The 72,089-nt window shown below is 41.5% G+C and overlaps 4 protein-coding genes across 4 annotated transcripts; all 4 read left to right on the top strand.

Moving 5' to 3' along the window:
* The first annotated feature begins 19,399 nt into the window (after nt 1-19,399).
* Nucleotides 19,400-25,279, top strand: cyp7a1 (cytochrome P450, family 7, subfamily A, polypeptide 1). The gene is made up of 8 exons (XM_020630301.3): nt 19,400-19,654; nt 20,630-20,870; nt 20,980-21,189; nt 21,363-21,557; nt 21,680-21,879; nt 23,552-23,682; nt 23,808-23,986; nt 24,323-25,279. Exons 1-8 carry the CDS (start codon nt 19,572-19,574, stop codon nt 24,623-24,625), a joined length of 1,542 nt encoding a protein of 513 aa, XP_020485957.1. The 5' UTR covers nt 19,400-19,571; the 3' UTR covers nt 24,626-25,279.
* Nucleotides 25,280-39,837: 14,558 nt separating this feature from the next.
* Nucleotides 39,838-42,469, top strand: tmem70 (transmembrane protein 70). Its single transcript, XM_020628910.3, has 3 exons — nt 39,838-40,083; nt 40,763-40,862; nt 41,153-42,469. Exons 1-3 carry the CDS (start codon nt 39,910-39,912, stop codon nt 41,584-41,586), a joined length of 708 nt encoding a protein of 235 aa, XP_020484566.2. The 5' UTR covers nt 39,838-39,909; the 3' UTR covers nt 41,587-42,469.
* An 878-nt stretch (nt 42,470-43,347) lies between these two features.
* Nucleotides 43,348-58,296, top strand: exoc3 (exocyst complex component 3). The gene is made up of 16 exons (XM_020628899.3): nt 43,348-43,507; nt 44,850-45,062; nt 46,308-46,527; nt 46,748-46,920; nt 47,207-47,419; nt 48,721-48,899; nt 49,031-49,147; nt 49,917-50,034; nt 51,243-51,368; nt 52,123-52,223; nt 53,103-53,213; nt 53,814-53,949; nt 54,680-54,802; nt 55,790-55,951; nt 57,485-57,606; nt 57,901-58,296. Exons 2-16 carry the CDS (start codon nt 44,919-44,921, stop codon nt 58,094-58,096), a joined length of 2,241 nt encoding a protein of 746 aa, XP_020484555.1. The 5' UTR covers nt 43,348-43,507; nt 44,850-44,918; the 3' UTR covers nt 58,097-58,296.
* Nucleotides 58,297-59,262: 966 nt separating this feature from the next.
* dnajb6a (DnaJ heat shock protein family (Hsp40) member B6a) lies at nt 59,263-69,858 on the top strand. The gene is made up of 8 exons (XM_020659302.3): nt 59,263-59,437; nt 62,331-62,433; nt 64,025-64,134; nt 64,895-64,960; nt 66,171-66,281; nt 66,404-66,550; nt 67,744-67,960; nt 68,962-69,858. The coding sequence occupies exons 2-8, from the start codon at nt 62,369-62,371 to the stop codon at nt 69,065-69,067; spliced, it is 822 nt and encodes a 273-aa protein (XP_020514958.1). The 5' UTR covers nt 59,263-59,437; nt 62,331-62,368; the 3' UTR covers nt 69,068-69,858.
* The last annotated feature ends 2,231 nt before the right edge of the window (nt 69,859-72,089 follow it).

The following is a 72,089-nucleotide window of genomic DNA, read 5'->3' as shown; positions in this document are numbered from 1 at the left end:
ACGCACACACACACACACACACACACACGCACACACACGCACGCACACACACGCACGCACGCACGCACACGCACACACACACACGCACACACACACACACACACACACACACACACACACACGCACACACACACTTCATCCTGTAGTCTGCAGTGTGTGTCTGCAGTGAGTGTGTGTATGTGCTGTCAGCAGGGGAAGCTGTACCATAGCTGAGCAGCCCAACATCTTCATTCACTGCCTGTCTGACTGATCCGACACACCACTTCATCTCCACACCGGAACCTTCCACTGAGACTGTGTGTGTGTGTGTGTGTGTGTGTGTGTGTGTGTGTGTGTGTGTGTGTGTGTGTGTATGGCCTTAGGACAGTATCCTGTCACGCTCATCAGTTTGCTTTCAGACCTGCAGGTGTTCAACGCTGCTGCTAATCCTCCCATGATAAATGGTCTAACCATACTGTACAACTGTATGTGTGTGTGTGTGTGTGTGTGTGTGTGTGTGTGTGTGTGTGTGTATGTAAAGAAGAGACAGATAAATAAAGAATGATAACTAGGGATGTAAAAATGGATGATTTATATCGATGAGACAAAAAATACATCTTACTAGTTTTCTTAAACCAGTAGAGGGCACTATCTGCGTACAAGTGTAGACATGATGTGATCAGTCACAATAAAAACAGTGTGAAAATGTTGACAGCCTGATGAATGACACAAATAACAGCATGATGCAAAATGTAAAATGGCACCACGTGGCTGGAGTTGGTGGTAACTGTGGCAAAGTATTTATGAGAGATGTCACATGCAAACTTTCCAGTGATCAGGAAAACAGTTCTGCCTCCTAATGACTTTAAAATAAATTATAATAAATCAGTCCGGGACTGTCAGCGGCTCCTCATTTCATCCAAACCTCTCCACACATGAGTGTGGAGAGGTTTGGAACTGTTACGCTCGAGGATGCTTTTTTTTTTTTTTTTTTTTGCGTTTCCCTTGCTTGCTCTATTCAGAGAGGGAACTTTATTCTAAACAGTGAAATTCAGTTCACATTATTCAAGTCTGGCAATCAAAACAAACTCTGAAACAGTTTCTCTTGGTAGTGCATCTCTATGCAGAGTGAAGTTGTAGATGTCTTCAGTACACATTCAGATGCCCAACTTTCTGTTTGTGTTTGAATATCATTAGAGCTACATACTTTGTGTATAAGCTGCAAAAAATGTCTAATTGTTGGAGCTATTAGTGGCCTGAAGCCATTCTTGAAACAGCCCCTATATGATTCCCAGTGCCATAATGTAAAACAAAATAATCAGAACTAATTCTAGCACTTTTGACCGACAGCTGCAGGTAAAATGTCCGTGTACAACATCATCATCATCATCATCATCATCATGACACAAACGTCCAAAAACAAAACGCTCTGTTTGAAATAAAACTGTTTAATTAAATCCTGAGGCTCATATCACACAGAACCATGTGTGTAAGTGTTTGCACATGGTTCAGTGTGTGTGTGTGTGTGTGTGTGTGTGTGTGTGTGTGTGTGTGTGTGTGTGTGTGTGTGTGTGTGTGTGTGAGAGTGTGTTTGTGGACAGCAGCTGCTCCTCTCTGGGTGTCTCTGAGGACCACAGCAGGTCTCTGATTGTGTGTGTGTGTTTGTGTGTGTGTATCGTAGAGTGTTTGTTGTGAATGTCCATGTGTGTTTGCTTAGAGAGGCGAGATGTGAAGGACACTTCTATGAGACTGCCAACCAGCAGACAAAGACACACACACACAGACACACACACACAGACACACACAGACAGACACACACACACAGACACACACAGACAGACACACACACACACACACACACACACACACACACAAAATTTCCCCAACCAGCTCTGTCTAGGACTGTTTAACTATATGAATCAGTACAGTGTATGAATTAAACAGAGTCAGGTGTTCATTATGTCCCAGTGATCACATCATACATTCTCGTGCTCCTCACTGAAGAGGCTCTGTTGACAGAGATATGATGCTCTGCGGGGGGGGGGGGGGGATTTTATGCCTCCTGGCTAACAGCTATGACACGCCCACCTGTCAGTAAAACCAGCCTGCCCCTAATTATGTAAATCATCCCCAGTACAGTTTTAACTGAGAAAAAATGTAGCCATATAGATGAAAAACACTGTTTTGAATCAGGCTGTGAACATGTCAAAATGAGACATTTTAATATGAGATATAATGGGGATTCCTTTGCCTCAAGTCAATACTGGAGGAGCTGCAGTTTTCTGTTTTGGCTTCATTTTTCATCATTAGATGTTTATGTTAAGTCCTCCAATCTGATTTAATATGTGTGTTTGCATGTTTATCACAATGTTAAGTAAAACTCTGACATGTTGAACTTCTATGACAGGTTATTAAGACAATAATGCCATTAAATGTTGATGTTTTCAAACCACTAAATTCCTGAAAGATATCTCACAGTTTGTACAGATGACAGATACAGAAGTGATTGTGCTGACTCGAACAGTTTGACTTTAAATAAGACAGTCAGTGTGTCAGAGCAGTGCTGCCCTCTAGTGTTGAACATTTGTCAACACTTGGATCGGACATTTAGCGTCCCATTTGTTGTTCACAGATTTGCACTGAATGTCAAAAAAGCTCCTCTGTTCACAGACTGATCATTTTTATCAGATCGAGAGAGGAGGAAAGGAGAGGAGAGGAGAGCAAAGCAGAGAAGAGGAGAGGAGAGGAGACCAGAGGAGAGGAGAGGAGAGGAGAGCAGAGAAGAGGAGAGGAGAGGAGAGGAGAGCAGAGCAGAGCAGAGCAGAGGAGAGGAGAGGAGAGGAGAGGAGAGGAGGAGAGGAGACCAGAGGAGAGGAGAGGAGAGCAGAGCAGAGCAGAGCAGAGCAGAGCAGAGGAGAGGAGAGGAGAGGAGAGGAGAGGAGAGGAGAGGAGAGGAGAAGGAGAGGAGAGGAGAGGAGAGGAGAGGAGAGGAGAGGAGAGGAGACGAGACGAGAGGAGAGGAGAGGAGACGTCAGTTGAAGGTCTTCCTCCATCAGCTGCGTACCTCCCATGGAGACAAACCTGCTGATGGAGGATGATCTGTCAGCAGGCCAGGATGTCCTCCTTGTCCATCCTCCTTGGACTCCTCAGAGAGACAGACTGAGATGATCAAAGAGTTGGATTCAAGGTTTCAAGGAGGCTTTGTTGTCACTCAAGAACATGTTAAAATCAGGTACTCAGGTCCCTGTTAGTAAGGACAGATGTCAAATAAAAATACAACAATTACAAAAAAAAATGTAGACCCTGAATAACAGAAAAAGGATAAGCTGTGGAAAAAACAGGACAATAAATAACAAAGAATAGATTACATATTCCCCTTTTTATTAACAGCCAATTTATCCTGAAGCCAGGCCTGTCTTGAATACAAATACACTTCAGTTGGTGCGTCTGCGAACACAACATCCGTTTAACATCAGTGGTTTTGATGAGTTAAGAGTCAGTCACCGATTGATGTTGCTGGGTGCAGAGTCCAGGATTGTTTTTTAGTTCCAGTCGGTCCCTGCATGTTAGTTTGAATGACAGGTTGTAAGTGGTGTGACAGATCTCACACACACAGTGCCTCCGCTGGGTAAGATGCAGTATAATCTCCAGTGTGTGCAGTCTCTGCAGACAGGGGGCGCTGCAACACACAACAAAAATTCCTTCAAAGACGACTGACCTTAAAAAAAAACTAAACATCAGCTCATCAGAAGCGCCTTCAGTGATGAAGCTAACAATTTTAAATTCAAGGATTAAATTCAAACATCCTAGCTCTGCAGAACTCTCTCTATACTGATCCTATGTGTTTTTACTTCACAGATAGTTCAGCCTGTCTTTTAGTGAATTTAAACAAGCTCAATGAAATGTTTAAAATGAGTGACGAAGAAAACTAATACTGAATCCTGAAAACACTTTGCTTACAATGAATATGAACACACACGTTAACTGATGCTTGAAACTGTCAGAAAAGCAAGAAGAGTATATTTATGAATGAAAGCTATCTCACACACACAAACATAGACATACAAACATGCACATGAAAACACACAAAGATGAAAAAACCCACGCAAACACATGAACACACACACAGCAGTGAAGATAAGGCCAATAATTGTAAGTCAAACACTTTTAATGTTCAAGGTCAATGGAGAAACTGATAACCTGCACAAACACACACACACACACACACACACACACACACACACACACACACACACACACACACACACACACACACACACACACACACACACACACAGGAATACAGTGAATTTATTAATTTGAGGGTTAAATATTTGAGCGTAACCTCACCAAAAACAAACATAAAAAAAGAAAAATCAACATCTTTATTCAGTTTTTGTTAACCATAAGAACATTTTTTTAAACATTTTATTTAACCTTAGTTTAAAGGGGACATATTATGAAAAATCCACTTTGACAGTCTTTTTGAACATATATTTGGGTAACCTGAGTGTCTACCGACCCACAAAATGTGAAATAAACCCATCCACCCATGGACTCCAATCCCAGCCTAGAACAAAACAGAGGAATAATATCTACCAGGAAAACTCAGGGGGGCTCATTGCATTTAAAGAGACACACACACCAAAACGGAGCGTCCTGAGAGAGCTGGTTTATACAGGGTCACAAACCTCCTCTGGTGCTTGATTCATGTTATATTTTGACCAAAGCACAGCACAGATGTTTCATTTAGACCACAGGGGGATTAGGAGATATCGGGGAATAGGAAATCCTCGCTGAAATATTATTATTTGAGACTCTTCTGACAAAGTGAGGTGGTAGACAAATGTGTTTTTCTGACATATCCGCCCCCAGCACCGAGGGGCCACACATTTAACAAAAGTTTCACAGAGTATTCACAATTGGAAATGTGTTTATATGTATTTCAATCTGTGAATATGCCTTACAATAGTTAAATGATCCCTCTAAATGTGAAGCTAAAGTCTTCAGTTCAACTATTCTGTGATGTAACACAGCACAGTATTAATACTCCTGTGATATTTGTTCACTATCTGACTTGGATAAAGTCCAGTATTAAGAGATATCAAATTTTTGTGATGAATGCCAAAATGATGAGTTATCATGTTTTCTGCAGCCTGCGCTCTGATCCTCTGCAGAGTCACTTTAGTTTATCAGCAGTTTCAAGGCCGAGCGAGTTGATTACAGACAAATGTTTGTATGGTTTAGCTTAGTGATTATCATTCAGTCTGACCTTGTTATCTCCTCCTTCTGTCTCTGTGTGCCCACCTTCATCCACACCTCTATATGCTGAAAAGCAGGTTACATGCCCACACAGCGCCAACTGTCTCACCTGTAATCAGGCTAGACTTCATATCAGCTTTTATAACCGGGGTTAAATAAAGTGTAATTGTAGATCAGTATGATAAAGGAGGTCTGAGTATTGTTGGGATCCGTCTGTCAGAAACCGTGACTGACTCCAGAAACGCTCCAACACTGAAGTCCTGACTGAAAGAGTTCAAACTTATAGATGTGTTTCTGGTGCGCTGCTTCTGTTTTAATGTATCCAAACAAGCTTTTATGTGGTCATTCAGGGAAAACTAGCCCCTTCCTTGCAAATCAGACCCATTTAAAAAATGTCTTTTGTGCACTGGTGGCACAGTGGCCAGTGAGCCTGAAAGTTAGGTGGCAATTGCATTTCCAATATGGAGACCCCCATCATTTAGCTTCAAACCTCACCTCTTTAGAAACCAATGGATGATATCAGTGAGACTATGTCCATGTTTTATTCAGTCTATGGTTTGAACCTTACCAACCAATCAGAATGTTTGACATTATCCATGTGTCGGATAAGAAGGAAACACATCAGACCCAAATTTCGGTGTCCATGCGAGAAGCACATCTGTTTTTTTCGAAGTGTTAGTATTTAGCAATCCGGAAAATAAAACATGTTTGAATTTTGGTTAGAACATGCTAGTTTCTTATGGGCGGAGCAACAGGTTCCTGACATCAGCAGGTAATTTTACAGATGAACTGAAAGATATTGAGAAGAGAATTAAACAGCAGATAAAAACACTGGGTTAAGGAGTGATGATTTATGCCCTCAGTGTGAAGTTAAGTTCATTTCATCGTATTCTGAAGAAAACGTGTCAAATTGCACGCAGCTATTTCATCACAGAAAAACTTGTTTCGACAGAGTGTGTGAGTGAATGTGTGTGTGTGTGAGTCATAGATTTCATTTAGCCAGTAGTAACCTGAGGCATTTCAGCAGCTGCAGGTTACTGTAGTATGAACTGATATAAAGTGGACTGAGGTCACTCGGGAGGACTGTAATTGTGATGAACATTTTTGAACTCCAGAGACCTCAAAAGAGAAACATGTTAAGGTAAAAGCGGAGCAGCTTGCAGTAGTCTACATTTATTGAGTACTGCAGGACCTGTTTAATGATTTTAATAAACCAATTAAAACATTTTTCTAAATGGTCATAATTGATAGCTGGCTTCATGAGGTCAGCCTTTTATCTAAGCGAAGGATTAAAAAGTCAAATGTACTCTGGCCTAAAGAGTTATTTTATTTTTTAAATGTGGTATTATTATTGTTTCTTGGGATAAATTATCTAAATCTTCAACAAATTAAAATAACCCACAAAGCACCAGTAACAGAATTAAACAGAAACTTAAAGAAGCACTGATTACACTCACTCTTATTTGAAAACAGATCTCACTGTACGCTGATGACACTGCGATACATTTACTAGAATCTGTACTAAAACAATCGCTGATTGCAGAAGTGATACATAGGTATTTTTACATTGTATTTATTAGGATCAGTGTCTGTAACAACACCACAGGTAACTGAACCCAAAAGCACGACTCACAACGCAGTCTTTGGTTGGGGGAGGAAATAAACAAACAGTCTTTACTCTTTAAGCAGACAGAATCCAAAAAAAGTGATCAAAGAGGAAACAAAAGGCTTGAACACTTCTCACAGGGGTCAAAGACGATCTGGCACAGAAGTAAGGGACGCTACAGACCAAATTCTAGGGTGAGAGGGAGGACAACGAGATGCAGCTGGGAACAATCAGGGCGGGGCAGACAATCACACAGGTGGGAAACACATGAGGGCAGGAAGTGAAGGATCTGAAACGAGAGGAGAAGTTAGTGACCCAAAACAGGAAATAATACAAGATAGAAATAACAACAACCCAAGACACTGAGCTGGACATGACAGTACCCCCCCCCCCCCCCCCCCACGGTCGTGGAAGTCCCAAATGAGACTAGGGTCCAATATGTTCCTTGACGGCACCCAAGATCTCTCTTCTGGACCAGACCCTTTCCAGTCAACCAGGTATTGAGGACCTTGACCCCGACGTCGAACAGCCATGAGGCGCTTAACGGAGTAAGCCGGTCCGCCAACAATAATCCGGGTGGGTGGAGGGGGTCTGGAGGCGGGAACGAGTGTGCTCTCTTGAACTGGTTTGATGCGTGACACATGAAATGTAGGATGAATCCTCCAGGGTTCAACAGGATTGACCACTTTTGACACTGGGAATGGGCCAATTTACGAGATTCCACTCGCAGAGGGAGATCCTTGGTGGACAACCAGACTCTCTGCCCCGGCTGGTACGAGGGAGCTGGAACTCAACGACAATCTGCTCCCCTCTTATACCTTGCAGATGTCCTGAGGAGCACCAGCCCGGCCTGTCTCCATATCCGCCGACAATGTCGAATGAGGGCCTGAGCTGATGGGACACCGACTTCCGACTCTAGCTCAGGGAACAGAGGTGGCTGATAGCCATAGGCACACTGAAAAGGGCTAAAACCAGTAGAAGAGCATGGTAAGGTATTATGCGCATACTCAGCCCAAATCAGGTGTTTGCTCCAGGAAGATGGGTTATGGGAGACCAGGCAGCGAAGGCAGGTCTCCAACTCCTGATTCATCCGTTCGGTTTGACCATTCGACTTAGGGTGATAACCAGAAGAGAGGCTGACAGTGGCACCCAGCAGGGAGCAGAAAGCTTTCCAAAACTTCGAGATGAACTGGGGACCTCGGTCTGAAACAACATCTTTAGGGAAACCATGGAGACTGAGCACTCAGGCAACACAGTTGACGCCAGAACCGAAGGTCCTTGCATGCTATCGGAGGGGAAACAGGTTACTTTGCATTTCTCCCCCCACCCTTTAACTTCTCCTGTAGACCAGTCCATGTGCGGATTATGTTTGATCAGCCAAGGAAGTCCTAGTATGAGGTGGTGCATTGGGGACTCTAGGAGATTGAAGGAAATGTTCTCAGAATGATTATGTGCCATGATCAGCTTAATGTGTGGGGTCTCATGCGTAACTCTACACAACAAGCGGCCATCCAGAGCATTAGCAATCAGAACTTTAAAGGGGAGTAGGAATTAAACCCAGTCTCTTAGCCAAATTAAAGTCCATGAAATTCCCATCAGCCCCAGAGTCCACTAATAAATCATGAGGGAGGGAGAGACAGGAGGAGATGAGTTCGGACTTAGTTAAGGGTCGAGAAGGAATAGAAGAAAAAGTTGTTCGGCTCACCAGTACCCTTCTCTCTACGGATGAGCTTTGTCTTTACTGGGCAGGAGGAGATGAAATGCCCCAGTTGGGAGCAGTAGATACACCTCCCCTCCTGAAGACGGCGCTGTCGCTCCTCAGGGGTCAGTCTGGCCCTTCCGAGCTGCATAGGTTCTGCCGAGGTTGTCGAAGGCGCCGGTGGGCGGGACCCCTGGAGGTGATGTGGTGGAGACCTGCGAGGAACAGGACGATTGGAGAATGACTGCCCCTTCAGGAACGATGGAGCTGACACATACTTGGACCTCTCCTTTTCTCTCTCTCTGAGACGATTGTCGATCTTGATGGAAAGTGAAATGAAGGAGTCCATGTCTGCTGGACGCTCGAAGAGAACGAGCTGGTCTTTAATTCCGTCAGAAAGTCCATTGTAAAAGGCATCCAGCAGCGAGGGAGTATTCCAACCACTGTCTGCAGCTAGGGTGCGTAATTCGATTGCATAATCTGAAACCCGACGTCTACCTTGACGAAGGCTGAGGAGGGACCTGGAAGCCTCCAGACCAGGAGTGGAACGGTCAAAAATCTTTCTGAGAGTGCTGGTGAAGAGGTCCACAGAAAAACAAACAGCAGAATCTCTAGCCCACTCAGCAGTGGCCCAAGCCTCTGCACGGCCAGAGAGGTGAGTTATTATATAGGCCACTTTTGCCCGCTCTGAGGGGAAGGAGGCAGCTTGCAGTTCAACGTGTAGCCCACACTGAACCAGGAACGAGCGACAGTTGTCTGAGTCCTCAGAAAATCTTTCTGGTTTAGAAAAGGTGCAGTGTGGGAGCTACCAGTGCCTGAGGTGAGGAGGCAGGGACCGAAGCAGGTTGTGTCTCCGGAGATGGAACAAAGCTTTCAACAGGTGAAGCAACTCCAAGTGTGTCCAAACGAGCCATAATCTGTTGTAGGTGGTCATTCAAAAGACACACTTGATTACTAATGGAAGACTGGAAGCTTACTTGGCGTTCATTGATGTCTCTCACTCCAATGCAGACTGAGTTAAGTTGCTCCTCATGTTGCACCAGTTGCCGGCCTTGAGCTCGAAGGGCTGCTTGCAGGGTCTCTAAGTCGGCTGAGTCCATTTCAGTGGCCAGTTTGTGATGTAACAACACCACAGGTAACTGAACCCAAAAGCACGACTCACAACACAGTCTTTGGTTGGGGGAAAAAAACAGTCTTTACTCTTTAAGCAGACAGAATCCAAAAAAGTGATCAAAGAGGAAACAAAAGGCTTGAACACTTCTCACAGGGGTCAAAGACAAACTGGCACAGAAGGAAGGGAAGCTACAGACTAAATACTAGGGTGAGGGGGAAGACAACGAGATGCAGCTGGGAACAATCAGGGCGGGGCAGACAATCACACAGGTGGGAATCACATGAGGGCAGGAAGTGAAGGATCTGAAACAAGAGGAGAAGTTAGTGACCCAAAACAGGAAATAATACAAGATAGAAATAACAACAACCTGAGACACTGAGCTGGACATGACAGTGTCTTGAGATGTACCATCTCATTTTCAAGGCAGTCCCAACAGAAGACAATTCACAACATGAGCAACCCACTAAGATAAAACAAATTGTACCTAAATTACTGACGCTGCTATCTGTAGTGATGTTACTGCCCAACACAATACTGTAAGGGATACCCGTGCCTTGTGCTTTATTGCACCGCAACACCAACTCGGATGTTAGCTTTTGAACTGAGAGCTGATAACAATCTGGATGGTCATTCTCTTGGCTCAGACAACATGGTGTACATAACTACCAAAACAGATGTTCTTCTGTGTGGGTACTCCAGCTTACTCCCACAGTCCAAAGAGATGCTTGTGAGGTGAATTGATGACTCTAAATTGTGTATTGTCTAAAAGTGCACGATGTGAGTGTGACTGTTTGACTTTCTATACTGTGACTGACTGCTGATTAGTCCAAGGTGTACCCCAGCCCTCGTCCGAAGACAGCTGGGATCGGCTCTAGCCCCCCACCCCGCCCCTCCGCAACCCTAAATGGGTTAACCCTTAAGCTAATGTATACTTGGTTTTCTAATTTTTTCCAGTCTTGTGTTGCCACTTCTTGACTTTATGCTATTTTCAATTAAAGATGGGGTTTCATTGTTCTGCCAATCATAAAATTCTGTTCATATTTACATTTTACACAGCGTCCAGGCTTTGTAGGAAAGGGGGTTGTAAAAACAGAAGACATGATGATGAAGACATCATCAACATTGAATGACGCTGGCATGTTTCAAGGTTGTTGAGTGACACGGGTTCAAAGGTGGACTCCTGTATGACTATCAGATAAGAAAGTGAAAAATTAAGTCACAGCTTACCTTGACCTTGACTCGTTCACATAGCTGCATTTATCCCTGATAATAATCATTATCATCACCCTCTATCAGCTTTTATAACACAGCAGCTCAGTTTCTCATTGATAATCTGCAGTAATGAGGAGTTCATAAATCCACTGCTGACTTAAAGTGATGTGACATTGATTAATCTGCACATTTGTTCCGACAGTTTACTGAACATAAACCTGATTAAAGTGAGGCAGCTGACAATACATTCAACCTGTGTAATTTACAGTTTGTAGCTGCAACGGAAATAAATACTAACAAAATAAACTTCTGGCATTGGAGTGAAGATTAATGCCAAAGAATTGGCACATACAGCCATCAGCAGTGAGTTATTGTTAATACTCTATTTTTACATGTTCTGTCTGTTTTTTGGTCTAACATAGGAACATACTAAATCCAACATTCATAAGTCAAAAATGACAAAGCTCAGACCTAAAGAACAAAATAAATGAATTCACCACATGGGTGCGGCAGTAGCTCAGTCTGTAGGGACTTGGGTTGGGAACCTGAGGGTCACCGGTTCAAGTTGAGGGACCAAATCTGGAAGTTGGTCTGGTAGCTGGAGAGGTGCCAGATTGCTTCCTGAGCACTGTCGAGGTGCCCTTGAGCAAAGCACCAAACACCCTCCCCACCACCAGCTCAGGAGCGCCCACCGGGGGCGGCCCCATCACTCTGACATCTCTCCATTAGTAACATAGGGTCCTGTTTGTGCATGTGTGTATATTTCAGCCTATGTGTGTCTTGCATGACTTACAAAGTGTAAAAACAGAATTTCCCCTTGCGGGATCAATAAAGTAAAATCTTAATCTTAATCTACATGTGAGGATTAAAATGTAACTAAGGAATATTGGATTTAATAGAACCAGATTGGACATTCTACAGTTCCCGCTTTGGGCTTTGAAAACCATAAAGGTGGTAGATGTTGCGATGTTGTCTGTCGCCACGTATCACCATAACCTAGAGGAATAGTGTGCATTGTATTTTTATCATAAGTAAAGCTAGAGTACATAGGAAAGGTACAGAGCTCCATCTGGAAAAAAGCCATGAGGAAGTGAATTTGGCCCATGGTTCCACTCTCATGATGATCAACATTTCAAACATGCAAGTAAAGCATCCGACGTGTCTAGAGCAGGTGATCTGGCCATGATCTGGCAGATGGATCCTGATGGAGCTCAAATTTGGCCCTACTTCAGAATCAGTCATGCGACTCAAAAATAAGGTAAAACTGTCCACATTGCAAGTAAACAATTCAACAACTTAACATTTGAAAGGCGTGTTACCCTAACCAGCTGCATCCATCCTCTTTTTTTTCATCATCCTCGTTTGTTTTGATTTGGAGGCGCACCTGAAGTGATGTTTTGCATTTAATTTCGCACAGCATTGTGGGTGTTAAAATACAACTCACTTACTGAAATGATGCATCCAAACCTTATTGCACAAAACCCGGGTGTTAGCATCCATGTTGAAATATTCACTCTACTGAGGTGACCCAAAAATGCCCACTGAATGACCACGAGGGTTCTGTCTATTGAATCCCCCAAAAGTCAGCATTCCATTCTGAACTGTGGCTTTTCGGAAAGGGCCTCAGTATTCCCGGCTTTACCTAGCTAGATTTCGGCGGCTTGCAGAGCTCGAGGTAACAAAATAAGTTATGTCAAACATAACGTAGAAAGCAACTCCTGGAGACACCCTTAGACAGCCTTATGGCGTGAATGACTAACCAGGATACACAAAGACCTAAATCATTAAACAAAGATCAACTAAGGTCTAAAACAACACAATACAACAACACAAAATCCCCAAAGATTACCTCTTCCTCCTGATGTAAGTGTTGGGGATTTTGAGCATTGTTTTTACCAACACGTGTTCCTTATTGTCAATCAGTGGATTCACCTTCAGGACTCAAAGGCAACAGGAGGGGGGAAGGGACAAACAGTACAGGGAACAACATAGATCTGTATCAAAGAGTTACCTGTTTTGTAGCTGTAGTATCACATATCAGACCTCTGTCATACATGAAATTAATATTTTGTGATGATTATTTTTATTTTGCTCCTCAACACGTGACTCAATTTACCTGGATTATAGAGGAGTAACTTTTTACTTGTATACCTTACGTTTACAGTCTTTATCTGGCCAAATACGAACAGAGAAGATCAACATGTTCCTAGTTTATTATGTGAAGGAATTTATACAAGAAAACAAGCTACCTTTAATAGTCAAAAATACAATATTGTTCTCTGTCCACAGAGCATGCAAGCATGACATTTGAAGACCAGTGCAGATTTTTTTATAAAATTTTAGCTTTTCCCTTTTCTCCAGCTTAATCCTGCTACTGTTTCATTCTGGTAGTGTTCACAGTGGAGGGAGATGCAGCATTACTGAGAAGCAGAAATACCCATAATAACCCTAACCCTCCCAACAAAAGAAAAACTGTGCGGGAAATCACACTAGACACTAACTAAGACTGTGTCCAAAGCCTGCTAACTGTTCATACTGCTAATATATTCATACTAAATATGACCTCACATTGAGCATGTAGTACTTTCCGAAATCATTGTATGCAATCATGAGAGAAATCTCCGCATTTAAACTGCATTGGCCATCATTTTTAAGTTTGATATTGGAGTCATATACTAAATCCGCCACACATTGCATTGCTACCCTCAGGTATCTAATGGTGGCGCTCACCAGCCATCCAACTAGCAGTGTACAAATGAAGGTCATCGTGCTGTAATATGGTTTATAAATCAACAAATAATATTAATATAGATGCATGTAGGATGTACTGTATGTATGTTGTTGTTTTATTCTAGCTTGGACCTGGCTTATTCATACTTCGGACAGGAAATGTGTTATTGATGATGTCACGGGACCCATAAATGAGTATGCTGCTATAGTGCTAGCTTCAGAGTTGCGACAGTTCTTCCTGAAATCTAGTATCGATTTCTTGGTTTTCATGACATTACAGTAAGCTAGGGGCGCTAGGAGAGAATAGTAACAATAGTAGGAGTAGGATCATCAGATTAAAGAATTTGCATGATTTGTGCTGTTTTCCAATTAGAGGGAAAGATAGAAAGCCTGACACAGAGATTGATTAAATGCTGAAAAAAGGGGTACCAGGCTAACAGCATGAGTCTTTAAAAAGAAGGTGTTTAGACCATAAATATCATGGGTATGAGAGTTTTTAGTTTTTTATGAGTGCAGTATTTCTGTCACCTCATTCTGAAAGATCTCAGAGAGTGTGAACTGATCAGGTGTTAAAGAAAGAACAGGTGATGGGGGGGAGGACAGGAGTTCTTTGACAGATGAAAGAAAGTATAGTCATTGAAAGCACTTGCAATCTTTTCTGAGCCTGAGATAAGAGAACCCTGTAGGGAAATCTACAAGTTGAGATAATTTTTCATCACTGATGACCTTAAGAGTCAGTCATAATGCCTTTTGGTTGGTAGCAGATTGGGTAATTTGCTGTTGAAAAATAGAATGCCTTTCACAGTTCAGTAGTACATTTATTTTTTATTTGTATGACATAATTTTTGCTCTCAGGTGTTCGACTTAACCTGTACAGTAGCCTTCTGTTTTAGGAGTTGAAATAATTAAGAATTTATCCATGGTAATTTACTCTGCCTAGGTCAAACCTTGCTGGCAGTGGTATATTTATTCTGTATTGTCTGAATTTTAGTGTGGAATTGTGTTAGAATTTGTTCTGGATTTAGACGGCACTAAAGTCAGCATTGAACAGAGGTGGTTTTGAAATTGGTATTTTTGATACAGAGTGGGGGGGATGGGTTTTTGTAGATTTTAGGGTTTTCCTAATTGCGTAGATATGCAAATGATCTGAAATACCTGCATATATTACACCATACATTGCGTATTTTGAGGGTTGATTTGTTAGGATAAGATCCAGAAGTGAGCTGCGTGTTTTGCCAATTCTTGTTGGAGCTTTGATTAATTGATAAAGTCCAAGTTTCATTGCAGTGTCTTTCAACAATTTTGATGAGCCATCATTCCAGTCAATGTTGATATCACCCAAAATGACAAGCTCCTTTGATGTAACAGATTTAATTATGTCAGAAAGCTGAGATAGATAGGCACTTTCACTGGCTTGTAGGTGACAATAATGGTGATTGGGGTGTGAAATGAATTACCAGCTGTAATGTTTCAGTTTCAATTTTAGATATTGAGTGCGCATATTTCTGATTTACATAGATGGCCACTTCGCCGCCGGTCCTATCAGTGCGGTCTTTACGATATAGTTGATAATTTTCGATGGAGAGAAATGAATCAGGAATAGTGGGAGTTAACCATGATTCTGAGATTGCCATTACATGTGTTTTCGACTGCGCAAGCAGAATTTTAAATTTGTCTAGTTTTGGGACAAGGCTTCAGGTGTTTAAGTGGCAGATTTGAAAACCTCTGATGTCACCAAGTTGACATAAATTAGTTAGGCTTTTTCTTGGGTGAAATGTTTTTCTGTGTGCTTTAGTAGTTTTAACTTTGGGGTCGGGAAAATATATTACAGGGGGTAATGTCGGGAGAGAGGAGGGAGTGATAGTCGGAGATGGATTTCTGGAGTGGGGGAGACAGACGTGAGTTGTGGGCAAAAACATGAGCTGTAGTTGCGGTACAGCAGTAAAAAGTCTGTTGCAATTTGCCTGTGCGTTTAGTCCCCATAAATGCAGTAGAATTAACAAAAAAAATAATTTCATTATGGAAGGGGGTCAGTAGAGGACAGCAAGCTCCACCGGGGTCCAGGTTACAAGGATGGTGCCGTCATCAGGGGAGCCCGTGTTGAACTTGGGTGCCATTACCACTACAAACAGATGTAGAGATAATAAACAGGAATAAAAATGGACAATCGCACTGATTTCTTAATTCTACTCTCTCCCTACCTTTTATTTTTTTATAATTAATGTAAAAAGGAAACAATTTCCAACAACTTGTTGGAAGGAAACAGCAATTTCCTTGACAACCCAGTTCTCAAGGTTTAGCTTTTCATATTTAGAGAATGGGACAGTGCAGAGACATGAATACTGTTTCCAACCACCTGTGATGGCTGCAAAGAGTAGAGACTGAGTGACAAGTCTAGACAAGTAAAAGTAAAAGTTACAATTTCCGATTCCTACATTCATTTTGTTAATACAAATTAGCCTTTATGATGATAAACTGAAATGTGTTCAAAAACTACAATTTCATTCTGTAATCCAATTTCAAACAGTCAAGCCACACTGTGAAATGTATTTGAGTTTCTAATGTAAGACTTTTTTCCACACCTGTCCCAGCTTGGATGGGGTAAGACGGCTGGCTCCGCCCCCCAGAGTTGACGGACATGACACTCAACTTGTATTCTGTGAAGGGCTGCAGCTCCATCACAGTGCCCGGTGAGCTGCTCACCACAGTCTCGGAGAAGAAATCACCAATAACTGACTCTGCCCTCAGGATGTAGCTGGTTGCCCCGGAAACCTGTGTGAACTCCACAGTGATGCTGTCGCTGTGTTTGGAGTAGGCCTGATCGATGCTGGGGACTTCAGGGGCTGGAGAACAAATCATAGAAATTAATCAAATAACAATCTATGAATCTTTTAATCTGTTGTTTTAGGATTCCAACACTTCAGTCAGTTTCTCCATTTTTTTCTTGGATAATATTCTAAATTGTAATTATATTGTCAATGCATTTAAAAAAAAAAAAAACTTTCTTTGACAAGTATTGAAAGCATGTAGTTACTAGTTTCAATCAGAGAATACATTTTATATTATCAAATAAAAAAAAACGTATAAATTACAGCAGGCGCTTATTCAGTTTTCCTTCTCCGTTCATTTTTGTGTGAAAGCAAACAGCAAAAATAAAGAAAACTGACTTTAATAAGCTCCCAAACCAAAGTATTCTTCAAATGTCTTACTTTTCTGTACAGCTGTCCAAAACTAAATATATTAAAGTCAAAAGAATATAGATAAAATCTTATTAGCTTTAAGGAAAAGTCACTTGTATTTTTAATACAATAAGCTAATTTAACCAACTATAAGGTGTTTATATTTGAGGAACAATGAGAATGCAGATTTGCCTGCTTTAAATAAGTTAAGAGTCTGAGGAGAACGCTATAGAAATTTAAGTTTAGTGTGGTCAGGAGCAGCCACATTTCATTCTTTATTCAAAGGAAAGTATCTGAATCTGAGCTTATCACCAGTGGTCTCTGCACTGCTGAGCACGTTGAATGTGTGATCCAGCTGCATGATGTACACTGTGTTTGGGGACAGGGACTTGAGCTATGTTCCCACAGCCCTATTTAACCACATTTCTAAGATTTTTCTCAAAATTAGGCCCTATGTTCCCACATTTCTAGGACATTTTCAAAATTAAGTATTGTGTTCTTACATTTCCCTTCAATTTAAGCCCTATCCTCCCACAGACAGCCTGAGGTTGGTGATGAAATAACTCAGTGCAGAGTCAGGTTTGTGCGTGTGTGTGTCTGTGTGTGAGACCATTTGTTGGAAAGTTATACAGGCTCTTGGACTGCTTGTATCTTATTTTTGGGGCTAGATTCTTCGAATGTCTACGAGGGCCTTCCATGTGGTTGCTAGATTTTTAACAGGTCCATGGTGTGCACCTCACGTGTGTGGGACACTCATTCAATTATTTTACATCACAACTCAGCAACAACTTTTTCCCCTGTGGTTAATAATAAACCTGTTACATAAACTTGCCTGAAACCACTGTCAATATTTAATGTGGTACATTTGAAAAAAATTAGCATTAAACATTTACCGATTTAATTTGCCCCAAGATTGAACTTGTTGTGTGTCATCACCCTGCACTTATTTACAGTGAATGGTCCTGAATATTTCCTGCTGCGTTCACGCATGAGTTCAGCCCAACTTCTTGTAAAGTACTTAGGTCCCTAGCAGGAAAAATTATAAGTAAAGTTGAAGTGAATAGGTCTGCATCTTGAAGCTCAAACTGAAAATGTTGGGAAATTTGTGTGAAAGAGGCTATTGATATCTACATGCTTATATGTTATGCTAGGATTATGAAATACCTATCTGAAGGTGTGTGCAGGTATGTTACAGGACTGTTTTTTTTTTCTGCAGACAGTTATGCGATGATTTATTTCCCCTCGAGTTACTTCATGTCAGCTCATTTTTTCCTTATGTTGACTGTCTCGATCAACAAGATTCTTATCTCCACTGACACACGTCTCAACAGGTTACACAAATTGTAAAACAAGAATCAATCCTGCACTAACCTGCACACACTCACACACACACACACACACACACACACACACACACACACACACACACACACACACACACACACACACACACACACACACACACACACAAAAGACAAGAGTACCTGCTTTTTGTGTCTTGAGGTAACACTTGTTATGAGTTGACCCTATACAAATAAAAAATGATTGATTGACACACACACACACACACACACACACACACACACACACACACACACACACACACACACACACACACAACACACACTAAACAGGAGCCCAGCAGTGGCCTTGAGTATATTTACCATCCTGGATGCACTATCACAGGTAACATTGTCCATGGACTCCAGTCAAGGCCATCACATACACACACACACACACACCTGACAAGCACACAAGTACACGCATGCACATATAATTCACGCATAGCACACATGGATTCCTGTCCTAGACGATCCCACAGAGATAATGTTGGAGTTTGAAAACTTAACAGAATCACACAGTTTAGTCTGACCCTAAGATTCGGCCATGTCCCAAGTCCCTGTGATATTCTCTCACACACACGCACGCACACACACACACACACACACACACACACACACACACACACACACTCACACACAAACACATATAGATCTTAATATGGAATCCTCCGCCTGTTCAGATCATGTCATTGCTTTGTGGTTTGATTTCCCTAAAAAGGATGAATCTCTCCCCTCGCTGGGGCAGGGAAGGGAGGAGGGGGACACTGTGTGATACTAATTGGAAATACTCAAATTATAACGCGCTACATATACATTTAGTCCATTTCTGCTGAAATTCAGTGAACTGATTGTGATCTGGGAGAAAGATTCTATCTTTTTTCACTCCTATTTAAAAAGTATTTAAGAATATCATGTGACTATGTTGATGTGGGATAATCAGAGTTATTCCACTGAGATACATTTTAATAATATTATATACTATATAAACGGATTCATATATTACAATAGTATTGATATGCAGGACCTGTTGAGATGGGTTTTTTTTAAAAGACCCTTGAGTAAAGTGAACTTCAGCTCCTAAGATCCTGAAACACATGATGATTGATCACAGATTAGATCTTCATGCTCAGTTATACAACAGATGGAGAAAAAAACTGAGTTTTTGCTGTTCGAGTCCAGTGATGACATCACACCTGTTCTGTAAATCCATCCTCCAGCCCTGCCTACAGTTCAAAACAGGTATAAAAGCCCTGCCACACACTGCTGCGTTGTTCATACACACACACACACACACACACACACACACACACACACACACACTGGTTACACACACAATCTACAGCCTATTTACACACACTGTTCTCTGCAGGATTTAGTCCTTGTCTGAGTGTGTTTGGTCAGTGTGGCGCTTTCCCCTTGGTTGGATCTTCCTCTCATCATCGTCAGCATGATTATCAGCATCGCTTTGATCTGGGCCGTCCTGGTGGGCTTCTGCTGCCTGCTGTGGCTTGCTGTGGGAACACGCCGCAGGTAAGACCTCACCTGTACGATGCAAAGTTTAACATGGTGTGGAGAGTGCATGAACAGAAATCTCCTCATGAAGACCTTCAGTTGGTTGCACACAGTTTTACACCCGTCCCTGTGTTTTTCCGGGCGAGCCTCAATAGTGATCCATGAGGCCCCTGATGTAACAATCGCTGTGAGTGACAGACGTAAGTGAGCGGTGTGTGCTTGTCAAACAAAGGCCTTTGTAAAGATGATGGAACTAGTTGGGTATGTTGTTGAGTCACATCACTGTGCTGACATGTGTGAAGCTGCTGTTTACTTTACTCGTGTTCAGAATTATACAGTTAAGGAGCGTATTTAAAAAAGAAAAGAAAAATGTATAATACTTCATCAGCTTTAGATTCTTGGACAAATTTTGGATGTAAAACATACATCTTTTAAAAGAGGATTCTCATGTTTAAAAGAGCCTCGTGATGACATTCAGGCCGGTATGTACAAACAACAACAATAACATTGGAAACTGGTTTGTGATGTTCTTACACTTGACGTTGTTGGTCGTTGGGAGAGACGAAGAACAACTTTAAAACTGTGACACTCAAAGAGGAGCTCTGAATGAGTTTGAATGAATCATCCAAGAAAAGAGGTGCAGCAGGCTGAACATCTTATTTATCTCTTAAATGTTTTGGAGGTATATACCAAGACCATGAACTTTGTTGTCCCTGTTTTTTAGGTCATCCCCCATTTTTCTCTTCTCTTCCCTTATCTCTCTGATTGTCACTTCAAAATAATACATAATTGTTCAGGTAAAACATCATTAACAACATTATTGAACATCATTTAGTGAAGTTAGGTAGCCATAGTTGAACTGTAAGACCTCTTCGAAAACCAATGGGTGATTTTATACTGAGAATATGTCAATATTTTTTTTTTAATTGCCCCATTCTGACATCCAGCAGTGAGTTTCAACATGTCCTTTCCCTCCATTGTTCACACCCTCAGGCAACCAGGTGAGCCTGCCGTGGAGAACGGTTTCATCCCGTACCTGGGGTGTGCTTTGCAGTTCGGGGCCAACCCTCTCCAGTTCCTCCGCAGCCGCCAGAACAAATACGGACACATCTTTACCTGCAAGATCGCCGGCCAGTACATCCACTTCCTGTGTGACCCATTTTCCTACCACTCGGTCATCAGACAGGGCAGACACCTTGACTGGAGGAAGTTCCACTTCGCCACCTCTGTCAAGGTCTGTTTTTAATTCATCTTTTATTTTTTGGACTAGGATGTTTGCCCACATTTCATTCTGCATGTGAGTCCTGTGATGGTCCTAAACCTGCTCTTTCTCCTCTCTGCAGGCATTCGGCCATGACAGCTTCGACCCTCGACACGGTCACACCACGGAGAACCTCCACCAGACTTTCCTGAAGACCCTGCAGGGGGAGGCTCTGCCCTCCCTCATAGAGTCCATGATGGGCCACTTGCAGGACGTCATGCTGAAGTCAGACACACTCAGTCCCAGCAAGGACACCTGGGAGGTGGACGGCATCTTTGCCTTCTGCTACAAGGTCAGTAAACAACTTTAGACCAGTAATATACAAGAGACAAAGGAGTCAGGAAGAGGCATGACACACAGAAACAAAGAGGAACTATAGCTCTGACATCTTGCACTGATTCTGCAGATTCTCCACCTTTTGAACCATGTTTCAACAGTCCTGATAGGTGTCCTTGTGTCATGCAGGTGATGTTTGAGTCTGGATATCTTACCCTGTTCGGTAAAGAGTTTGGTGATGATAAGTGTCAGGCTCGGCAGGAGGCTCAGAAAGCTCTGGTTCTGAATGCTTCAGAGAACTTCAAAGAGTTTGATAAGATCTTCCCAGCGTTAGTGGCCGGTCTGCCCATCCACGTCTTCAAGAGCGCCTACAGCGCCAGAGAGGTCAGTAAGGGTTCAATGCACATGTTACAGACAAAAAGAGAGAATCTGAGAACACAGTGCCTCGCTGTGAGATTTATATGATGAAATCAACTAAACTGAATGTCCTCTTTTCAAATCTAAAGAACCTGGCAAAGACCATGCATGCTGAAAACCTGTCAAAGAGAGAGAACATGTCTGACCTGATCTCTATGAGGATGCTTCTCAACGATTCTTTATCCACCTTTAATGATATAAGCAAAGCCAGGACACACGTAGCTCTGCTGTGGGCTTCACAGGCCAACACCTTGCCCGCCACCTTCTGGAGCCTCTTCTACATGATCAGGTGAGTCCTCTTTCTAAACACTGTACAGACTCAGAAGACTGACACAACAATTCAACCCAGCAGGCGGCAGAGAGTTCTGGTCTGTCTGACACAGAGATTTGTGTCATCTGCATAACACATTAAAGCTCAAGGCGATATAAGTGGTCACCAAGTACTGAGGGGCACTGGCACCAGCGTCATGTTTGAATGTAGCCACAAATAGTGAACCTACGGCCAGATTTACAACTTCCAAAGTACCATCTCCCTCTACTCAGTATATTTCACTCTCCCACTCATCCAACCACTCACTTACTCACTAGTCACAAATGGAATAGAGGAGTGATTACACAGCATTTAGGTGCATGTTGAAAAAAAAAACAACTTTGTGATCGTTCCGGAAAAAAAGACAGGGTAAAATAGTCTCTCACGTAATTCCTTTATTACTTGGGGCGGCAGTGGCTCAGTTGGTAGAGTCAGTAGTGTCTTCACCAGATCGGGAGATCGATCCCCAGCTCCTGCAGCCACACGTCCGATGTATCCTTGGAGAAGACACTTAACCTTGAGTTGCTCCTGTTTTCCGCACTCAGCATCCTAAGCAAAAAAACACCCTCGGTGTCAGCTTTGTTTAATTGCTGCACTCACAGCACTCTCAGTTTAAATAGTTAAACTTTTTGAACTCCTCAGTTTTCATCAACAGCACATCTATCTCACCGACATATCAGACAGAAGAAAGACAGGCCCAGATGGTTACTTTGAGCTTTATTTACAATATATTGTAGAGTTAATTTAAGAAGAACAGAAAATGGTTTTCAGAATAGCCTTATAGTTCTGAACCATCCAATCTCAAACTCAGCCCTCTCACTCTGTGTAAACAATTATTAGAGATGATAGCTCTTTGTCTACAGATCACCTGGAGCCTGGGTGGCAAAAGTAATAGTGGCAAAAATAAATCTATATTTATCGACATGATATGTTCCACGCACATGTGACCAGTCTAACTGGCTGGTGTAGCTTGGTAATACGTAATAAGTGTGACATACAGTTTGTTTGTGGACTTATGGCAAATGTTGCTTGCTAAGAAATAAGCTATCACACCTGTCAGACTACTACATTAGAGCGAATCCACTGAATTATACAGGACACTTTGTGGAGTCTGTTAATGTGTCGTCTGATCTCATATCACCCTCTGTACTGTGGAGCTGGAGGTATTACATCATATTACTGCACATTTATCAGCGTCAAAAAGCTGATTGTAGCACACAGACCCATAAAGTTCAGATCAATGAGATAATTCACATGGATAGTGTTGTTGGGTTCAAGGAGCCGCCTCACAGTGATTTAACAAGTCTGACATAAAGACATATCAGGTGGAGATTTATGATAGAGATTCAGAAAAAACTCAGGCCAATTCATAAAAGTCTCTCAGCGTTAAGAATCTCCTGACTTCCTGACCTGACATTCAAAATAGTCATCCCAAAGTCCATGACAAAAGAAATATTTTGAAGGTGATTTGCTTCTGTTCTTGAAAACTGTCCTGATACATCTGAGAGAATCTGTTCATGTTGGGTTCATAGCACTGTAAGACATATTTCAGCTGACTTAATGTGTGACTTGTTTGAGACACCTCTTTAGTAACCAATGGGTGATGTCACTGCTACAGTAATACTAACTAGTCTCTCGTTTGTGTGCTCAGGAGTCCAGATGCTATGAAAGCAGCTCGTGAGGAAGTGCAGAAAGTTCTGGAGGTTTCCGGTCAGAAGGTCAACCCCAGTAACCCTACACTGAACCTGAGCAGAGAGCAGCTGGACAACTTGCCTGTTCTGGGTAAGATCTCCACCAGTCACTAGAAAATAACCAGGACCTGTACACAGACCGATGATAGTACAGAGTAAAGATTAAAAGTTGAGACTGTGAACTGTGATTTATTTTGTATTTCTTCATGTCCACAGACAGCATCATTAAAGAAGCCATGCGGCTCTCAAGCGCCTCCATGAACGTACGCATTGCCAAGGAGGACTTCCTGCTTCACCTTGACAACCAGGAAGCTTACCGTATAAGGAAAGATGATGTGATAGCCCTGTATCCTCCCATGCTGCACTTTGACCCGGAGATCTACGAGGATCCATATGTAAGAGCCTTAAATACATCATGAATTAAAATCCTCTATAGTAGGGCTGGCATGGTACCAAAAGTTGAAACGTTGATAATACAAATTATAACCATACCTGATCCAATACCAGGGAAATGTTTGCCTCTGATGTAGATGCATTATTCTTCGCCTATGCACCTGTCTTATAAAACAGATGTAGATTTTTTTTTTTAAAGCTTTGGCACTTTTAGATCGTATTGATCCATTTAAACAACACAGATTTATGAACATGTGGAATCCAAAAGTATCGAATCTTTGGACAGTCTGTCTTTAAAAAATGAGCTGAAAATCACCTCCCTCCTCCTCTTCCTGCAGGAGTACAAGTTTGACCGTTTCCTGGACGAGAAGGGTCAGGAGAAGACCACCTTCTACCGCGGCGGGCGCCGCCTGCGCTACTTCTACATGCCGTTCGGCTCAGGGGTCACCAAATGTCCGGGCAGGTTCTTCGCGGTGCACGAGATCAAACAGTTCCTGACTCTGGTGCTTAGTTATTTCGAGATGGAGCTGTTAGACCCAGCCACCAAAGTCCCTCCTCTGGACCAGAGCCGAGCCGGTCTGGGGATCCTGCAGCCCACATATGATGTTGACTTCAGGTACAAGCTGAAAGCCAACCACTAGACTGTGTCAGAGACTGAAGGACAAACTGTACAAAGTGTATATTTAATGAAGATAATGTAAATAGACAAAACTATTTATAGATACTTTATAGATAAATGTAAAGTGTGGAAGCTGGAGCCTCATAATGAAGACCCACACTATGTGCCATAACGCAGGTTCAGGACACTAAAAAAGGGCTGTTGCCATACCAAAGTTACTATTAAAAACCACACAAATGGAAATGATGACAATCAATTTGTACTCTCTCTCTCCTTCTCTCTCTCTCTCTCTCTCTCTCTCTCTCTCTCTCTCTCTCTCTCTCTCTCTCTCTCTCTCTCTTTCTCTCACTCATGGCAGCTTTTAGTTAAAAATATGACTGAAGATCATTCTTTTTTTAATACTATCCATCATTTAAACAACAGAGATTGTATCATTTCAAAGCACCTGATATCACAGATTCACCTGTACTGTATTCAAAATGTCGACAACCTTATTTAAAAACAGTTATCAGTGGTGCTTCGTGTGCACGATGGGCTGAACACACAAAAATAATTTCTTCACCTAAATATGTCAAGTGTTATTATTGTGCTGTGAGACATGTTGTGTTGATTACATGCGTTTGAAATAAACACAAGCTGCTTGTGCCAAAGTACAGAAGAACCTGTGCAACATGAACTCATGCATCGTCCTTTTTCTCATCATCTCGTGAAATCCTGTGATCTGTTATAATTGTCAGATCTTTTTTTGTAATGTTTGTGATGATGCTCAACTGCGATCAGTATCTTTTCTGGACTTTAGCTCATAGAAGGAAAAGGAGCATCAATCAGCTGTAGAGTTTAACACATCAGACAGTCAACAAAGACATGTGTGAATGTTTACTAGTGCTGACCTTTTTTATGTACCTTATATCTGCCCTCTCAGTGTCATTATAGGTGCTTCATGATGTGATAACATGTGGTTCACAGTGAGCACAGAGAACATTTACTTTCTGTGTTTGTCAAACGGATGAGCAGGCTGAAAAGTCCAGACACAGGACAGTAAATATAACCTACAGATCTATGACAGAGATCTGTAGTGGAGTTGGCATTCAGATGTAGTGCAGTGAATAGATGCTGCTCTGCACAGTCAGTGTGATGCATGCTCTCTCTAAAGGTGTTACTGCAGGTGCACACACACACAGGTTGTGTCTAAAATCACACACTCCTTTCTTACTCCCTGTTCTCGGGGAGATCTCTGTAGTGGACTCATTTTGGACATTACTCCTGGCAACGATAATTATGGCTTTGTGCTCTCACAACTGAAATGTAATGATAGAGGATTATTAATAACAGTAAATAATGCATGGCATAAATTTCAGTGATAACTTATATAAGCTTATTTTTGCAGAAAAGTTAAATATAATAAATACATATAAAGTATTGAATTCCTTATAAATTGTTAAACATATTAAACTCATTTATTAGTGTCTCGTCACTAGTCATCATCATCAGGAGAAACTAAAGTTACAGTGTTGAAAATCCTTTCCCTCTTTATTGAAACACCATCCAGATCTCTGTAAAAATGCCCCCAAATATGAACTGTTCTGTGTTCAGTGATGATGCTGGTCACTCCTCTCATCCAGGCCCCGAATGGCTCATTTCTGAAATTGTGGGGCATGTGTGTGCGCCTGGGAAACATCCAGGTATATTAACGGCCGCTCCAGGATATATTTTTCGCACACACGATCAGCATTTCAGACAAATGAAGTCGCTCTTTGAATGCATTTGTTGCAGTGCGACGTCTGGTCTTTTAGTCACACATTAGATAACCTTCGCTCGCAGTGCAAACCCCCTTTTTACAAAAGCTTCTCTCCCTCATTAGTCAAAAACGTGCATTTAAAGGTAACGGTGGGTCCGCTCACAGAAGAGGGACTCGTCCATAAGAGAACAGTAAAATATAACTTTCCACTCATTGTAGATTTACCCCGCACTACACGATTGTTTATATTAATTGGCTTGTGAACATCAGTCGTAAACATTTCCACAATGCAGTGTGGGATGAATGACTCCACTATAGGGTCTGATAATGCTCCCTCAGAGTGTGGACAGCACAACAACATGGCGCATTATAGTGCAATGTAAAATGAGTACTATAGTGTGTGATTGGGACACGGCCACAGTTTGAGAAGCCGTCTTTGTTTCTGTCTTATATGATGTGAGTGTCTGTGGAGAAGCAGACTGTAAATAAACAGCTGTTCACCTTTTAATCCCAACAATAATTAGTGTGAATGATAACAGAGGCAGGTTGTATTTAAGTTAGACTTTTGCATGTTTAACTGGTTTACGTCATGGAGAGTTTGGACAGAAAGCAGGATGACTGCACGCGCAAAATAGGTATTAGTGGAAGAGGCAAATCAACTCAAAATATTTTCGAGTTATAGCAGATAAATCTGAGTATTACAAAAATAAAATTTGGCTTATTAGAAAACCTCGGCATTAAACAGGGCCTCTATTTTCTTCCCTCCATCTTTTGAATGAATTTTCATACATTGCGCAGGAGGTGCGAGCTGTCTCCTCTGTGACACGGACGCTCATGCACGACACTCGGTGCGTTGTTGTGCACCAGACAGCTGGCCAGCGCTGTATCTGATCGGACATAAATGCTCTGGAAAGAGGTATCAGACGGAGGTACAAACAGTGGTGAGGTCCCCCAATCCAGCGGACTTTAGAGGGAGGAGCTCACCAGAGAGGGCGAGCTGGGGGAGAGACGCGCGACCCGAGAAAAAATAAATCCCCAGTTTAAAATATAATGTTGGCGAAAGAGGAAAATAGGAAGACATAAATGACAATGTTAAAATTCTTTAGAATGCAGAGGCTGTGAATGTTCAGTTTTGTTTGGCTATAATTTAAAGGGATAGGCTACTTCACCGGTTAAAACATGAATCTGTATTGACATTGGGTCATATTTGTAGTAGGAATGTGAAATAAATGCTGAAGTTGGTACCTTCTTGACTGAGAAAAGGCAGAAAGTCTCTTATTGGCTCATGTGGATGAAAGACAACAACTCCCAGAATGCACAGCACCGCAGGCCACTCCCACTGAAGCTAGGGTGCTCTTGGAAATTCCTGTCAGAAAACAGACTCTATGTGTGTCCATAGGCAAACAGTGAGAGCACCGACACTACCAGTCCACCCCAGCTCGAGCCGGCCCTGGCTCCTTGTCCTCACCGCCGCCGACTGTCAGGTCGGCTGCAGCAGCCGCAGCAGGAGACCTGACTGTCGGCATCAGCTGCCTCGTCGCTATATTGCGGCCCTTAGAGATAGCCACGAACAGCCGATTCGAGCACAAGACCTTCAAAATCCACTTCATCCATATCAGTTTGAAGTTGAAACATACTTTTATCATACTTTTGTTCTTAACTTTCTCCATAGAGCCTGTTAGCATAGCTACCAAGCAATATGGCGGGCGTTGAGTTTTGATTCTGGAAGTGAGGTCCCACCCACTGATCTGTAATAGGTCTGTAGCTTCAGTGCTAGTTAGAATAGGCAAAAACCATCACTTACTAAGTTTGAAGTCATTTGTAAGATTAAGGTTAGCTAGATTTGAAAATTACACAGAAACACTGCAGACACACATGCAGTGAGTGAATTCTTTGCCAGCTAATATTAGCTTGAAAAACAGATCTTAACAGTTGCTAAATGGGACAAAAAAAACAAACATTTTCTTGTAATGTGGTTAACTAAGTGGGCTATAATGAACTTACTTGCCTGGTGGTAATGGTAAGGTTAGCTAACATCAACAGTCACTTTATATTTGTTTCAGCTTCAACTGACACTGACTATTGATTAAATATTGAATTAGAAATGATGATTAGGGCCTACTACGCAATATGGCCATGGTATAAATAGTATAATATACAGTATTTGAAAATGTATAATAGGAAACTTCAGTGAGACTGTCAGAATGGACCTGGAGCATGTTTTTTGTTTTTTACTGTTTTAACACATAAAGCTGCTGCTATACATCCTGAATTCATGTACTACCAGGACTTATTTTTATTCATACTAGGTCTACTTCATACTTTTACTTTACTTCTTTGTATATGGAGAATATTCAGAAAGGATTGTCCATATGATAATGTTCACTGTTCAGCTGGAGCTGCTTTTGTTCGAATGTTGTTGTTTCCCTTTACAGAATCCTTGTTATGTGGCAGTTTCAGTCTGGAAGGAGAAATCAGAGGGAGGTGCAGGTCCAGGGACCCAGTTTCCCTCAGAGGACAGGTTGTTTATTCAGTTTTGAAACTATAACAGATTTTTTTTCACTTCTGTTTAAAATGTATCTACCAAAACTCTTTTATTCACTTTTTATACATTGGAAATGGCCTTTGCTAAATGTCTTAATGTAAATATTTGTGCTAGATTTTTTGCCTATTTAACCTTCATGTTCTTAAAGTGTATTTTCTTTGTTTATGTCACAGTTTAAATAAAGACAGATGTGGTTTGAGAAGACAGTTTTAAGTTTTATTATTTGTCTTAATATTTTAAGTTGCAATTTTAAAGGCACTGTTTATTTATTATTTTAAAACATGGTGTTTTATAACCTGACAAGCAAGGAATCATTTATCATATCACTAGGTTTAGAAAATAAATATATTGTGTCCATTTTGGTAGAAGGAAATTAATCTATAGCTAGGTGTAGTATTTACAATTCACAGTAAAAATCTGCAAATAAACAATATTAAACAGTTAATTCTTTCAACAGTATTTTCCTGTTAAGGTTTAAAATCACAGCTTTTTGCTGTATTTACAAAAATGGTAGAAAACTGTAAATTTCAGCAACAGCAATATACCGTTAATTTTACAGTAACTTCCTGGCAACCCTACTGCCAGTTGTTTACCGTTTTTTAACAGGGGGAATTTCTAAGAGTGCACATTGCATATGCATGAAGGAAAACATGCTAAATGGACAATGCAGATTGTTTTGCTCATATGAAAGGTGCAATCCTCACTGCGTGCCGGTAGAAGATCAGATAAAACATATTTTGCTGGTGGTATCAAGTTTGCACACGTTTTAAGACACGCAGACCTTTAGTAAATCAGGTACATACTGTACAAACAGATAATAAATCATTTGCAAACCCATCTGAGCGTCCTTCTGACGTCTACATGTTCAACAAACAAAAAACGTACTCTTCCAAGAAACTCTGTACACATTCGTCTGACTCTCCCCATCCTCCCCCTCTCTCTGTCTGACTCTCTCTATTACTGTCTCTTGCTGTCTGTCTGACTCTCTCTCTCTGTCTGTATCTCTCTCTGTCTGTCTCTCGCTGTCTGTCTGACTCTTTCTCTCTGTCTGTCTCTTGCTGTCTGTCTGACTCTCACAATTCTCCTCCTCTTACTGTCTGTCTCTCAATTCAAACTGGCTTATTGGGATGGAAAACATACATTTAGATTGCCAAAGTGGGAAATCCAACACAAAATTAACAAAAAGAAAAAAAACAACAGAAAGGAAAAATATAAAAAACAGAGCTGTGCAGAAAAAACTTCCATAACACAAACATATGTTGACTTCCAACATAAACGTTTAATCAATCACAACACAATGTCATAAAAAACACTAACATCAGATGGAATAACAGAAACTACATTAGTAGTTTAGTTTACAATGTTTGGTTTTGAGCATGAAATTAACTGTTTTGCCAATTGTGTGTTTTGGTGTGTTGGTGTGTTAAGAGTTTAGGAAAATTGTTAAAAGTATTGAAACAATTGTCATAGCAATTGAAAAAAACTGTAACACAAATTTAAATTGCTTGAACTTCTTTTACACACAAGCTCAACTAAGACCAAAACAATGGATTTTGCAGCCAAATTTACCAATGATTTCACACTGTATGTCAGAACAGATACCATCATGTTCTAAACCTAACTTATAGCCTAAAGTCAAAGTGAACAACTGCTCATATTGTAGATTTAAACACATACACATCCTCTGTATTTTTTCCATTGCTACTGAGAAACAGCTGATTGAAGTTATGCAAAAAGAACAATCCCAGCTGATTCCCGAGAAGACGAGTACCAGGACAAGGGAGAGGAAGATTCAAGATTTGTCACATGCTCAGCAGATGTGCAGTGAATTGTAAAGACTGATCCGCAAGGCCATACAATAAACACTCAAAAGTTACTACAGTAATACACATACAGTAAATGTAGAAATATACTGTAAGATAAGTTAAAAAAAGAAGTATAAAGTATAAATATTCAAAATGTAGAAAATGCAAACAGTGTAATGAGTAAAGTGTCAGTGCGTAAAGTGTCCAGGCTGTCAAAATGCAGACGAGCAGGACTTTGTTTTTTTTCAAGAAACCAACAGGTAGGATATTGTATAATGGCTTCTCTTATTACAAAGTGTAAATCATTTGTACCTTGTATAACAGTTAATGTAAGCCTCTAGTTTTTAATATGTAACTGTATTTTGTCTCTCTAAGGATTCAAAGTCTACCTCCCTCAGGGGGCAGAGGAAAGCATCTACTGTAAATGAAACAAATATAGAGAGGCTTCAAAAGAAAGTGCAGTGCTAAACACAATCTATGATCAATACAATACACTGTCTATTGTATAAGGGCAGACCTGACACCTGTAAAGTAATGTAGTTTCTGTTATTCCATCTGATGTTCGTGTTTTTATGACATTGTGGTATGATTAAATGTTTATGTTGGAAGACAACATGTGTTAGTGTTATGGAAGTTGTTTTGATTTTGAAACATGTCCCCCTCCTCTCCCATGTCCTGCTCGTCTGCATTTTGACACCCTGGACACTTTACGCACTGACACTTTACTCATTACACTGTTTACATTTTCCACATTTTGAATATTTATACTTCTCTTTTTTTAACTTATCTTACAGTATATTTCTACATTTACTGTATGTGTATTACTGTAGTAACTTTTGAGTGTTTATTGTATGGCCTTGCGGATCAGTCTTTACAATTCACTGCACATCTGCTGAGCATGTGACAAATCTTGAATCTTCCTCTCCCTTGTGCAGGCATTGTATTTATTTTCTTTATGTTGCTCTATATTGTTCATTTTCCACACAAGATCAGCCCAAAGATGTCCTTTTTTACTTTGTAACATATGGGTATGTGATTGAAAGAACCTCCTTTGTTCCTGTTCCTATGGGAATCAGCTGGGATTGATCTTTTTGCATAACTTCAATCAGCTGTTTCTCAGTAGCAATGGAAAAAAATACAGAGGATATATATGTGTTTAAATCTACAATATGAACAGCTGTTCACTTAGACTTTAGCCTAAAGGTTAGGTTTAGAACAAGATGGTGTCTAAAAATCCATTGTTTTGTTCTTGGTTGAGCTTGTGTGTAAAAGAAGTTCAAATTTGTGTTAAATGTATGCCTTTTGTGTCTAAGCAACAAGACATGTGTTAATTGCGTAGCCTTCAAAGATGGATGTTGTGCTAACTGTGTTAAGAGTTTAGGAAAATTGTTAAAAGTATTGAAAAAAGTGTCATAGCAATCGCAAAAAACTGTATTGTATTTTGAAAATGAGTGTTAGAGTTTAGTTTACAATGTTTGGTTTTGAGCATGAAATTAACTGTTTTGGCAATTGTGTGTAAGAGTTTAGGAAAATTGTTAAGTATTGAAACAATTGTCATAGCAATCGAAAAAAACTGTAATCAGGGAAAATCTGTCTCTCTCACACACACACACACACACACACACACACACACACACACACACACACACACACACACACACACACACACACACACACACACACACAAGGCTATTTATAAAGCAAATCTTGTTTTCAAAAAGAAAATAAATTGTAATTCGAATGATAAAACAGACACATTCAATCAAACAAAGGATGTGGTTGTTTTTAACACCTGTTAATTAAAATCATGTTTTTCATATCTTTTACTTGAAATAGTCACATTTGAGTATTTTCCACAAAACACTGTAGAACTATGGCTGTGCCAACTGTGATCAGTGTGTCTGCCTCCCGTACCTTGACTGTGTGTTGTGGTCTGTCTGTGGGAAGCTTACACTCCCAATCCCCCAGACAGATCACTTCCAACTCCCCGGGCAGCTGATGCCATGTTTCATTGAGTTATCACCCCAGGCCTCCAGCTCTGTAAGTTTGTGGATCACAAGCTTTGATTCAGCACAGTACTTTCTTCTTCTGGCCGCAGTACTCCTCTGCTCTCATTGGTTCCTCAGCTGCAGAGGCTAAATGAGCTGTACTGGTTTGGACCAGCTATGTGCAAGTTCAATCAGGAGAGACAAGTAAATGATTGAAAGATGAAAGGTTTATTTTACATATGTGAAATAGAATGATTGTCAGAGAATCTTTGGCACTTGAACTCTACAGGGAGACAGGGTGACAGAAGATGTCTGCCCTGAGCGGCAACAAGATCTATCCCCCCTAGAGTCCACACACTGGTGGTGGAGGTGTTAGCGGATGATGTCGTCTGGGTTGATGCGATGAAGAAGTTGATTGAACTGTGAAGACTGGAGTTGATGAGGAGATGGTTAATGATGTCATCTGAGGCAAATTGCAAAGGCTGGGGTTGACTGGATGATGGCTGATGATGTGATCCAAGGCTGATGGGATGAAGGAGGTGATGAAACTGTGAAGTCTTGGTGGCAATGGGGAAGTGGAGGGTCGCTCGTAATGATGGCATAAATGAGCTAGTGGAAGTGAATCCATTTTTAAAAGAGACAGCAGCAATGTGATAGGCTAACAATGAGGGAGTGGAGCAGTGCTATTGGATAGATGTGACCAGGTGATGATTACGAGACGTAATGAGTGAGCATGCGTGGAGGAGTGATTTGACATGGTATGAGAATAAACAATGAAACAATGGTGCGAAATATAGTCTTCCTGTCTGAACTGTTGCTAGAGCTACATTTGAAACGTAGCCTGGTTTGAACATAATTTCTAATTTGGGACGGAGATCATACTCCATAAGATTTAAGGTGGTGAACTAGCTTAAAGGCTTAATATGTGATTTTTCACACTTAAATATAATAGAAATCAAGTATATTCTCTGAAAATAACTCTGTGAGTCATGACTGTCTACAATGGGTGTAAAACCCGAGTCCCACTGTCTGTGATGTTTTCAGAGTTTTCAGAGTCCTATCTTCACTTTGTTTACATCGCCGGGACGGCGGCTGACTCCGCCCCTCGAGTATAAAAGTTGTTTAATTGAGGGACTAGAGAAAAGAAGAATAACATACTGTACTTAACTGTGTTTCTAGATAACAAACTGAAAGGAGACATATCACCGCCCACTATAGATGATAAGACACACTTCAATTAACAAATACATTCTCCCCTGGTACTTTTTACATAGTCCAGTAAAATGAACTAACTGAGCTTTAACTGTAGCGTGGAAATGAAAAACAGTGTGAAAAACAAGCGGACAGTGGTCCTAAACACAGCAAACCCTTACAGGACTTCAGGGAACACCGTCCTGCTGTGTCTCTGTGTCGTTTTATTCTCCAACCCTGAAATGCTCTAAGTCCCCGGGGCCTGCTGAATGACTTTAACATTTCTTAGTACCTTGTGTTTCTCCCTCGCTGGACGCTCACACACACATGCAAGACCACTCGTTGCCAAATCACTGTATCTTAATGTTCGTTTATTGATTAGCATTGTTTGCATTATTGTGTTATAATTGGTCTACTATGTAATCTCTGAGCCTGACCGCTCTCTCTTCAGTATGTCACTGCTCATAATGCAGAGCGATGTTACCGCTGCTGTTTCAGGGGGAAGAAGACTCTTTAATATACAGTTTCATCAAATCGCACTTACAAGTTTAAAGTCCTGGATTCTTCATGATGTTACTGTTCTAGCCCGGAAGTTTCACAGGTACAAGAAGTCATTTTGGCAAGACGATTCTACTACAGGGATGAATCAGTGATTTGTTTCAGTGACAGACTGGAAGATGCCAGGTGTGACATGCCTGCAGTGGTATGAGTGTGTGTGTGTGTGTGTGTGTGTGTGTGTGTGTGTGTGTGTGTGTGTGTGTGTATTACCTTCTGCATTATAACCTAACAGAGAAATAAAAGAAAAGAATAGAGACCTTGTTCCCTTTTGGTAAGCAGACACCTGTGATGAACACAATATGGGTTGAATGTTGGCAGTTGACCACAGCTCATTGTCATGATGACACCAGGAACAGTTGTTGTGATGTCTTTGCATGTTGGTTCGTGTTGCTGTGAGAAAACAAAAGGCCTGTTCACCTTCAAACATGAGCACACTGATAACATGCAGCCCTGACCTGAGGTGACTCTACGACAGGTTACTGCAGGTGAAACAATCACAATTTATATATAACACAGAGATGCAATGACTTTTCATTCAGACAGATCAGGGGTTATTATCACAAACATTTAATGAGAGGCTGACAAAGTTCAGATCATAAACTTTACGACTCATTCAGACCAGGCTCATTTAAAAAAAAAGAAAGGTTTTGACCTCTGCCTCCGACACACTCATCTTAAATGTCAACTCATCCTGACGCGCTCAATATAAATAATATATTTCATGACATAATGGTCACACAGAGCATGTGCAGGAGGTCAATCCTCATGAGCGACTGCATGAAAACATGTTATTGTGTCATACAGGTTCACTTGTCATGCTCAATAAAGTACTTCATATCAACACAGTGACACGTTTAATCTAACCTTTGAATGTGCTGCTGCAGCGTGTGTGTGTGTGTGTGTTTGTGTGTGTGTGTGTGTGTGTATTTGTATGAAAAACAGGTGGTCACGCAGCTGTAAATCCCCCCCAACACACACACACACACACACACACACACACACACACACACACACACACACACACACACACACACACAACACACAGCTCTATAAACACTGAGGGAGCAAACGTGATGTAGAGAAATGAACGGGAGAGGCCCCCTGAGCCTCACAGGCGGACAGGTTCCTACAGGTCAGAGACAGAACCTGAACCACCCCCCCTCCCCGACATCAAACAACATTAACCTTGATGTTCCCCTCATGTGTAAATGATACAACCTCTCATTTTAAACTGATTCACCCCTGGTTTAAGCTGCTCTTACTCGTCCATTAATAGCCACATTAAACCGTTGGAGGAATGTGAAAGTACCTTTGACTCTTTCTGTTTGCACACATGCACTCCTGAACATTTATGGAAAATTATGACACAGCCTTTCCCTGGAATTGTCCTGTTCACATACACGGGACGAGATGATCTCAGAAGAATCCTGATTGTTCGCTAGCTGCTTTTCCTGAACATTTCCCACTGTGCAGTAACATCAGCTCAACATCAACTCGCCCCTGTTACGCCTCGCGCGCAATGTGTAAAGCACAGAGGCATAATGGTGGCTCTGTCCTCACCAAGCGGCACCTTCCAGTGTTCATAAATGAAGCCAATGTGGAAAAAAGAGCAAAATCCTGCAGTTCGTCGAATGTCCGCTTGAGGCTGGCTGCAGAAGCAGGTACGTGGGTTGGTTACAGTGCAGGGGCATGAAAAGGTGGGGGACTTCATTGATCCTGGAACCACAAGGGCACAACTCTCTTTGTCCAGAGTTTCCCAGGGTGAGAGGTGCTCGGTTAGCGTTTGGATACTCACAAGCTCACCTGCGTCAAAAAAATGTAAAAAAAAAAAGAATTCAGCAACATAATAAAATTACAAAAAGTGACAATATTTTTTTTTTAAACAGGATGGGCATGGATTCATTAGCAGGCACTTACATCACATGCAGCTTGTATGAAGTAAACAATGTCAGCGGATAAACAACAAGCTGTCACGCCACCTTTCGCAGCATGATGTCATTCATTTGTTTAATTCCTGTAATTAATTGGCACATCCAAACACACATCTTGGCTCATTGTTGATACCTTTCTTTGTAGCTTTTACATCATTTTCATCCATGATGAGAATTCCTTTAACATCTCATTTCATTGTCTCATAAGCTGGTTCCATGTTAATGCAACAATACGTACAATATGCGTAATAAATTAAGTCAAATGAAGTTAGGGAGCAGGACTACACCCAAACCACAATCACCTGACAAGCCTAATTAAACTGAACCATCCCACTCCACCCTGTTTGTCTCATTTATTTGACCCACCCTCCCTTCCCTTCCTCTGATCCATTCACCCTCCTTCCTAATCCATTCATCTCGTTTGTCTAACTTTAGGCACAGTCCGGGCCGTCATCAGCTCGGGCAGAGTTACACTTGAGAGGGAACCCCCCATCCTGAATCAGTCCATCCTCCCAGACCAGCCAGCTGACAGCATCATCTTCCATCATAATCATTATCTCAACATATATTCATCTGTCTCATCATTCATATGATCTATCATTAACTATCTAAAACACATATGGGTGCAGGGTAGTCCTTGCTAGGGAAGTATAGCTTATGTAATAAATATATCTACTTTCTTCCGGTCATTGTCTCCGTGCACTGAGGATGGCAGGTAAAGAGCTCCTGGGAAGGTGAAGGACAAATATTTTTGTGTCTGTAAATGTGGCTTTCGTTGTCTGAAGTTGTTTATCTTTTTCTGTACCTTTGATGCATGTGCTTACTCAGTTCTGATTTTTTCATATATTGGAAAATCTATTTTAAAATCAATGAAAATAATATGTTCTGTTTAGATACAAACCAGCAGTAGTTGATGTCAGCCTCATCTTTCTTTCTTGTCTTTAAGTCTGTCTGACCGCACAGAATAACTGCTTAAAGCAGAATGATAATGCTAGATGGACTTGAGCTTGAGCTCACTTTTCTAGTCTGATAGCAGAGGTTGCTAAAGTAACCATCAGAACTAATCACATTCATACACATTTATACAGCGCTGAGGAAGTAGCGGGAGCAACTTGAGATTAAGTGTCTTACCCAAGGACACATCGGACATGTTGCTGCAGGAGCTGGGGATTGAACCCCTGACCTTCAAGTTGAGAGACGACCGACTCACTGAGCACAGCCACCCCAGAACCCAAATACAGTCCATAAAATGATATTTAAAAGTGAGTAAAGTGCTGCAGAGCAGGTGATATATGAGGCGAGTTTCAGATTTTAAGAGAGTTAAAAGGAGAATTAAATGAAAGTGTTTTACCTCTGTTGTCATCCAAATTCAAATGTTTTGTTTTGTGTTTTTGTTTCCTGAGTTTCTTGTTTCTTGACCTAAACACCTGTCTGTTACCTGTTCACCGGTTTACCTGTAAAAACCTGCCTATAAGCTCTGCAACCGGCGACACTTTGTTTTCAACTGATGTTATTTTTATTTACTGTGGATTGAATTGTTGATGTTTTCATTTATGGCAGAAGGTAAAGCCGTTATAAATCCATACATCAAAGGGATGAATGAAAAACACAATTTAAAAAAAATCAGCCATATCCGAGTCCCCGCCCCCTTTCACTCACACAGCCTCTACATGGACACCATTCAAACAGTTCATACAGTCTTATGTATACAACAATAATATAAAGTAGCACAGGTGGAGCAGAGAGCTGTCCAACCAGCCGTTCGTTCAGGCAGAAACACCCCTCTCACTGGACCAGTGGGAGGTACAGGAGAGGGTGTTATATGTTCTGCAGTGGCTCAAGGATGCCACCTGCTGTCAGCATGACATTGTACAGGACAGTCTCTCCCAGAGCAGCAGGTTCCTCCAGCAGGGTCTGACACATGTTTAGCTTGACAGTTAGGTCTATCTCTGCAGGGTGCTGCTGACTGAACCTGACCCATCAAATAACTTGATGTATTTTAAGTTAATGGTGGCAGGATGATGGTTCATTACTGGGTTAACAACATCCATCCATACATTTTCTTACAGTTATTCGAGGTCGGGTCGCGGTGGTAGCAGGCGCAGTAACTCAACCCAGACTTCCCTCTCCCCAGCAACACTTTCCAGCTCCTCCTGGGGGATTCTGAGGCGTTCACAGGCTAGACGGGATAGATAACCCCTCCATTGTATTCTGGGTCTCCTCCCAGTTGGGCGTGCCTGGTAAACCTCTAAAGGAAGGCGTCCAGGAGGCATCCTTAACAGGTGCTCAAACCACCTCAACTGGCCCCTTTCCATGCGGAGGAGCAGCGGCTCTACTCCGAGCTCCCCCTGAATGTCCTAGCTCCTCACCCTATCTGTAAGGCCGAGCCCAGCCACCCTCCAGAGGAAGCTCATTTCGGCCACTTGTATCTGCGAACTTATTCTTTCGGTCACTACCCATAGCTCATGACCATAGGTGAGGGTTGGAACGTAGATCGACCGGTAAATTGAGAGCTTTGCTTTCAGGCTCAGCTCCCTCTTCACCACAACGGTCCAGCACAACGTCTGCATTACTGCTGATGCCGAGCCAATCTGTCTGTCAATATCACGTTCCATCCTACCCTCACTCATGAACGAGACCCAGAGATACTTGAACTCCTTCACCTGGGGCAAAGACTCACTCCCCACCCAATCCACTGTTTTCCAGCAGAGAATAATGGCCTCGGACTTGGAGGTGCTAACCCTCATCCCAGCCACTTCACACTTGGCTGCAAACCGCCCCAATGCCTGCTGGGGGTCCCAGCATGAGGAGGCCAACAAAACCACGTCATCTGCAAAAAGCAGAGACGAGATTTTGAGGTCCCCCCGGCTGCTCCTTGAGATCCTGTCCATGAAAATCACAAACAGGACCGGTGACAAGGGGCAACCCTGCAGGTTAACAACATGTAGAGTAAACTTGTGGATTCTGGAGCCGTGGACCCCGGAGACTCGTCTTTAGTAACAAATAGGCTGTAGCTGCATGGAACAGAAAAGTGTAAATGTTGTTGACATGGTCATCAGGTCCAGGTTGTTCAAAAGTACTTCAACAGGATTATTCTGAATCCTGATATTTCAAAAAGGATTTTGAAAAAAAAAGAAAAGTATCACAAAAAAGGTAATAAAGTAAAAAAAAAAAAAAAAAAAGGTGTCAGTAATTGACCCCTAAAGACCCTCCTTCCATCAGGTCTACCCACTCTGTTGACTCTTTTAAATCAAACCTCAAAACTTATTTTTAGATCTTTCTTTATTGTTATTTCTGTATTCTTATAATTGTTGTTACAACCTGTTTATATACTGAATTGTACAGCACTTTGGTCAGCAGCTGCTGTTTTTAAATGTGCTTTATAAATAAATGTGGATTTACCGGACACGCTTTAACACACTAGGTGGCGGTATTGTACCTTCACACGCATGAACAGCGATCATTGGGGAAACGAAGAAGAATAAAAAGCGGAAGTACCTCCAGCTTTCTAGAAATCGGTGACCCAGGCCGGCTCGCTGATAGTTGGAACATGTTATCTGTAAATGTCCTCCGCAGATTACGACCTTGTGGACTATATCAGTCGGTAAACTTTGACGTCACCGTCAGGCCCGCGAGGCTCGGAGCTCGCTCGTTCAGCGCGTGCTGTGTTCGGGGGGTGAAGCAGCTGCACGCGGGTAGAAGGTCGAGCCTCCTCAACAACCAGGTGAGTGACTCTCAATTAACTCTTTAATGCACACAGACGCACAGATGACGTTTTGCCACATGCATTTTACACCATTAACGATAACATGGTATCAGATAGCATTAGCCTCCAAGAAGAGATACTCTGAAATCGATTGTAAATGTCTGCAGGTCTGTGTCACTTGTTGTTGTTAAAGGTCACATACTATTCTCCTCTTCAACCAGTTTCAATAAGTCTCAGAGCTTCCTAAAACATGTGTGTGAAGGTTCTTGTTCTAAATCCACTCTGATCCTGTATTTGATCATGTCTATAAACCCCTCTATTTCAGCCCTGCTCAGAACAGACTGTATCTGTGTCTGTATCTTTAAATATGTAAATGAGCTGTGTCTGACCACGCCCCCTCTCTGGAAGGTTTTGGGTGGCTCTGGCTTTATTGCACCATGTCCTATTGTTTACAGTGAGAAGGCAGAACAAACACCTAGCTGTGGGAGTGTCACCCACCTGGGGGAGGGGCTACTGCCCTTTGTGATGTCATGGAGGGAACATCTCCAATCGGCCTGTTTGAGCACACATTTTCTGAAATGATGGAGAGGATGGACTTCACATAAAGAACTAATAATAATACAAAAAAAGGACATCTACACACTTTCAGACTCCAGGTCAGAGTTTTAACGTGTGTCTTTGCTGTGTTTGTGCGTAGGCTCCTTCCCTATGTCCCTCCATCAGATGTGTCTCCACGGCAACGCCCTCCACGGACGGGGAGCTCATTTACACCGGCAGTCTGGGTCGTGCTGTTAGAGGTGAGTCTCTTTCAGCTCTTTCAGCTCTCTCACTTAATCATCTCATCACATTAAAAGTTTTAGGATGTTTTAGATTGGTGAGTAAAGGAGTCTGCTTGACAGTCAGAGACGTTCAGTAAGCCTCACACTGCAACTTAAAACCTCCTCTGTGTTCAGGGTTGTTACTCGATTCTGATCAGCCATTGACGCATAGCAACAATCTAATTATTGCTCGACAGATGACCGTTGTTAAGAAGAATTATCAACGTAGTGTTCCAGTGATAACCTTTGCTCTGTGTGCGCTCTCTCAGGGGTGAAGATGTTCTCGTACAGCAGCAGCGGGGCCAGCCTCTTCATCATGCCTCAGATCCTCCTGAAGACCGGGTTCGGGGTCCAGAGCTTGGCCCTGCAGGCGGCGTTCTGCGGCTTCATTGGGATGTTCATCTTCGTAACCCCCGTCGTCCTCCACTTTTTCACCCGGGGCTACGTGGTCCGCCTCTACCACCACCCGGACACGGACACCTACACCGCCGTCACTTACAGCGTCTTCCTGACCGAGAAGAGGAACGTGTTCCACCAGACGCAGGTGCGGATCCCCGCCGTCAGCAAGATGTTCACCACCTTCTACGCGGGAGGCACGGGTCTGCTGGTGAACCCCGACCTGTTCGCCATGCCTCAGGACTACAACCACCTGATGGGCTACGACAAACCCTTCAGCTTCCAGCCAGAGGACATGGACAGCTGAGAGACGTGTGTGTGATCTACAGGACTGTGTGTTTGCTGAAGGGAGACATCAGGGCAGGACTGACATGGGTGCTGTTGTCTTCTTAAAGCTGGGCTCTGTTTTTAAAACATGTTGGGGTCTAAATGACTGAAGGGTACCAAAACTCTCCAGTAGATTAGTTCATCCTGCAGCAGTGAAACAGGCTTTGATGTCCAAAGTGTGTCCACCAGAAGATGTTGTTTTTCTTTACCAAAAAATGCAAGCAACCTCCTGCACACTGTCTAAGTTGAACAAATACATTGGCGACATTCGACCAAAACGTTGCCAATGTATTTTTTTTTGTTGCAATTCCGACAGTGTTAGCTCCTCTGATCTCTTGCTTACACCTCTGTTATTACCTCTGATGGTGGACTAGAGGTGAAACGGCTTCGTCCCACCGTTCATCTTCCAGGAGTGTCAGGGGGCGTAAATATGCATCTTTATGCTGGTAGTGTGTAATGTTCAACAAAGAGAGACGTCCTCTGTTATGCGACGATTGCAGTGAGACCTCCCATGTTGAGTATGATCGGTTGTATTCATTGTTTTTGTGCTGGTCATCCTTTTAAACGTTATTCTGAACTCTTATGTTTCGCTACATCACTAAGAACTAGCCGCTCTGCACCGGGTTAAGCTCAGAATCTTTCCTGCTTTTTCATCCTCTGCCAATCACATCCCTGTGTAAAGTAGTCACCATGTAAAGAAATCTGCAAGAGGAACTCTGAAACGTCACCTACCTTTAAGTCATTTAGATTATATATTTAAAAAAAGTATAAACAGTGCCCAGATTACAAAAAAATCCTGCTTTGTGTTTTTTTTCTGTCGATATGAAGAAACAGAATTCTACTATTAAATGATATCTTCAGTATCATGATGTTACCTGTGTCTCCTTACGTTTCTCCTGTAGTTTATCTGAGCAGCTCATACACCCAGCCCGTCTAACTTTCAGGATATACACCACACTTAGAAATATAAGCTTTATAACCTGAAGTAGGGACTATTTCCATGTACATGTATGACTTGAATAATCTTTATTACAGATATGTTAAAGTGTAATTTGTGTTCCAAGTTCTGTGCTAAGCTGAAGACTTCCTGACTGTCTCATGAACTAGAACCTGACATGTCAACTATGAATTAAAACACAGACTGAAGTGTTTTACTCATAGATACCCACCATCTCACACTCAGCACATTCAGCTGTGTCACGTTATCAGACATGAAGGTGAAGAACTTCTCTCTCTGTCTGATCAGCTATGGAAGCTATTAAACAACATAATTTAATCATGTGATGCACACAAAATAAATTGTGCACTGTGCGAAACATTATATTGTGTACCCACAAGATAATGACTTATTTTCACAAGATTATTTTATTATACCCTCAGGAGAATTACTTATTATCTTGTGCAAACGAGATAATGTGCACACAAGATAACTTGTTTGCCCATGATAAAAACTTCTGTGCATAAAATAATGTTTTGTTTTTTTAACTTATTTATTATTATTGTTATTTTAAACGTCTGTAGGTAAATTAGATAGCCTGACTGATCTATAAAGATCGGTGATCTAGGGAGGATTATCCTAATTTTTTTTATCTTGTGTTTTCTTAATTGAAGATTTTGAACGTATTAAAAATGCTTGTAAAAAAAAAAGTTTCGGTCCTGCGGTAAACACTCCAGACCAGAAGGTGGCGATATTGGACCTGCACTGTTCAGCAGCTGAGAAAGAAGAAGAAGAAGTAGTAGTAGTAGTGTTCCTGAGGGGGCGGAGTTAAAAGAAGGAAGTGGAACCACAACAACATCACTCCAGAAGAAAAAAAAAAACATCACTCCGTTATAAATATCATAACTATCTGTACTTGTCGAAATGCATCTTATCGTGCAAACGTTAATTATTTAATCCAAAGGTAAGAATCTTTTTTCGGGTGGGTTTCTAAGGTAGCTTGTTTGGCTGAAGGTTAGCTAACGTTAGTGTTAGCCTCCCTCTTCATGTTTAGCTAAGCTAATGTTATAAACATTAACAGAACTGGAGAAGGGTCGCACCTTGTGTTTTATACGTATTTTCACCTGGATCTGTAAGGTAGAACATGTCAAACTCACAAACACCGGCTAACCATTAGCTCGCTACCTCTCATTGACGGTGTTTCGGTGTAAAGAGTGACCGTGCTAACTGGTGACTCTGTGGTTGTCATGAGGAATGAAAAGGCCCTAACGACTTTGTTTAGTATGTTTTTATTAAAATGTAAAAATGTACTTATTAGCAATGCTTTTCATGAAATAAATACAAAAAGGGAAATCCGTATGGACACTGTCTTCAGAGAGAGAGAGAGAGAGAGACACCTGTCCTTTACTTACCTGTCATAACACACTCAGTCACATGATGTAAGTGACTGTCTCTGCTGACTACGGTGGCTGATAAGTGCAAAGCAAAATTACAAATGTGAGACAAATTTACATTTTGAAAAACCTTTTTACATTTTTAGAAAACAAAATTACAAAACCAAAACACTTATACCAAGAAAAAAACACATTTACGTCTTATAAAACAAATTTACAAGATGTGAAACACTTTTACAATCCCCAAACAAATTTACAAACGACAGAATCTTGACAAAATGGGAATGTACCAAATGTCGGAAGTGATCGCGTGAGGGGTCATTTTGTTTTGTTTTGTCGTGGTACATTCCCTTTCCGTCAAGATTCTGTCGTTTGTAAATTTGTTTGGGGACTGATAAAAGTGTTCTGCCTCTTGTAAATTTGTCTCAGCGATTGTAAAAGTTTTTCACTTCTTGTAAATTTTGTTTTGTCCTTGGTAAGTGTTTTTGGTTTTGTCATTTTGTTTCATAAAATGTAAAAATGTATAAAAAATGTAAATTTGTCTCACATTTTGTAAAAGTGTTCAACACTTTGTAATTTTGCTTTGCACTTCCCAGCCACCGTAGCTGACAGTGTAAGTGCAGAGAGTTTGCTTTAGCCTACTCCTAGTTTACATTGTGATAAGGAAACAATGGAGTTTAACTTAATGATACTTTGTCAATACCTCAATGAACATCTGAGAGCTTTTGTTTATTTTTCAAGAAATGTGTTAAGCAGACAGATGTATACTTTCCCCCCAGTTAAGTGAACAATATATCAAAACATTCAACCTTTCTTAATTAATACATTGTAACTTACACTGAGAGTTGTAACTTTTTTGTGACACCCAGCAGTATTTTCTTTATTAATTTTAGTGTTTTTTTTCTCTTTTAGGTCTCAAGTGTTCACTTGAAGTCTTTACAAACGACTAGTAATAAATCGACAGCACACCATAGCAACACTATGGAGGAGACGAGTCGGGAGGCGGTTGCCACGGCGGTGCAGCGTGTTGCTGGGATGCTGCAGCGATCAGACCAGCTGGATAAAGTGGAGCAGTACAGAAGAAGAGAGGCCCGCAAAAAGGCCTCTGTAGAAGCCAGGCTGAAGGTGTGTTAGCAGACGTCAACATGTTGTTCAGTTTATCCCCTCATCTATTCACAGGGCACGGCTCGGGGTCTCATCATGTTCATTTAATGGTTGCATAGAAACACTTGGAGATCAAGTTCATTATGCCAGAATAAAAGAGAACCAGAATAATGTCAGTGTGAAGGGGAGAGAGGTCCAAAGCAGAACCTTTAACGAAAACATAATAAAAATAATGCCTATTATAGTTCAGGACCGAACTAGAATAGGACTGAGCAGGACGACATAAAGAAAGATGATCAAGTGAAAACAAGAACTGACATGAAGTCAAGTTCTTGTTTGTGTTGTAGTGCTATTCAGGATAGACTGGGGGTCTGTTTGCTGTTCATGCAGTTTTAAAAATCTTTTTGAAGCATGTTTTTTCACGCAGCATGTTTCTCTGTCTTTGCATTTCTTATGGTCATTTACATGCCTCTCTGAATTTGCATCGGTTTTGAATATGCAGCCTGTTTGTCTGATGGAAATCATGTGGGCTGTTGCATTGTGACTGCCCCATGTGGGCCGCCGTCCCCAACTAGCAATTGCATTTGTATGGTCAATGAAAGATTAGCATATGGATCCTGTTTTTCAGTTCAGTTTAGTGTTTAAGTTGAAGTCTATGAATTAAATAAAAGGATGATTTTCAGGCCGTATGTGAGAAAAGATTGTTACTTTACTCTTTAAACTCCTCCAAAAATGAAATAGATGCTCAGATTTGAACATAAAATTTCCCTTTTTATTGTTTTTACCTTGTTTAAATCCACTGTTGCTGTTGTTTTTTTGAGAGGAGGAGAACTCAGCATAGTGTTTGAGCTGCTGGTTGAAAGAACAAATTCAACTGTTTTTGTTTCCCCACTGCAAAAGCTCAAATCAAAGAAAGTGTATTAGTCACATTTCTAGTCAAAAATATCTTGTTAGACTTATTATAAGCCACATTACCTGACAAGTCAAGATAAACATCTCATATCAAGATATAAAATAGAACCTGAATGGTTTCTAATAAATAAATAAGATTTAGATTTGACTAGAAATGAGTAGGTCAGGTTGTTTTAGAGAAGTGGAGATTTCCTGAAGAGATCCTGTCCTTTGTGCTGTTCTTTGCATTCTTTATCACAGAAAAGCAGAAATGTTTTAACTTAGCTTGATTTACATAAATAAAAGCCTATTGATAATAAAACAAACTTCTGTCACTAAAATAATTTGTCTCTTTGTGGCCTCGTTGTCCCTCAGGCAGCCATCCAGTCCCAGCTGGATGGTGTTCGTACAGGACTGACCCAGCTGCACTCTGCCCTGATCGACGTCAAAGACATCCAGAACTCTCTGGCTGATGTGAGCAAAGACTGGAGGCAGAGCATCAACACCATCGAGAACCTGAAAGATGTCAAAGATGCTGTAGTTCAACACAGTCAGCTGGCCTCCGCTGTGGAAAACCTGAAGAACATTTTCTCTGGTAAGCTTTGTTAGCTAGTTCTATGTGAAGAAGTGAATAATGATGTGTCCAATCACAGAAAGGTGACATGGTTTAGACAGGTCTGATACAATAAGCTGTCCGTAAAGTTAGACACAGACTCCTCGTGTGAGGGAAACGTTTCTGTCTTTGCTAGATCAGAGCGTTTCTTCTGCCCTCTTTTTCTCTCATTGTTCGGTTCACCTTTGACCTCTGTGTTCAGTACCAGAGATCGTGGCAGACACTCAGCAGCTGATCGAGCAGGCAGAGCTGCTGCAGGCCCACAGGAAGCTGATCGAGCTGGAGTGTTCACGGGACGACCTCATGTATGAACAGTACCGCATGGACAGCAAGAACACCAGTGACATGAATCTCATATCCATCTATTTTGAAGACGTAAGTTTAACTCTGAGAGCAGCAGGTGGTCGGTTTGTATCGAGATAAATGTGCTCATTATTAGCTGTGTTTTGTTTGTTTGCACACTCAGCTGCATCCTCTTGTTTCAGGAATATTTTAATACTATGTGATCAATCCAATCTATGTGAAAAAGTCCACATGTCATACAGTGAGTCAGCTGTTTGTATATATTCTATGAATGTGTTGTTATATTGCTCACCCCTCTGGCAGGACAGTAGAGTTGTTTTCTGTCTTTCAGTTGTCTCTCCTCACCTTCCCCCTCCAGGTTCAGGGCTTGTCAGATGAGCTGGCCAAACAGCTGTGGATGGTGCTGCAGCGGTCCATGGTCACGGTCCGTAGTGACCCCACCATGCTGGTGTCTGTGGTTCGTATCATTGAGCGGGAGGAGAAGATCGATCGACGCATGGTTGACCGTAAGAAACAGTCCGGGTTCATTCCACCAGGACGACCCAAACGCTGGAAGGACAAGATGTTCGAGGTGAGACATCTCCCGTTTCTTTATAGACTCATCGGTTGTCACAATAACTGTGTTAGCAACTCGCCAACTGAGGCAGCATGCTAACTATATAGCAGCTTAGATAGTTGGATTAAAAAACATCAGACAGCTGCTGAAGAAGGGACTTTGATCAGACGATCTTCACATTTTTAGATTTGACACATTTAGACATCTTTTACAAAAAGATCCTGATCACATGAAGGAGAAATAAAGAAGAACTCAACCAATCAGCCACATATTTGTGATGGAAGAGCTCAGTTGGTAGAGTCGTCGCCTCTCAATCGGAAGGTCGAGGGTTCGATCCCCATCTGAGCAACATGTCTGATGTGTCCTTGGGCAAGACACTTAACCCCGCATTGCTCCCACTGCTTCTTCAGTGGTGGTGTATGAATGGATTAGTGTTGTACTTACTCTCTGGTGTCGCTTTGGATAAAAGTGTCTGCTAAGTGAATTGTAGAAGTGCTTCATAGTTTAACACATTCTCAAAAGTTTTGAGTTCCTTTTTTTCTTTTGTTTTCAACAGTAGGAGGGACTTCTTTTCATCCCATTCTTCCTCCAGTTTTTTTTTACTTTCATCACACTCATGCTTCAAAAATAATGAGACCACTCTCGTCTTTTGGGTTCGAGCCATTTGGGTGGTGGGACTCTCACTTTAATCTTTTGGTTATTTTAATTCTAGATGATGGGGGGATTGAAGGTGGCTGGTTTTGAGATCCTCGTGTTAATGAATGTGATTCAACGAGGGATGCACAGATGTCTCAGTTAGAACATCGTTTGGTTTCTTCCCTGTTGACCAACATCGGCCTGTTGGCTAATAATGTGGCCTGCACCGATGTCAGTAGCTGATGTGCATCAGTTTCATGTTTGTGAGCTGAACTGCTGCCTCAGAGAAGAGGCTCTCATTGGGCTGAGGACGCCACCTGTTAGACAAACTCTGATTAGTTTTCATTGTCAAACCTGAAATAGTGTGCAAGTCTTACAGGCGTCTATGACAGAAGTTCAGCGACATGCAGTTTGTCAGAAATGCTCCTTAAACATTTCAAGACGAGGGACTTATAGCAACAACTCTGATAAATCAAATCTCATCACTCATTGAAAAAACACAAAGAAAAAGAAGTAATGAAAAAAAAAACATCTGTGTCGGAATCTGTAATCAGCGATCAGAATGATTCAGTCTTCAGATGTGATGTTGACGTTTTACCCGCCGTCACTGCACTAAAAGGTGTTTCTTTGGCCAACTGTACAGACTCTGCCCCCTGAACTTTGATCTGTTTGTGTTTCAGGTGCTGGAGGGTACAGTCAGCACCCGGATCGAGGGCACCCAGTCAGTGACGAGGGAGAATGATAAAATGTGGCTGGTTCGTCTGCTGGAGATAACCAGGAAGTACGTTCTGGACGATCTCACTGTTGTGAAGAACCTCATGGTGCAGTGTTTCCCTCCTCACTACAACACCTTCAACAGGTAACACGCACACAATGAACATGCCTCTTCTTGTTGTCAAGCACGCAGCGGCAGCTTCCAAATATTCAGCTGTCAGCTTGATCACGTTCAGTAAGTGTGCTTGCTCATGTGTGTGTTTGTGTGTGTTGCAGGTTTTTCTGTCTGTACCACAACACCGTGTCCACTCGTGTGACAGAACTGGCCTCTGAGGACCTGGAGGCTAACGAAATCGTGTCTCTGCTGACCTGGGTCCTAAACACATACAAGAGGTGCACACACACACATACACACTTTCACACACTCTGTCTTGGCACACTGTGTTTCCTGTTTAGTGTTTCCCATAGAATGACACTTTACCTGGGGCAGTGTGTGTGAGGAGGTGGGGGGGGGGGGGTCATACCCTGGGTTTGTTTATGATTGGCTGACTATACAATGACTCGTGACAAATTATGAATATTTGTATGTTGTGTCTCATTTTGCCGGTCAAATGTAACGACTCTGTTAGGAGACAAAACAGGCACAGTGATGCTATCTAAGGCAGATAAAAATGTGTGTAGGCTGTGTCTGGTTAAACTGGCATATCATTATTAATAGAGCCTCAGCGTACAGACACACAGAGAGGCAGAGTCGACACACACAGACCGATATCCTTCTGATGCTTGTTTATTGATTTGAAACGGAGAAAGAGCGAGCAGCAGCTTCTTAATCCAAACTATTTAATTAGACTCAACAGAAAAAGAAGCAGGCTTTAATTAAGCTACTAGTCCGCTTTGTAGTGCTTCTGGAAAGTCATGCATTAAAAATAAGACGGACTTACATAAATACCGATAAGGGTACTGTTTGCCCGTGAGCTTAACAGTTCTCCAATCACATGACGGTGCCAAAAAGCACCCACTCCTAGTCTTCATGACATTTTGTTACATCGTTTATCAGCTGATCACTCTGAAAACATTTAGTTTTTCTTCTTTCTGTTTTCTCAATAGAAAAAACAAAGGGAAACCACAAAAGATGAACTCTGTGTTAATGTGTGTGTTTCAGTACCGAGATGATGGGCCATCCAGAGCTCCTTTCAGAGTGCGACATCAACCAGCTGGAGCCGCTGCTGCCTCAGGATGTGGTGGACGACCTGCTCAGCAAATACGTCAGGACGTTTACAGTGAGCGTTGCTTAAAACTTAAATAAATGTGTTTGTCTTTTTTGATTCAGACTTCATGGAGTTCAGGTAAGAAGTGTTAGAATGCAAGAGGAGACAATCCTTTCCTGTGTTGCTCCTCCTGATGAGTGAGGATGGGGGTCATATTGATCCTTAAATCAGGAAATGTTTAAGTCCACAATGGAGAGACCCTGCGGAAAGGGTCATGAAACCCCTGTCTTTAAGAAAACCATCCCGAGGCAAACTGATGAGATGATTGTACGCCTCATTGATGCAGCCAAAGCAGCATATTCTCATCTTTCACTGCCAAGTGGGAAAATGATCTCAATTATTTAAACTTCTTAATAATAGCTTCAATCTTTAGGAGCTAAATGAAAAATGTTACTAATAGAAGTTTTAAGGTACATTTACTTTAAGTTTGAGCATCATTTATTTGATCGTTAGATACTTGAGGGTTGTAATACAAACTGACAGAGGGACAGAATCTCTTACATCGGGATTTAAGTTGTGTGCTGCCCCCTAGAGGCTCCAGTCATCTTTTTTATAGAGTAAACAGACACAGGTCAGCTGTGTCCACAGGTGTACACACCTGAAATGGTGTATCACCCTTTGAAAGACACAGCCTTCGTAGCCCATGAAGATCGCTCAGGTTGAACTGAAATGAGACAGTGTGATCTACGAAGGATGCCATGTCCCTGTCACCCACTGTCCCCGCCCCTTTACCCCTTTGTTTCTAAGTGCCGCCCCATGTTGCCTAGCAACCTCAACAGCTGCACTGGAACTATCAAATGTAACAAACGTCACATGACCCATCATTTTAAAGACAATTTAATAACATTTGTCTTTGTAGCTTTTTAACAGAGGTTAAACCAATGACCCGGTTCTTGCATTTAAAAGTGTATTAGTCTGAGTTGGTGTGCAGTGATTTAAAGTAAACGTTGGGAAGGATGCATTTCTTCGCTGCATTTGAAGGAGCCCTCAAAATGGGACAGCTTCTGATGTAATCAGTCTTCAAAAGCACCCTCTGAAGGATGCAGCTTCTAAATTGGGACACAGCCCTCGTCTCAGTGAACCTTTCCTTCCACCAGCTTTTAAGTATCCAATACAAAACTGGATAAGGCAGTTTCCACAGTGTCGTAATGAATACAGGTGAGGTGACAGTGGCGCACAAAGACATGTTCTAAGTGTGTGTGTGACTGTGTGTGTTTCAGTCTAACATAACAGGCTGGCTGCGGAAAGCTCTGGAGACGGACAAGAAGGACTGGCAGAAAGAAACAGAACCTGAGGCTGACCAAGACGGATACTACCAGACCACCCTGCCTGCCATCGTCTTTCAAGTAATACACACACACACACACACACACACACACACACACACACACACACACACACACACACACACACACACACACACACACACACACACACACACACACACACACACACACACACACACACACACTACAACTACACAAGCTTAGTGTCTTGACCCTGAATGGACTTTAGCAGATGCAGCAAATGATTGTAAAGCTTTTCAGAGGAATAAAGGTTTTAGATTGAGGAGTTATGTTCTTTTGCGTCGCTGCACTCACAGCCCTGTCAGTTCAACTTTTGAATCAGCGCCATGCTCATTCGTGTCACCTCTTCCTCACAGACCGATCAAACTCAGGAAGGGGCGGGACTTCCTGTCAGCAATGTTCTCCCAGCCTTTTCCGCACATGGTTGACAAACCTCAGGGTTATCGATACATTATTAATGATCTATTGTGGGTTCAGCTGATTTACTGTACATGAAGATGAAAGGTCTCCACCTTTACAAAATAAGTAAAGCCTAAATAACCCCCTCGACAGACACTGACATATTGATCCATGATCACAGACCTCATTTTAATCTCAGTATTTTTGTACTCCTCATTTTAATCTTGACATCTTTGTACTCCTCATTTTAATCTCAGTATCTTTGTACTCCTCATTTTAATCTCAGTATCTTTGTACTCCTCATTTTAATCTCAGTATCTTTGTACTCCTCATTTTAATCTCAGTATCTTTGTACTCCTCATTTTAATCTCAGTATGTTTGCACTCCTCCCCAGATGTTTGAGCAGAACCTGCAGGTGGCTGCGCAGATCAACAGGGATTTCAAGGAGCAGGTCCTGAGGCTCTGCCTGAAGCAGATGGTCTCTTTCCTGATCAGGTATATTTTACAAACTAACCAAGGTGTTGTTGCAGACACGACGTTTAAACTTGATTCGACCAATCAGTGAGCTGCGGTTTCTTAATGCAGTGTTTGTTCCAGCGTTTCCTCTCGTGCCTAAATGTCTCTGAACAAACTAACAGCTGAAATGAACATCTGTCAACTGATGTTGATCCACAAAGAGAAACTCAAATGTTTGTAAAATACGACAAGGCGTTACGATGACACTTCCAAAGCTAGTGTCAAATAACCACAGTGATATCTAGTGGTGAAATCTTCAACCGGAACAAAAGGTCATTTAACGGTGCTCTGTCATTGGACGGATGAAATCATAACTGTTTCCTAAGAGATGTAATTTATAGCAGAGAGCGTGTTGCTGACACCAAACAGCTGCTAAGACCCTCTGTCCTCCTCATCCTACCCCACCTCTCAAAACCATCACCATGACAACCGTGTTTTGCAGAGGACTTCACACCTACTAGAAGCCAGGTGTTAAGATTTAAGGTGTAACTTCTGCCTACGTTACACCTTAAATATTTGTGGAGAGTAGACTCCGTCATAAATTAAAAGTTACATTCAAACTAGGCCGCATTTGAAAATTGAACACAGCTCCTGCAACCCAGGGTTGGCCTTTTTTTATGTAGTTACAGGAAGAAATCTATTCTTCTAATATATTTAAAGACACTGTGTTAGTAAATACTCAAACCAGGGTCACTTCAGTAATAAGGTGTTCTTTAATCTTCCGTTGTGATAAACACAAATCCAGAGAGAAAAGTTCTGCAATGATACTCTCACTGCTGTGTCAACCCTAACTGATGTGTGTGTGTGTGTTGTTGTTGTTGTTGTTGTTGTTGTTGTTGTTGTTGTTGTTGTGTGCAGGTACAGGGAGGAGGCGGTGGTGTACAAAGAGGAGCACCTGAGAGACAGACAGCTGCCTCAGTGTTACGTTCAGTACATGATCGCCATCATTAACAACTGCCAGACATTCAAGTAAGAATCTGATACACAGACCAGTGTTCACTCAATCATTGTTTCTTTTTCATAATGACATGTACATTTCTCATTTAGACAGATGCACAGTCCATTTATCATTTACTGATCTTCTATTTAACCTTCTTTTCCAGCCAGCAAGTGTGAAACATTCAGAGAGTCTAAATCTCAGACCTTTCAGCCTTCTTGCCAGAAATCAGATGAAAGTGTTGACTTGACGGAAAATAGCTTTAAATATGTTGAAGAAGTTCTTCTTCTAGCTGGTGGTCTTGTTTGCTTTAAAAGGATCAGTATGTTTGGGACCCTTTCCTAACTAGTCAAGAACTCCTCAAAGTAGATCAAAAGAAAAAAACTGACCTGGAAATGATCATGTGATGTGAACAAACATTTCAACTGTGATGTAAACTAAGAACTAACAACAATTATTAAGCCTAAAGTCATCATCCATGTCAGTGGTGAGATGGGAGTGGAAAACCACGCTGTGTCAGCCTCTACTATCTCTACATCTGTTTTTATTTTTTTATTTTGTGCTTTATTGATTGAAATAGTTTCGGGGTCGTTCATTTTAAATACATGACAGTTGTTGACTGTGTTCCTCAGAGAGTCCATCAACAGTCTGAAGAGGAAGTACTCGTCGGAGTCCACCGACAGTGACGCCGCCATAGAGAGGACCCTCAATGAGGTGGCCAAGGAGGGATGTCAGTTCCTATTGGATGAAGTCTTCCTAGATCTTGAAGTAAGAGGGGCTCCTATTGGACGAAGCTTTACTCTGTCTAACAAGTCAAAATCTTAAGAAGGTCGTTGTATGTGCACAACTATTAACAAGGTGTTTTTACTCATGTGTATCAAATGATGTGAAATGAGATTTAACTGAGTGTGTTTCCCTTTATTCACACGCTCAGTGGAGATGCACCGATCTAACTGTTCCAGTGCTGATAACGATTCCAGTAGCTGGACTTTGTGTATCTGACGACTACGCGTACCGATTCGATCAATCTGTAACTTTTCAGCCTTACAATAGAAGCTTCAAAGGGATTTAAGAGTAAAATCACTTTCAGCAGACAGAATGGTGTCTCTCATGTTCACAGTGCGGCCCGGTCGCCTGCTTTTAGCAATGTGGAACTTTAGCAGCAAGCCGCGGTCATCTCCCGAGAAGTGTGTGTGTGTGCGTGCAATGGGGGACGATGTGAGAGCGGCCGAGGAAGTTAAAGACAATATCTAGATTTTATTTTTTTTTAAATCCTCCCACACCTCAAATAGGATTGATTGTTCAAATCCATTTATCACTCACCTGAAGCAGCTGAAGCAGGGCCCCGTTTGGAGATAGCAGACTATCTCTTTGATCCATGTTTTCATAAATCACATCCCTCGTGTGTTACTTAAAGACAGTATGTCAACATTTGAGTCCCAGTGAACTGATGAGAAATGGAGCACTGATTCGTCCATGTTGATTTTGCATGAAACAGCATCACCTGAATGAACTGATGACCAGGAAGTGGCTGACAGGGTCACATGCTGTTGACACCATCTGTGTGACAGTGGAGGACTACTTCAATGACTTCAACAAGATCAAGAGACCCTACAATCAGGTACACATGAGAACGTTCAGTAAATGTCTAATGATATCGTTACCACGGCAACAAAGACAGACGTCCTAGACAGACCAACATGGAAGTCATTTCTTGTTTTTAATGATTAAACGTTACTGACAAACTCCTGCACACTGTCTACATTGCACAAATATGTTGGCAACATTGTTGTTCTCCGTTTGTCTCTCGAGGCAGCTCTCAGTTTAAAATGTGACTGAAGATCTGTAGTCTTTTTTGTGTGGCACATCTCGATTCTATAGACGATTCAAATAACAGGAGCGTTACAGAGCAGGTTGTCTCTGTCATATCTTTATGGATTCTTATGTCACTTTATAGTGATTTAACTCATTTAATCATTCTAAATAGAAGAGTCTAAATAACCTGTTTAAGATTCATTTCACTTGCTGTGAGTTCAAACTCCATTTTAAGATCTTGGGCTTCACTATACCCGACTATGTCAGTGATTTTACAAAGATTTTCCATCATTAAACTTAAGACAAAGATTAATGATGGACATTAAATTGAATTCCATTGAAGAAAAGAAAAATAAGAAGATGCATGCACATTTGCTCCAATGCGACAACAAAGTCCTTATCCAATCACGATGTTTGGACCACCTGAAGAAGACCTCTGATCAAAACTTAGTGTTTCAATAAAAACTTTTTTTTGTGGCTTCCGAGGAAGTGTGCGGGAAAGTCTTCTAACTTTTCTTGTTGCTGTTTTTAATCCCAGCACCTACGTAGGTGATGTGTGTTAGAATATTTGTTTTTTTTGCTCTTAAAGTTCTGGGAAAAAAATCAGCAAGAGCCAAAATCTGACTTGGTGGGTCAGACCTTGAAATAAATCTGAGTCTGACAAAGACATTGAAATCCCTGTATCTCTACTGACTGACTTTGACCAGTTCTACACTTGACAGCTAGGATCCTGTGAGTGTTTTAATAGTGCATAAACTATGACTGTCTGAAACGCTGTGTGTGATGTGTGCAGGAGATGACGAGCGAGGCTCTGCGCAGGGTTGTGGTGGAGTACATCAAAGCAGTGATGCAGAAGAGGATCACCTTTAAGAACGCTGATGAGAGGAGAGAGGGAGCTGAGAGGATGATCAAAGAGGCCGATCAGTTCAAGTTCCTCTTCAGGAAACTGGCTGCTGTAAGTCCTCAGATAATGTGTCACTTTTTCCTGCAGGGATGTCTGTGTAAAGTCGAGGTGAGCAGTTGTGTGAAAGCTTCAGGAAATATTCAGGTAGATTAACAGCAAGCAAGCAGGAGGGAGAGATAATGTTTGTATCCTGTGACAACGAGGAGGTAACTTTCATGAGGATGTTCTTCAACCTTCTGAGCAGCGGTCAGGTCTGCCACATGGATTTTTGCTGTTTTTTTGTTTTTTTTTTAAGGTTGTTGCCGATGATCTTAATTTAGAAGATGTACAACATGACCCATTGATACATTTCTCTAAGTAGCATTGGTAGGGTACTTAGAACCTCCTCCAGATAACCAAAAAACTACCATGAACTCCCGTACATGTTAAAAAGGGCCCCATTAATGTCTGATACCAGATATAATGTGCTGTCTGACAAAATGTAAAATGTTCATGTTTTTTTTTAACAGTTACACACCTCCGATTTGCATCCAGGTTTAGAAATAAGGGCCGTCATTAACTACTTAATTTCAGTTCATTAAGGTCTGAGATTCGTGCATTGTTTTGTTTTTTTCATCAGATGTTCTTTTGTCCCTCTAGGCGCACTGTAGATAAGCCTCCTCAGTGTCTCCCTGTTGTCATGTCAATGATGTAACAGAACGACGCTGCTTTGCATCTCATCTCACTTTAACAAACTCTCAGACAGCTCAGCGGAGTCCAAATTCATATCCACTTCATGACATCACACATTTATCTTTGTTACCTTTGCGCTGTTTGACTTCAGCTTTTGATCCATAACAAGTTTCTGTTCTGTTGTTAAGTTAATGTCGTAACCTTTGAGATAACAGAAGGGCCTTACTTTATTTCAAAATAAAAGCTTGCTTGAATTCAAACAGCAAGTTAAGTACCCTCAGGTAAAGACAGTTTAAACATTCAAGATAAAAGTCTTAACAATTTTCAGTTTTCACATGCCAAATAATGGAATTTCAAACATGCGATTAAAATTTTATTTTATAGTGATTAACTATTGAAGTTTAGCGATTAATCATAAATTCAAATTGTAATTGTTTGACAGTCGTACTAGAAATGTTTTCAAACATGCACAAGACTTTTAAATTTACTGACATTTTTGGGGTTATGCAGAGTTTTCCAGCCGGCCACCTTGTAAAATATCCGCATGGAGCCAGGGTGAGCTGATGTGGGAACACAGCAGGTAGTATTATATCACACTTTCATTGCTCGATGGTTCCATCTTCGTGCACATAATGAAGCTGTTTTAAACTCTTCTCTGCTCGCCAGTGCGTCCTTTTCTTTTTTTTGTTGATACTGTGAACTCGTCCAATCACACGTAGCACTGATGTAAAGACACAAACGGTCATCGCTGTTGAGTTTGAAAAAAACTGTCAACAAGTAACAAACCTATCAGGAGAGTTTTTACTACGCAGCAGTCAGCCTGAACACATCCAGTGAACACGCTGCCAACAGTTTGAAGTGTAGTCAGAGAAAGAGAGGACATGTCTCACAGTTGTTGATTCTTATGTTCAGGGTGAAGACACAGACTCGCTCTGTGGGGCCATCGCTGCCATCGCTGAAGTGTTCAAGCTGACCGACCCCACTCTGCTGTTCTTAGAGGTCACCACCCTGGGGACCAAATATCCCGACATCAGGTAAACATAGCCACACACACTTTGACACGCAGCATCACAACACGTTAACTGTTCATCTTGAATTCTCTCTGGCAGCTTTTGGTTCAAATATGACTGAAGAGCTGAAATGTTTTTTTTCTGCTTTGCTACGTATCAAAGTATCAGAATGTTTTGATAACATCGACTTGAAGGCGTGTTGATAGAAATTCCGCTCCCTGGCAGCCTACACCTATAGCAGCATGCCAAAGCCAGCACTTATGATGAACTGTACCGAAACGCTTCACCAAGGCTTTTTGTCCCTCCTGCTTCCCGTAGGGAGGAGCACATCCAGGCGTTACTGGCAGTGCGTGGGGACGCCAGCAGGGAAATGCGGCAGATGATCGTGGGGACTCTCAGCGAGAACAAAGTTTCTTCTTCTATTGTGACACAGCCCATCTTTAAAGACATCACCGTGCCAACCATGACCATGACGACCATGACCTCCATGGCAACTGCAAAGCTGCTGAAGTAAAGCCGATTCACTAGACACTATTTCACCTTCAGCACCTCGAGCACCTTCAGGCACGATAACAGGAGCAAACTCGTTTTTTGATTGCCTAATGCATCATGTTTTTTGATTTTACTGTTCATAACCATGATTTAGTTTTTTTTCATTGTCATCCTGATCATGTCTGCTTTAACAAAATAATAAAATGAGATATGAATAAATTACCTGTGGTGTGACTGCTTATTTAAGCATCACAGCACATGTCTGTTAAATCCCTTCCTTCTCTTTCTCCATCAACGTTCCTGTCAAAAAGTGGTTTCTCTCTGCTGATTTGATCCTCTACATGTGTAAGTAGTGTTTTTATCATATAATCTGATCCTGTCATTTTTAAGCAAAATATCGCTCACTGTGAATTTCATATTCCTGTGACTTCTCAATATCTCAACTATTAACCTCTCTTTAACAATGCTGGTTTTCCCGTGATAACGAGAAAACAACCACCGAAATGTATACTCGGAATCACACATTCAAATGTATGTACAGATATGTTCAGTATTTTATCATCTACTGAAGTACAGAATAAAAAATAATAATAAAACAACTGTACAATAAATATTAAATAACATAAAAACTAACAAGAAAGAAATAAAAAAACAGAAAGGGTCTGCTAATTGGGATGATAAAAATTAAGTAGAATTGTTTTTGCCAATGTCTTATTTATGAGATTTTTAAGAGTTTAAAAAGACGCGACATCCAGTAGGCTAACAGAAATGAGCGTCCATACTAACCATAGACCATATAGATACTAACCATAGTATTATTACTAACACACCGAGGTCGGAAATGGGGACTATATCTATGCATACTGCTTATGTAAATACTGTAAAAACTCTACCTTATGTATATTAATCATCTGTTACATAATAGCATATATCTCATCTCTGCACTACTCAAAACCAATCTTATTTAGCCTTGTATATATTAGTCCGTTTTGCTTATATTATGTCTATATTTAATGTTATTCTACATTGAGAGCACAGTTACAGAAGACAAATTATTTGTGTGTGTTTAAGCATACATGGTCATTAAAGCTGATTCTGATTCTGAGTTGCGGGTGTGTGCCGGGTGCGTCCAGCTGGTGGCGCTAATGTACATCTTCACTTGTAGTAACTGCCAATAAACACAAAGTGGATGAAACGAAGAAGTCGGAAACCGGAAGTTGCGTCCGAGCGGAGAACCTGCAGTTTGCAGAACATGAATAAATCTATGGAAATCACCTGTTTAGCTCCTATCAAGGCTTAAATAACACATTGTGTACCTGTTCTACCTTCCCGCCGACTTCCCCGACAACTGGACTTGCTTTGGGTAAGAGTGTTTGACGTGAAAGCTAATGTGTCTAATGATGTGTTTACTGAGCTCTAACCAGCTTACGGCAGGATGCTAAAGGTGAGCAGCTAACAGCGGCTACCCACACAAACAAATCTCTTTGAGCATCACAGCCTTTATTACACACTGCTAGAAATAAATGAATTCAAATGAGTTATCCAATGCTATGTTATTTAGGTATTATGTAGGTGTTAGCTAGAAAGGACATTTATACCTGATATTAAAACGTTCAGTGTTGGTTATCTAAGTATTGATGCTGTATGCCCGGTGTTTCGTTTTAAACAGTGACCGTGCTAACTGATGACGTTTAGCCGAATGCGTCTGTTGTTGTCCTACACGTTACAATGGATGTTGAATCCCTCTTTGTTTGTTCTGCATTGTAATGGAAGGAATACTGAATCAAATCTGTGCAGTAAAATAACACCAAGAGGAATTCACCAGGACACTCTACGTTTACAACATCTGTTGTATCTATGACAACACCTGACGCATTCGGCTCAAAGTCACCAGATAACACGGTCACTCGTTATCAATAAAGACCTGTTTCAATACCGCAGATCAAAAGTTGAAGTCCTATAGACAACACATAAATGTCTTCTGTTTAATTTGCACACAATGCAAGCAGTCACGTGCACTGTCTTAATTGCACATTTAATTCTAAACCTTTATTTAGGCCTCACACCATTGTGGTTTCCCTCATTTTCAATTTAAAGAAAAATCACAATTAAAACATGCTGGATTTATATTTAAGAAAAATTGTGATTGAAGATGTAGGGTTTTTATTTATCTGGAATAATTTCTGAAAAAAAAAAAAAACGTTTTCAGCAGATCAGCTGATAATTCCTCCTTGTCTACTGTCCATCCTTCCTCCTCTCTGGTCAAGACCCCCGCAGACGAGGTCAGAGTACCAGCAGCTCTGATAAAGACCTTTGTACGACTCGATACAAAAGAGCCTTTGTTAAATACAGAAGCATTACTCTGAGGCAATCTCATAGGAGAAAATCACTCTGTAGTTGAGCTGCTCACACTCAGTGGGAATAAACCATCTGTGATGAGATGGCATGAGCAGACATCTTTGAGCAAAGAAGGTCACACAAGCTTTAAATGTTGTTTTATGTGAACTTGTATTATTTATAACGTGTTATTCACAAAGCTTCCTAAGTACAAAGAGTCACTACTGCTGATGTAATTCTAAGAAAGCAGCAAAAAAGGAGCAAACTCAACCGTAGGACTGCGAATCTTTGGGTGTCTCACGATTGGATTTTTGAATTAGGATCTACTTCAATTATCTGTGAGACTGGCTGAATTTCTTGTTGCTCTCTTTGGCATTCTACTGAGTTAAAGAGCTAGCCTTAGCACTTAGCAGGGAGTGACTGATAAGCCAAAAAATAAATAAATCGATTTTTGGAACTTATGAATCTATTTAAAATCTCAGAAGATAAGAATCTCCAGTTTTACATAAATCGTTTTTTTCCCCACACCTCTACTCAACCGTAACACAATTGTTCAGGTGTACGATCAGATGTTTGGTCTGAAGGCCTTGGTACTGAATTGCCTTTAACATATTTGAACAATTTCCACAGTATGCCAGAGTTTGCCTGCATTTTTGTTGGAAATTAAAACCAAGAAACAACTAGAGCCCGGCCGATTGATCGGGCGGCCAATAGGTCGATATCTGCATATCAAGTGATTATCGGTTAATTTTATTACAGATATGCACCGATATTACAAGATTTATTCACCAGCCGAATATCATTTCATTTGAGTATCATCATATTACACTAGCAGTTCTCTGTCACCAGCAGAGGGCGCTATATGGATAGCAACAAACATTATCACTCTCTGTGACGCAATTACATGAGTTACTTTCCAGCTAAGTGACCATCTTGTCTTCATGTTTAATCTTTTCCACAAGTGTTTGATAACTGCATTTGAGGAATCAACACAATAAATGTGTACATTTATATCAATCCATCTCTACAGATTAAAGATAGAACCAGGAACGCTATCGGCCGATATATAGGAATCGGAATTAAGATCGATATCAGTAAATAAAATCGTTCGGGCACTAAAATGACCCAGTATTTGTTGCTGTGATATCACAACAGGTATATAGTTTAATAACTAGTATGATACCTACGTTTAAAAATCTGCTATCATGACAACTCTAATCCAGGATGTAATCAATCTAACATGGGGCGGCAGCAGCTCACTCTGTAGGGACTTGGGTTAGGAATCGGAGGGTCGCCGATTCAAGTCCAGAAGTTGGTCTGGTAGCTGGAGAGGTGCCAGTCCACTTCCTGAGCACTGCTGAGGTGCCCTTGAGCAAGGCACCAAACCCCAAAACTGCTCTGGAGCGCTTGCTGCCCCCTCACTCTGAGACCTCTCCATTAATGCATGTCCATAGGATCCTGTTTGTGCATGTGTGTGTATTTTGGCCTATGTTTATGTAGCATGTTCATTAAACAGAGTGTAAAACTGAATTTCCCCTCGTGGGATTAATGAAGGATAAATTATACGGTTCATTACAGACAGAAAAATAAGAACACTAAAAATATCTTACCACGAAAATCGATTTCTCTGTGACATGCAGAAACAAATCTGATATGATCAATCACTCTCCTGCTAGCTGTGTCGGATGTTTAGGTCATGCTCTGTCTCTCTTTGTATCCACAGTACATGTAATGAGTGTATCAGTATAGTTTGTTTACAGTGAGGGAGGCGGGGCTTAGTGAATGTTCGCTCCTCACCTGCTAACTCAACTAGTAGAATGTAAAGAAGCCTTTGACAGGTCTTTGTTTGGACCCTGAGTCCTGCTGATGTGTGTGTTACACGACTGATCAGATGTTTTTTTGTTGTTTTTGTTTTTCAGGTTGATCCGGCTCCCTGAAGTTTCTCCCTCCCCCCATCATGATGGACTACTACCAGGTGTTAGGTGTCAGGAGAGACGTGTCTGCAGAGGAAATCAAAAAAGCGTGAGTTTGTTTACATTTTCAAATGTGACATCGCAGCAGTGATTCAATGAATGAATCAGACATCGCAGCAGTGCCGATCAGAATGATTAATCTGCAGTTTGTTAAGAAAGTGTGTGACAGCAACACAATGTCAAGTTCAAGCATGAGAGTGAGGTAGTGTTGTAGTCAAGACCAACCTAACCGAGACCCCAGACATACCCGAGACCACAGTGCTCAAGACCAAGACATTAAGAGATCGAGACCGAGTCAAGACCAAGACTAAGGCAGGGCGAGACCGAGACAAGACTAAGATCATAATTATCACTGAAAAATCCTCAGCTTGTGTGCAGCGTGTCACTCTCGTAGACCGTAACACTGGGAAGGTTGCAGCTGTGACCGGGGGATAAAAATCAAGTTATTTGTTCCTTTTAGAAAGAGGCGCTTTCGTACTCACAGTAAGGACTTGAAAATAGCCGATCTGTGGTGGTCTTGGCCAGATTTAAATCCTGATGCCGCCCAGACTGAGACCGAGACAAGACCAAGTAAAAAAAATGCTTTAGATTCCAAGATTCCTAACTTCAAAAGGTGGTCTGGAGACTTTGAGTACTACAACAGTAGAGTGAAAACAGTGTCACTCACCTTCAGTGTTAACAATTTGAATCCTCACATGCACACTGCGAGGAGTGTTTGGACCAAAAGCTCATCAAAAAGTTTGCATCCTGTAATTCCATATGACGTCACTCAAAGACTCAAATAACAGGGGGATGGTCACAGGATGACCCCAGTCACACCAAATTGCAGATTTTTCAAGGCTGCACAGTGAAAGCCTATCAGAGTTTACATACTTCCCAGCAGACCTCATGTCAGAAGGAATCAGTCTGATCTCCTTATAAAAAACAAGCATCTGTAAGGGCCCTTCTTTGCATGTTTCTTCTGTTGTACTGAGACAAAAACACAACCACGTCTCCTTCATGGTGTAGTTTGAGTCACATCACCGTAAAAACGGTTTAGTTTGGGTTCATACAGTAGCGCTGTAGTGAGATAGATTTCAGCCGATGTGTGCCTTTTCTAGATCAGGGGCGGGCACCGGGTTGGCCCAGTTCCCAGCTGTCATTGGGCGAGAGGCGGGGTTCACCCTGGAGAAGCAGCATGCGGTGATGGTGGAGGCTGCTGTGCAGAGTGAACACCTGCCACATCAGGATGTAAACCCACACATTCACACAACAGACATGCAGACTTCAGAAAACTCTGATTTAACATTTTCAACCATTACAAATCATCTGCAGAAAAATAGTTCCTGAAGGCGTGTGGATTCTGGTTTCCCTGTAGGTTTTTCAATGAAGAGAACTTTTGGAAAAAAGCTCCAGCAATCTCTTTGACAAGGGCATGGACAGTATTATACACACTTCTTCAAAACACTGCACAGCTCTTCTACATGACTACTGGTCATATTTTACTGTCTCCTGATTTTCTACCTTTTTATATTGAAATGTCCATTTGATAGCTTTTCATTGGTGACTATCAAATTAACTGACTTTGTGTTTTGTATATTTAAAGAACGACTTGAAACAAACCTGATCAAGTCTATTTTCCTCCCTCTGTCCTGGTGCAGGTACAGAAAGCTGGCCCTGAGGTGGCATCCTGATAAAAACCCAGAGAACAAGGATGAGGCTGAGAAGAAGTTCAAGGAGCTGTCGGAGGCGTATGAAGTCCTGTCAGATGGTTCGTATCACAGCTCTCTGTGTTAGTCTGCAAAAACACCTTTTTGTGCTGATGTTTAACCTCTCGGTCGACTAAACGATCACATTCTTAGTAAGGCGCTGTTGACAACATATCCCCCGGGGGAGGGGGGGTACAGAGCGAGGGGAGATCATTCACTGGGTGGTTTGGTCACCTTGAACAAATAAAAGAAGAAGAAGAAGAAAAAAAGTTCAGTAAATCTACTCAGTCCATCTATCATCTATTTGTGGGAAAGCATGTGCAGGAGATGTGGTCGTCATGGTTACGTCTGTGGAGTGTGGCTGCTCAGGGAACTGAGGTGGCAGGTTAGGCATGATGGGAGGGAACGACATTCAGCTCGTATTGTTAATGCACTCAAATACAAGATGAAATGATTGAGCTCGAGCCGCCAACCTCGAGTCTGAGTCACATTTTTATGAGACTGAAGAACGATTTGAGTCCAGTGTGAAACTTGAGCCCCGTCTCTGATGATGTTTTAGACTTCATTATTGATCGCCTGGTACTGCACCTCAAAGCTGGAATGAGCTAAAAACATGAAACAAGTAACTGCAGAAAAGACCCTAACTGTAAAAACTTGTCAAACAAATTCTCTTTAGTTAACTACTTCTCAGAAGTAGCCGGATTAATTAGATGTTACCCTATAAAAGAGCCTGTTGTGGTACTCGTCTATACGATGCACAGTGTTAGCTCCCACTTCATGTTACATACATTTTTCCTTTTTTATTTTCCTTTTGTCTTCTAGCCAATAAGAGGTCCTTATACGATCGTTACGGCAAAGAGGGACTGTCGGCGAACAACGGAGGACGAGGTGAGTGCTCTTTTTTAAACCTCTCAAATCTAAATAACATCTTCTTCTGTCATAGAAGTTAAGAAAGGTCACTGTGTGGAATGATTTTCTTCTGGGGGTGTTATGATCGGTCCTGTGAGGGAAGATTCTTGATTTAATCATTGCAGTGTGGTGTCTTTGTAGAGAGTGATGTTACAGCTGTGTGTTCCAAAAAAAACAAACATCACCCTCTTTAACAAAGAGCTCTGTCTCTGTAGGGATCCTCTCTTTAAAGGTCACATATTCTCCTCCTTTTGAACAAGTTTAAATAAGTCTCAGAGCTCCCTAAAACATGTCTGTCAAGTTTCTTGTTCTAAATCCACTCTGATCCTGTATTTGATCATGTCTATAAACCCCTCTATTTCAGCCATGCTCAGAACAGGCTGTTTCTGTGTCTGTAGCTTTAAATGTAAATGAGCTGTGTCTGACCACACCCCCTCTCTGGACCTTTAATGAAAAAAAAAATAAACCTAAAAATAAACCCACAGTTGATTGTATCATTCTAAAACACGTGATGTCAAAAAGTATCAAAGTATCTTTACTCAACTTTACTCCCGATCTTCTTTGGTTTGCATTTATTTTTTCTGTAAACATCTTGTTGTTTTCAGTTTGTTTCTGAGCGGCCCAGTTTTTACCAGTTCCTGTAAATGTTCACTTCACATTCACATGAAAAAAGTCCAGTTTTCTAGACGGTGAAGACTTTTTCAGAACATTTTTTTAACCTTTTTTTAACCAGGAAAGAATCTCCTTGAGATTACAAATCTCTTTTCCAAAAGTGTCCTGGTCGAGACAGGCAGCTGAGGGTAAAATGAAGTTGTTAGCATCTGTATATTTATTATACAGATGTTAACATCTTAAACTTAACGCGAGGCATGATTCTATTAAATGTTGGTCTTAAAGGAGATACAGAACTTTATTTCTCTGAGCGTTTGGTCATGATGAGCACGCTGTTACACACTAAGTAAGTCGTCAGACTGTTCAGAGTGTTTGAAGCTCACGTCTGATCGACTGTCGGTGCTTTTGGTCGGCACGTCATGTGGCGAACCCTCACAGTGGAGAACAGGGTGGGGGGCACTCTTGTTTGCTGAGAAAACAAACTGACTCAGCAGTATTGGATACCTTTGACTCTGTTTTGGTTGTGTAACAGTTGAACTCTGTTGACGCCTCTGCTTTCCTCAACGTGATGTTTCAGGGGGACATTATCACAACGGAGACCATTTCCACGAACCATTCACATTCCGAAACCCCGAGGACGTCTTCAGGGAGTTCTTTGGAGGCAGAGACCCCTTTGCAGACTTATTTGGTGAGTCAAACTATTTCTGTGTAAAAACATCACTAAGTCTACTTTCAGAGACGTTAACACTTTTAACCATTCATTAAATGTCGTGCACTTGCGCCTGTCCGTCTCCCGTCTGGTCTTCTCAGGTGCTGATCCGTTTGGTGATGATCCGTTTTTCGGAAGCGGTCGGCGGCACCAAAGTCGATCCAATCGCAACCGGGCGGGTGGTTCATTTTACGGGGGCTTCGTTGGTTTTCCACCCTTCGGCGCTGGCTTCTCACCTTTTGACCCAGGTAACACAGCCTACACGCTTCAAGATAATTGGGGCCAATTTTTGGCACGATTCCCCCCTGTCCTGACAACCCAAAGCAAAGTCTTGACTTTTTTTTAAGGTTCTAAAGATGGTCCTGTCAGATTTTCCTGTGGTGTACGGTGTGTTAAGTGTGATACTGATTTCATATTGTAAATAATGAACATTCAAAATTGTTGCTCTCCACTTTCTATAGGAACAAAACTGGGCTGACTAAGGACTTACATAGTCGAACCTGATTGGTCAGATTTTGCCCATCAGCCACTGATTGTCAACAGTTTTTTTTTTTTTTGGCGCTTATAGATCCATATTCTTATTTACAACACAAGAGATAACTACATAATAACACTATTTGTCTTCTTGACTTGGAATAAGAATGTAATCTATGATGGGACTTGTTCCATAATGTTTCTTACTCATTAAGTCTGTAACCATATTACACATGCCCATTTAAGCAGGCACACACTGACAGCTCATCTGTGTGTGTGGATTCAACCACCACAGCGGCCACAATCTACATATCTGTCAGACCAGCAACAAACAAACAATGATTATTACTGTCTTTTCATTTACCAGTGGAAGACTTACTGTACTCTCCTCATCATAATATGCCACCAAAAGGAGTCCAAATCCAGAGAAAGATTGAATCCAAACACATAACATCCTTAAAGATCCACAGACTGCTTCACATTTACCTCCACTGTTTCGCTGACCTTTTGATGACATCACTGTTTACAGACTATAACAGCCAATGGTACAGGCTTAAGACATGCCGTTATTAAAAAAACCTTTTCCGCTGCCAACTAGAGGCTGACCTGATACAATAGTCACTCATAATTATCAGTGTGTTAGCATAAATATTTTCTTGTATATGTGCAGATAGGAACTTTCTTTTCACCAAACATTGATGCAGAGAACAATGCTGGTTGATATAAAACTGGGTGTCATGCAGGTTGTCCAACAGAAAACATTCAGATTCTGTGTTGTCTAATCTTCTTCAGCACATTTAGAGAGGCTGACAGCTGAACAAACGACCATCATAGTGATGGGTTTGTTGACCATGTTTGTCGATGTGGCTTTACTGAAATCCACTGAAACTCAAAGTTCTTACAAACCTCTGTAAAAAAACTCTCCTGTTTCCTGTTCAAAGCAGACTCTCTCTGTCCTGTCTTTCAGGCTTCGGCTCGTTTGGCTCCATGGGCACCATGGGTCACATGGGTCACATGACGACCATGGGCAGTCTGGGAGGAGGAGGGGGATTCACCTCTTTTTCGTCCACCTCCTTCGGGGGAGGAGGAGGAGGAGGCGGCGGAGGCGGAGGAGGCATGGGCAACTTCCGCTCCGTGTCGACCTCCACCAAGATCATAAACGGCAGAAAGATCACGACTAAAAGGTAGATTCTGAACGAACATCAGACCATGAGAAAGTCTGTCTCACTTCTGGATTGTTCTCGACAACACCAGACTGTAAAGAGGGCGTAAAGATTGAAGACCTAGGCTCCTAACAATGAGTTATTTATTGTTTTTAACAACTGTAATGTTCTCAACGTGCCAGGAAAACTGTTAAATCAAATGTATTGATGCATGTCCTTTTTGGGCTTCCGTAGCCCAAATACTGGGTCATTTCTTTGTTTTTAATTACTAAACGTTATGAGCAAACTTCTACACACTGTCTTACTCAAATTCTTCGACACACTGACACACCTGTCTTATGAAGTAGATATAGTTTAGTAAAGAAGAGTATCAAAATAACAACATTTTGACGAGATAAATCGACCAGCTGATATTGCCATATGTGACTATCGGGATCGGCTAATTTTATCGCAGATATGCACCGATATCACAAGATTTATTCACAAGTCAAATAGCATTTCATGGGAGTTTCATTGTATTACACCAGCACTTCTCTGTCACCAGCAGAGGGTGCTGTATGGATAGCAACAAACATGATCACTCTGCAGAGTTTTAAGCAGTGATGCATGTACATGCTCAGTTACTTTCCAGTGGAGTGACCGTCTTGTCTTCATTATTAATCTTTTAATAAGAGTGTTTGATAACTGCATTTGAGGAATCAACACAATACATGTGTACATTTATATCAATCCATTTCTACATATTGAAGATAGAACCAGTAAAGATATCGGCCCATTTATTATTCATCCCTAATATCGGTATCTGTTACAAAAAATCCATATCGGTCGGGCCCCTAATTTTGACAACCTTATCACACAAGCATCATGGCTGTTCAGCCCAGAGTCCTGACATCTTTCATGGCCAAAAGAGACCACAACCTGATCTTGTCTTTAGCCCTGTGTAGTTGAGACTGACAGCTTCTTCTCTGTCAGTAAACTGAACGTCTGGTCTAACTCCTTTTTGTGTGTTTTTTCTCCACCAGAATTGTGGAGAACGGTCAGGAGCGGGTGGAGGTGGAGGAGGACGGGCAGCTGCGCTCTCTAACCATTAACGGTAAGGAGCAGCTGCTGCAACTGGAACACAAGTGAGGACAGGAGGCGCCGTCTGCTGGAGAAAATGTTACCTCGGCACAAAACACAACAACAAACTTGAGCTGGAAACAGAAGAGAAGAAAAAAAAAAGCAACAAAATGATGTAATAATATTAATGATAATAATAATAGTGCTCTACTGTTGTTTGGATGTACAAACTTAGATTGTGTTTATTTCCCCTCCTGTGCTCTCTCTCCTTCTCTCTCTCTCTGTTGACCCTTTCTTTAATTCAGAGGACGTTTCTATGCATTCATCGATGTTTTTTTTTCCTGAGTTTAAGCTCAGGTGTGTTATTGTTTCCGTGTTTGGGACCACAGTATCGTTCTGATGTGTATGAAGCCCCCCCTCCCTCCCTCAACCTTCCAGTACTTTCTGTATGCACTCCACTCTGTGTCAGAAGATATGGCATGACCCTGCTTTTTCATCTGCACATAAAAAAAAAAAAAAAGACAAACGGATTTTAAAAGGTGGGTAGGAATACCTGAAGCTCCCCTCCCCCCGCTCTGTTTACTGCTTGTCTTCTTAGCCATGATTCTGTTTTTCTTTTTTTTATGAAAAAAAATACAATGTTAGGGTGAGTTATGCAATTTTATATGTTCTAAAACCAACGTGTTTTTGTTTATTTAATGATGCATGTACACCTGTTGATGTTGAGTCTTAATGTTGAAGCTGCATTATGATGCACAAATAACGGAGGGCATTCTATAAATGATCTATGAATATGGAAGGAATTTTGTGTACTTTGTAAACCAATAAATCTGAGTTTCAATCCGTTTTCAGGATGCTGACATGTTGGCTTGTTTTACAACTCGTCTGTACGTTTGCCCGCCACGTAGATCCATATCCAAGTGTCAGCCCTGCAGGTCATATGCTGCTTTCATGTGCTGCTCGGGTGGTCCAAGTTTCCGAGTAACTGTTACCATGGACTGTAAATAATAAAAATAGTCTGTGACTGTTAGAAGTGAGCAAAAAGTTTGTGTAATAGTGAATTTATAAAAAGTATGTTAACATTACCAAAGATCGATGATAGACTTTTTAGTTGTTTCATCAGATCTGCGGCTGTATGTTTTGGACACTCATGGGAGGGTCTCTTTGCAATCAACTGTCAAGAAAGCAGTTACTTTCAGAGAATAGCTTTGCAAGCCTCCAATGGCTTCAATTAGCGCAAATTTGAACTGCAACAAAGTGGGACCGCGATACCAGATTTTTAAACTTCCATACGACTCTTGTAAAAAAAAAAAAACTATATTGATATCTGTTTAAATATCACAGCAACATAAATACTCTAGACGTCATAGGCGCTGACTATTGGGTCATTTCTAGTTCTTCATAACAAAATTTGGAGGCAATCTCCTGCACATTGTCTAAATTGTTGCTGAATTGTTGTAAATGTTTTTGTGCGTTTCTGACAGTGCCCTCCCTCTGCTTTCTGTCTGTTTGAAACGTAACTTTTGAGTCTTCATGAGACACCATAAGGACATCGTCACAATGGAAGAAGCAGCAGCTTTACTCTGAGCTCCCTCAGTGTGTCTGAGCTCTTCACCCTGCCAAGGCTGAGACCGGACACCCTGCAGAGGAAACTCACTTCAGCCGTTTGTATTCACAATCTCGTTCTTTCAGTCACGGCCTGTAGCTCATGACCATAAGTGAGGGTTGGAACGAAGAGCGATGGAGAATGAAAAGATTTGCCTCTCGTCTCTATTCCCTCTTCACCACGTCGGTCGGGTCCAACTCCCACATTACTGCAGATGCTGCACCAATCTGTCTGTGGACCTCATGATCCATTTTAACCTCACTGCTTTTATTGGAAAGTGTCTTGAGGTAACATTTGTTTTGAATTCTTCCAGCAGAGAACCATGACCTCAGACCTGTAGGTGCTGACCCTCAGCCCAGCTAACACTGAAGAAGCCAACAGAACCACATCATCTGCAAAGAGCAGAGATGAGATTTTTAGGCCCACAAACTGGAAACCCTTCTCCCCCTGGCTGCACCATGAGATCCTGAAACCCACAAAGAGATTCTGTGACAAACAACCCTGGCAGAGGCAAACTCGCCATGGGAGTCTGACTTCTGTGTTGAGGTCTTTGGACACAGCCCTCACTTTGGTCATACAGGGACCAGGTGACTTGAAGCTGTGGACCTGCAACCCCTTGTCCAACAGTACCCACGACCCCAAAAAGGACATGTTTCAAATAACATGTACACTGGATGAGCAATTTCAAGACTCCCCCCAGAAGCCCAGCAAGGGTAAAAAGTCGGTCCACTGTCCCGTGGCCTGGACGACATCAGCACTGTTTCTGTGTGCGTCATTAGGTGTAAGGCCAGCATAACTCTACATCAGTAGTGGATGAACAGAGATGAAACCAGAGCTTTATGTAATTTGAGCACTGATTTTTTTCCTGGGTTATAAAAAGCAAAGTTACTTCTAAGGCTGATTTTTTATGAATCATTGTAAACCTGTCGTAGTACAGAGCTCCATTAGCTCTGCTGTGATGCTCTCCTACATGTGCTGCAGACTCGGCTGAGTGGATTTGTAAAGTAAGGAGTCAGAGTTGTCAGCAGGACAAACTACTATGTGGTTGTTGGACTGCTGGCACTGTGAGAAACTCATCCACTTAGGCTGATAGATAGAGGTGAAACACAGGGAGCACGAGGGGCGGATACAATGAAATACAGTTAGAGCTGTAATTAAATGTGTCTTCATCATGAATCAGTAACAAATCGTTACACACCCGACCACATCTCAAAAGGTTCTGAAGTCAATTACACAAAACATCTTTTCCCAGTTAGATCGGGCAGCTCGTATGTGACCTGTTAGCTTTCAGACAAAATGAGTTTTCTGTCCTGAGTGTTTTCTGACTAATCACCACTTAATCCTTCCGCATGAATCGCTCACATAAAGTAGATTGTTCGATTGTTGATCGAGTGTTGCTGCTTGTTTTTTTCTAATCCGCCCCTTTTTGTGTTTCTGTACCTCCTGACACAAAGCAATGAATGTTTGTCCTCTGTGGGAGACATG

The sequence above is a fragment of the Labrus bergylta genome, chromosome 4 (assembly GCF_963930695.1).
Source record: "Labrus bergylta chromosome 4, fLabBer1.1, whole genome shotgun sequence".
Classification (NCBI taxonomy): Eukaryota; Metazoa; Chordata; class Actinopteri; order Labriformes; family Labridae; genus Labrus; species Labrus bergylta.
This window is presented reverse-complemented; position numbering and strand designations above follow the sequence as displayed.

Coding starts and splice junctions, on each gene's coding strand:
- cyp7a1 (XM_020630301.3), top strand. CDS start 19,572: ATGATTATCAGCATCGCTTTGATCTGGGCCGTCCTGGTGGGCTTCTGC. Junction 21,190..21,362: donor TCTTTGCCTTCTGCTACAAG/GTCAGTAAACAA, acceptor TGTGTCATGCAG/GTGATGTTTGAGTCTGGATA. Junction 21,558..21,679: donor GCGCCTACAGCGCCAGAGAG/GTCAGTAAGGGT, acceptor TCAAATCTAAAG/AACCTGGCAAAGACCATGCA.
- tmem70 (XM_020628910.3), top strand. CDS start 39,910: ATGTTATCTGTAAATGTCCTCCGCAGATTACGACCTTGTGGACTATAT. Junction 40,084..40,762: donor CGAGCCTCCTCAACAACCAG/GTGAGTGACTCT, acceptor GTTTGTGCGTAG/GCTCCTTCCCTATGTCCCTC. Junction 40,863..41,152: donor TCTGGGTCGTGCTGTTAGAG/GTGAGTCTCTTT, acceptor GCGCTCTCTCAG/GGGTGAAGATGTTCTCGTAC.
- exoc3 (XM_020628899.3), top strand. CDS start 44,919: ATGGAGGAGACGAGTCGGGAGGCGGTTGCCACGGCGGTGCAGCGTGTT. Junction 50,035..51,242: donor AATACGTCAGGACGTTTACA/GTGAGCGTTGCT, acceptor TGTGTGTTTCAG/TCTAACATAACAGGCTGGCT. Junction 54,803..55,789: donor TCAAGAGACCCTACAATCAG/GTACACATGAGA, acceptor TGATGTGTGCAG/GAGATGACGAGCGAGGCTCT.
- dnajb6a (XM_020659302.3), top strand. CDS start 62,369: ATGATGGACTACTACCAGGTGTTAGGTGTCAGGAGAGACGTGTCTGCA. Junction 62,434..64,024: donor GCAGAGGAAATCAAAAAAGC/GTGAGTTTGTTT, acceptor GTCCTGGTGCAG/GTACAGAAAGCTGGCCCTGA. Junction 64,961..66,170: donor GGCGAACAACGGAGGACGAG/GTGAGTGCTCTT, acceptor GTGATGTTTCAG/GGGGACATTATCACAACGGA.